This window comes from Rhinolophus sinicus, linkage group LG02 (assembly GCF_036562045.2).
Source record: "Rhinolophus sinicus isolate RSC01 linkage group LG02, ASM3656204v1, whole genome shotgun sequence".
NCBI classification, from domain to species: Eukaryota; Metazoa; Chordata; class Mammalia; order Chiroptera; family Rhinolophidae; genus Rhinolophus; species Rhinolophus sinicus.
In genome coordinates, this window is record NC_133752.1 from 148,559,386 (window position 1) to 148,630,125 (window position 70,740).

The following is a 70,740-nucleotide window of genomic DNA, read 5'->3' on the forward strand; positions in this document are numbered from 1 at the left end:
TTCCCAGGGAGCACTGGGTAACCTGAGCTCCTGGCAGGCCCTCAGGTCACTTCAGAAGCAGTCAGCTGATGCTCCTGAGAACCATTCATCATGCCCCTAGCCCAGCCCAGCACTGCCAGGGCTATTTCTAGTCCCTGGGTATGGAGAAGCTTATGTAACAGGCTGGACGCCAGGAGATGAAGTAGGGGCACTTGTGACAAGAGATGGGGCTGTTCCCACCTCCCACTGTCAGGCCAGCCCCTCACAGCCCCATTGTACCTGTGGAGATGTGGGGTGGAATGGGGAGCTCTCAAACCTGGGTGGAATCACTGTGGACAGCTTGGTATCTACCAGCACACTTTTCACCCCCTCTCTCCCAACCTGGCCCGGAAGATGGCCCAGCCGCCTTCCTCCCAGGAATCTGAGGCCACCAAGCAGCCTCTCTTTCACCCACTCCAGCGCTGCACAGCTTCTATTCTCTCTCCCTCCCCTGACCCTCATAGGAAGAGACAGGTGTGTTTACTGCTGGCCCCTCTCAGAAAATCCTGTACCCATCTCCGCATCTCCTTTCCTGACTCCAGTTGGGAACTGGAAGTTTTCACTGACGAGTTCAGCAGGGTTCAAATACACTTATTCGCATTGTGGCTTTAGGCAGTCTTTGTAAACTTACTGAGCCTGTTTCCTGTCTGGAAAATGGAACAATAATATCTTCCTTCCAGTGTGGTTGTGACCGTGAGGGCTTAGGAGCACATTCCATGGGGCAGAATGCTCAGTTTTGAATCCCAGCCCTCTCTGTGTGGCCGTGGGGAGATTATTTAAGCTCTCTGTGCCTCAGTTTCCTCATGTGTAGAACGTAGACAGTGATAATACCCAGCTCCCTGAGTTGTGAGGATCCAATGAGTCTCTATGCATAAATCACATAAACAATGCCTGGCACAGGTCAGCACCATCTAAGTGTTGGCTATAATTAGACAATGTTTGAAGATCACTTTCCTGGGCCTTGGCTCCTAATAAGCTCTTGGTGAAATGTAGTTGTTATTTTTAACTTCTTCTTTCTCCTTCCCTATCTTTAACCTCTTTACAAACCTACCTTCATTTAGCTGGGCAATTCCTTTTAAGTGCCCTCTAATCTCTCCTCTTTTGCTGCTAATCTGCTGCCACTACTGATAAAGGCGTGTATAAATTATATGTGTCTGGTGTTTACATTGACAAAACATTTCACATGCACTCCTGTCTGGGCCTCACAGCAAACCCATGACGGGCAGTGCATCTCGTGTCATTGCCCTCATTTTGCATAGCTGGGACAGGGTGTAATCTGTCCAGAAGCATCAGCTGCTAAGGGGTGTGTCCAGGACCGTGGTCAGGGTATTCCAACCTCGGTACCGGAGCACACTAGAGGATTCGGCCAGGGCATGCCAGCTCCGTGTTGCCAGGACAGATTAGCACAGGGGGCCCTCCTGCTTCTGGTCCCAGACAGATTGAGCACCCACAGAGTGGGAGGAGAGAGGCCTGTTGGATTTATAAATATCTCCCATCTAGTACCAGCCCCAGGAGACCCCAAAATGCTGTGTGATGACGCCCTCTACTGGACAGAAATGGCTTCTATTGGACTGGTGCCTCTGAAGGGAGAACAGTGAGTGCTGGATTTAGTCATATTCACAAAAATCTACCCAGGGTCTACTATGTGCCAGGTAGTCTTCCAGGAACCAAAGGGGTGGGGGAAAAAACCTCCAAAAGTTCCTACCTTCCATGGAGATACATTGGGTGGGTGGTGGTGGTGCTGGTGCTGGTGGTGGCAGCTGGATATAGATAAATACATATATAATATAATGCCGGGTAACGACCGCTATGAAGAAAAACAGAGCAAGTGAATGGCTAAAGAATGACCGAGGAGCTAATTATAAAGAAACAGAGAGGCTTCTCTGAAGAGGCAAATGTAGCCGGCACCCCAGAGAAGTCAGGGAAAAGACTCTTATCTGGGGAAAAGGCCAGCAAAGCAGAGGATGAGTTGGACAGCACTGAGGAGGGAAAATTCTGGGTGCCCTGGAGGAATAATGAGACCCAGGTGGCCAAGTGTTGGAGAGAGAGCAAGCTTAGAGATGGAGATCACTCCCTTTCTTACTATGGGTGTGCAAAATATAATTTTCCTCCTGCCTTCTAAGTTCTTCTAACTGGGCTAATAATCAAATTAACACGAGACAGATTAACAGGAGAAAATGTCCGAAATTTATTACAGATGTACATGTGGGGTGCCATGACGCCAGAAGATGCATCAGGCAGTTGAAGTTTATATCCTATTTTGGACAAGGTAGAGGGGGAACAGGGGTCTGGGGTCTCAAAGGGAAAGCAGGGAATTTACAGGTAAATGAGAAAGAGCAAACATACGATAAGCAAATTCTTGCTGGGCCACCCAGAAACAATGGGTTACAGAGGGAAATCTAACAAACAGACTTCACTAGATTTCTCTCTGTCTGCCACATGTAGTTTATATTATGATGCTAAGGTGATGTTCCAGTCCTTTAGACAGGTTTTTCTTTCTGAATTCCTTTAGGCAGGTAAGGGGGGTGGGTCAAAGCTGCTTTCTGTAGCTTTTGTTTCTTATTCTTATTAAATTTTTTTACAATATTATATTAGTTACAGGTATAAAACATAGTGATTAGACATTTATATAACTCACAAAGTGATCCCCCTGATAGGTCTAGTACCCACCTGACACCATCTTTTGTTTCTTTTCTTTTTTAAAAAGATTTTTGTTGGGGAAGGGGAACAGGACTTTATTGGGGGAACAGTGGGTATTTCCAGGACTTTATTGGGAAACAGTGTGTTTTTCCCAGGATCCACCAGCTCCGAGTCAAGTTGTTGTCCTTTTAATCTTAGTTGCAGGGGGTGCAGCCCACCATCCCTTGGGGGAGTTGAACTGGCAACCTTGTGGTTGAGAGCACGGGCTCTAACCAATTGAGCCATCCGGCTACCTGGGAGCTCAGCAGGAGCTCAGTGGCAGTTCAGTGGCAACTCAGCTGCAGCTCATTGTCTTCATTCTAGTTGCAGAGGGCGCAGCTCACTGGCCCATGTGGGAATCGAAATGGCAGCCCTGTTGCCCAGAGCTCGTGTGTAACCACTGAACCACCCGTCCACCCCCATCTTTTGTTTCTTAATAACCAGTTAACATCAGTATACCAAAAGGCATTATTTGGGGGTGGCAAAACTTTGGTCCTCTTCATTACTATTATGGCACATGAAGACGGGAGAGAGTACAGTGCACTCTCGAAGAACCACGTGGCTGAGAACAGTTCGGCTTAAAATACAAGCACATTAACATCGACTACCGAGTACTGAGCTGACTATGCCCAGGGCTTTCCCATAGCCTGTAAAATGGGTATTCCTGGCATTACCACCATTTTGCAGATGAGGAAACTGAGGCTGAGAAAGGTAGAGTTTATGCGGTTTGCTCAAAGACAGAAATATAAAGTCACAGAGCAGCAACTTAAATCTTGGTTTATCTGACTCTAGAATCCAGGCTTCTAACTATGACTTGTGTGTTTGGTGGAGGGGGTGGGGGAAGGAAGGACATAAAACAGCATGTAAAGTACAGCCACATTTGTATTAAAATACATTTATATGTTCATGTATATAGAAAAGAAAGACTGAAAGGCCAAAAAAATGTGATGCTCCCTAGGGATGAATTATGCCCTCTTTCCATTGTGGGCGAGGGACAAGGGGGAAATGATTTACCTCCCAGAAGGCTGGAGGGAATGCCCTTAGCATTAAGAATAGCCACACCCCATACTCAAATGCTCTCTTTCCTTTACAGTACATCTTCTTTCACAGCTATTTCACAGGTTAGGAATCTGAGCCTCAGGGAGGCCGCGACTCATAGTTTGTATCACAGCTGGGACCGGGACCTACATCTCTATATTCCAGAGTCCTCCAAGGGTCGGGTCAAGGAAAGAAGAGGGATAGCCCGCGAGGTCAAAGGTCTGAAACCAGAAGGCTGATGGGGCAGGGCTAGGACACGACGACGAAGAGGTGAAGCAGTTCCCGAGTCTGCCCAGCAGAGAGCGACGCCTCCCCAAAGCTCCGCTAGCCTGCCCCGGCCACGTTCCTCGCCTCTACCAGGACCCAGGAAACCAGGGGCAGAGCGGCGGGCGCCTTTCCCCGATTCTGAAGGCGTAGGGGCGTGGGGATGCAGTCGGACAAAGGAGGCAGGAAGGACCCGCAGGAGAGGTTGCCCGGCGGGGACGGTGTGGGTGTCTGTGACGAGGTCAAATGTGCTGGGGTGCCGCGCAGCTGCCGCAGGGAGAGCGAGGTGTGAGTGAGCTGGAGGTGCTGGTAGGCGTGTGCAAGAAGCGTGGGCGGGGGAGGGAGTGCAGAATGTCTGTGGGACTTCCTGAAGCGGCAAGATTTGTTGCTCCGGGGAGGCAGTTACTCAGGCTTTGCCACCTGCTTGCCTCCCAGTTCCCAGCCAAACACCAACCAGAGTCCCCAACTCCACTCCCGCCTCAGCTAATGGCAGATGCACCCCAAGGCTGGAACCTGCCTCTGCAATTCAACTCTTAGCTTCAGGTTTGGGGAGGGTGAGGAGGGGGGTACCCAGCTGACTCCAATTTGTGCACTGGAGTGGCAACCCCCACCCCACTTCAACCAAGCACAAAATGTGAAGATCAGTCCTGCACCCCCTCAGCAGCCCGTGGGTCTACTCCCCCACGAGCACCACCCCCAGTCTGACCTTCCCCTGCTGGTCCCCAACTACTGGTCTCATCATGAACCCCTACTCAGCCCCAGCCTCCCATCCCCTCCCCTCCCCCTGAGCATTGGCTATACCAGTCGTCCAGCAGGTCCTGGATACCTGTGCTGTGTCCCTGGCCCCTATTCCGACCAAGGTGGGGACACATGTGTCTGATGGGATCTCCTTGCCTCCAAGAGCTCCCAGTCTGTGGGGTGATGCCCACCACACATACCAAAACTTACACCATGACACAGAAAGTAGTTCTAGTCAGTGGGAGGCACAGTGCTCATCTCCCCAAGGATGCCTAGAGGATAACACGGATGACATGCCCTCAGGGGGTGGGCTTAAGTTCTGGAAGTATTTGGCGTGCCAAGGGTCTAGGTGGGAGGGAGCTCAGCGCTCTGTAGAATCATCTCCATTCAATATCCAGTCCATAAATCCTTATTGAGCATCTAGGGTGTTTTTAAAATTACCAATGCTCCAGCCCACCCCAGAACTCCTGAATCAGAATCTTAAGGGGAGGGTTAGGGTCCTACCTACTGTTAAATGCCCCCCAGGCAATTTGTTGGTATAGTTTGTAACCATTGGCCTTGCATTCACTTAACCAGATACCACGTTTCTCAGCGATAGTGGGGTTTGAGCCGGGCCTTCAATCAGAGTGAGATTTGGAGAGAGCTGAAAGTGGGACCTGGGTGGCCTGTCATTCTAGTGGGGGGGAGGGATGTTGACAAATGGACCTGGCCAGCTGTGAGGGAGGCTGTTAAGTGGCCCTGTAGGGAAGCAGCACGGAAAGAGGCCCAGAGGGACAGTATTTGCATAGTTTTTATCTTTTGCATAGATTTATGTGTTCTCTTTGGAAAGGCTAAACTCCAAGAAAACAAAATTCACTGAGGTTTAAAGGGGCGTCCCTTACAGCAAAAATTCCTGTCTTGCAGTCTAGCAAGTGTGCTTTCTCCCTACTCCCAGCTCCTCAGTCCACAAGCCTTTAGACCACGTGGGGTTCCACATAGAAAAGGTGTGTTGGTTGAAATCAATTAAGTTTGATAACTGAAGTTCTGTACTCCTTGTTCATTCATTCAGACATACCGCTTTCAGTCAGTGTTGTTTGAATGCCCAGGCACAGCAAGATGTCAGAGAGCTTCAGATGGGTTGGGCGGTTCAGAGGATGCTCCACTTTCTGAGTGTGAGACAGGGCTTAGAAAGGCTAGACTCCAAGGAGGAAGAGCTGCCTTGGAAGCAGTTGGCTGATGGGTAAATCTATTTCTGCCGGTCTCCTCCTACCTGTAAGGTCAGAGCTGAGAGGTGCAGTGTTCTGAGGTCACCACCAGGTGTCAGGCGTGCCCGCTCTATTCTCCAGTGTCAGTCTCATCTCCTGCCTATTTTATTCTGTTGAGGAATCCTCCTCAGTCCTGTCTTCTTCACAGCCCCGTGTTCCTTTCTCTCTCACTTCTCGCAGCCCATCACTCCCTCCTTTAGGTCATCCCATCTAGCCGTCAATGCGGGACCAGGCAGCCTCCCAACTACACAGCCTGACGTTTCTGCTGACCCTTGGAGAGTCCCACAGCCTCTTTCACTTCCCTAATGTCACAAGTGACTGACTGGTAAACAGAAAGTGCCTTCTACTGTCTCACCTCTTCTCCTCCTGCTACCATTCATCTTAAGTTCTCTAGTTTTCTCTCCAGGCCAAAGAGGAGTGTTCGTGGGTTCACTCCTTCTAATAGGTTTTCTTACGTGAGTCAAGTCAACAAGAACTTCTTCAAGCCCAAGCCCCTTTTGTGGCCCCTGGAACCCAGTCCCAAGAGCCCTCCCCCCACTTTGATGGAAATGTTTTTACCTTACTCCAGGACAGCACCCACATCCGTGGAACCTAGACCTCTCTGGACCCAATCCCTCCTCCTTTTGCTATCTGGCACATCTCAGCCCTTGCTCCTTCCCCCAGGTCCTACCTTCCCACCTTTCATATACACTCCACATTCCCACCTTCCCCCCCACACACACAAGTGAGTCCCACAGCTTTAGAGGTTCAACTCCTCTAAATGGTTCCTTTGCATCTTGACCCTGACCTCACACTTCTTCCCCCAGGAAGCCTTTCCTCTTCCCAACTTAGGCTCTAGAGACAAACAGATATGAGAGAATGCTGGCTCTCCCGGGTACCAGCTATGCTACTGTCATGCGGGGTGGCACGCGGGGTCTCTAGTCCCGCTCCCCACATAAGAACGCAGGATATGGTGAGGCCAAAAAGGAACACCCACAGAGCCATAGATAGGGGAGTCATACCACTATAGTCTCGCTGGCGGCTGGGATGGAGACACAAGAAGCAGGATCCACACGATCTGCAATCCGCCATCCACTTCTCTGTCAACCAACCAACCCCACTTGCTAGCTGCAATCCGCCATGCTAACTGCAATCCGCTCTTGCTAGCTCAGCCACCATCTTCTTGTCAGCCCCCAATTGCTGCTAGCATAGCCACGGCAGCTATATTAGTGGCCAGTGGTTCACTGGTTACAGCTGACTAGCCAACTAGCCACAGCTGATGGCCATCCAATCACAGTTGATGGCCATTTACTACCTGAGCCAGTACTTTTCCATGGGAGGCTGAAGGCCTGGAAACTGCACTCCTGGCCCTGTCCCCACTGCTACCTTAACCTCTCTATTCTCAGTTTCTTCATCTGTAAAATGGGGACAGTTATACCTGGCACTCAGATATGCTTTGAGGCCTAAGTGAGGAGATGGATGTGACAGTGCTTAGAACAGTGCCATAGCAAGTGCTCTGGGAGATAGTCCTGTCCTTTCCTTCATGTACAGCTGCCACCCTCACTGTCCCCCAATTCTGGCCTACTGAGGGGAGACTGTCCTTGTCTCTGTACACTGGCTGCTTCTGTTCCTCCCACTGCTCCTTGGCAGAGAGGGGAACAACCAGGGGACTCAGGGGCATGGCAGCCACCATGCTGAGGAGGTGGGACCAGATGTGGTGCTGTGTGGGGACATCAGACCACAACTCTGTAGGGCTGTGTCCTCCCTCTAGCATGCCCAAGACCTGGAGTAGTGTCCACTCTCCTCCTCCATGGAATTATTGGGGGCCCCTTCTGGCCTAGGGAGGGGAAAAGGCTCTTCCACAGTCCCCTGAGGCTTTGAGAGGACCAGAAGGCTGGTGGGAGGTGAAAGAGGGGAGGCAGGGCAGGGGGAATACCGACCACACAATATTCCAACTCCCGCTCCTTTTCCACCCACCCCCACCCCTCCGCCAAACACGATCCCTGGGTTAATTTTTAGCATCGCAGCTCGCACATTAGTCACTCCCTGTCACCCACCTACACGGCAGGAGGCTGCTGTGCTAGTACTGTCATCCCATCAGCTGATTGGTGGACACCCCCTCACCCTCCTCTGGGTGCACACGGAGATCCAGGAGCCCCACCTGGGTGGGGAGTGCTGACATCACTCCCCAAACAAGCTGCATGGGGAAAAGGGGAAAGAACAGGCTGGTAGGAGAGGGGCTGGGCTTCTATTCTGGGATGAGAAAGCCAGGAAGGCCTTCGCAGTCCCCACCCCAAGTAAGGTACTAGGCTATGCCCAGGCAGCTGGTCTCCTGGCAGCCCGGGGCTTTAGAAACAAAGGTGGGAGCAGCCCCGCCCCTAGACCTGAGCCCCTGGGAGCTTCTGTTTGTCATCGTGGCAGAGCAGCTGTTCAAACAGGGAGCTTGGGGAAGCTCCATTTTCTTAATCAAATGTCCTCCCTCCCTTGAACCAAGGAGGGCAGGGCAGCCAGGTGCAGGTGCCCTGGCTGGAGCTGAAACCCAGCCCTGAAGGGATTGCATGAGAGGGCCCACAGATGCCAGCTACAGATGGAGGAAGGGAGGGGCCTCCTCACCCTTCCCCAGGGCGTAGAGGTGGGGAGGTGGTGGTCACCCCTATGCAGCTGGCCCCAAAGAGGCATTCCCGTTTATTGTGTGCCAGGCTGTGTTAGGCCTTGGAAGTACAATGTAAGCAAGGCAGATTTCCTGCCTTAGGAAGGCAAAACACAGATGCAAAAGAAGCCAGTAGAATTACCAGTTGGGAACTGAGAAAAAAAGAAAAATAGAGGGCTCAAAATAAATAATAATGGGGACAGGGGACTACTGCTGATCAGATCAGGGAAACCTCTCTGAGGAGATGTTTGAGACCTGAAGATGGAGGAATCAGCCTTGGAAAGAAGAGTATTGTAGGCAGAGAGAGCAGCATGGCAAAGACCAGAGGCAGGAAAGAGCTTGACATATTTGAGAAATAGTACTAGAAAGAATAGTGTGGCTTAAATGTGGTAAGTGACATGGAAGGAGAAACAATTCGAGCTTAAAGACAGAGGCAGGGGCCAGATCCCGGAGGGCCTCAGGCAGCACATCCCAACACAGTTGCATTGGTTGTGTACTGAACAAAGTCTCCAGCTGCCAAATTGCTGGGCCTGTGTGGCTGCTGTCAACCCACAGGAAAGGATGCCTTTTGTAATTTGTCTGCCCAGAGGGACATGTTATGGATAGGTCATGGTAGACTTTGGATTTTCTTCTTTTATTCCAGGGAAAACCATAATGGGTTTTAAGCAAAGGAGGGTTGTGATGATTTCCTTTTTGGAAAGCTCATCCTGCTTGCTGTGTGAAGGGATGGTCCAGGGGCGAGAGGAAGCAGGAAGCCCATTCAGCAGGCAAGTGCAGTGGTGCAAGAGGGAGAGGGTAGGAGGTGTCCTGGCTGAGGCAGGGTGCCACTTAGACCTCTTAAAGCCACGCTTGTATGTTGTTTACTGCAGAGGAGGAGCACTGGTGCATGAATGTAAGTCTCAGGCCCAGCTCTGACACTTTCTGTGTGACCCTAGACAGGTTGCTTGGAGATGCTTTGAGCACATTATTTATTGAGGTTCTGCTATGTGCTAGTATTTGGGCAAGAAATAAAGCAGTGAAGAAGACAGAAAAGGTCCTTGAGCACTGCTACAAGGAGGGTACAACCTAATGGGGAGGGGGCCATGCAAAAAAACAAATTCCCTTGAAAGTTCAGACAATTTCAGATGGTGACAAGTAGTATGACGGAAATAAAACAGAACTCCATCACTGTGGTGGCTGTGATTATTTCAGATGGGGATGCAAGAACTTTGGGGAGCAGAGTTGAGGACTGAAGGAGCCAGCTATTGAAAGAGCAAGTGCAGAGACCCCGAGGGGAGGGAGTCTGAAGTGTACTGGGTATAACAAGGCGGCCAGAGCAGGGAGCAAGAGGGGAGACAAAGGAATGAGGCAGGCAGGGGTCAGATATCACAGCATAGGAGATAGAATCTTATTCTCGGAGTACTGGAAAACCATTGAGGAGTTCTAGAACAACAGAGCGATCAGTGATTTGAGACTGTCACAGGTTGGCTGGATGATGGCTAAGGTCTCTACAGGAGACCCCAGCCCCTGGGAAGAGAGGGTGCCAAGTAGTTATTTGCACAGGGACAATTAAGGACTATAGATGAGACTTGGGCAACATCTGTTGTGGGTGTTTGGGGAGGGAGGCTCAAGTTCTGAAGAGGGTGTGGGGCCTGTAGTTCAGGCTTATACATGTACATTAAAATTCCCCAGACTTTCCCTGGCTGCAGGCTCCAAGTCAATAAGATGTAAAATATAGTGTGTGTGTGGGTACACCTGTGTGTGTGTTGGGGGGCAGGGTGCACAATGGAATCAGGTTTGCCTGAGCCCAATCCTCCCCCTCAGGCACTCACCACACTGACACAGATGCCAAAAAAAAAAAAAAAAAAAAATGTCAATTTTATACAGTTTGTCGTTCAGAAGCAACAATGCACAAAACGGTAGAACAGCCTGTGCTGCCCCAACCCCACCTGGACATGCCCGTTCCCGTCCCCCTAGGGGCAGTGAACCCAGGACCCCCTCCTGGCAGGACCCAACTTAGTTACAGCCTGCCCACCCCCTGCCCCACAGGGGAGGGCAAGCCATTAGGGGTCAAGGCCAGGAACAAAGGGACCAGCACCTTAGGCCCCCCGCAGGGGCCCACTGGTTAACTGGAAGTGTGTGTGTGTGTGTGTGTGTGTGTGTGTGTGTGTGTGTGGTGGGGAACAACCAACCATAGGCCATTTATCCCCAAGGCCAAGGGTGGGGAGCAAGTAAAGCTGAGGAGAGGGCTTCCGGAAAAAGGGTCCCCCCCAGGAGGAATTTTCCTAGACACCCCACAAGGCACTACTGACCAGATGTAGGATGGCACACCCCGCCTTTGGCCCCCAAACGTCTCCCATCCCCAAGATCGCCTGATTCTCCCCTGCTCCAGCCCCCACTGTGGTTTAGGGGAAGAGGAGGAAAGGGGTCTGAGGCCTGGGTTCAACACTGGGTAGAGGCAAGCCTGGAACCCAGCAGGCCAGCCAGGCTGGCAAGGACCCTCTCCCGCTGCTCTGGGCTCCTGGGGTCCCCACGGCCAGGCGCCTGCCCCCTCCCCCGACCCCCTTTTTGCACTAGTTAGAACGAATAAATAAATAAATACCTCCCCAACTCCGCCCTCCCCTACAGCTGGCTCTCCTCCTCCTCCAGGGAGCGGTTGAGTCCGGGGATGAACTTGAGCAGCCGCCGGCGGAAGCTGCGGTACTTGGTTTTGCGTAGACCGGGTCCACACAGGGCCTGCTCACGGGCCTCAGTCCAGAGGGTGCCCGGTGCACCCCCTCCGCCGCCGCCCCCGGGGCCCGCGCACCGCACGCTGGCGCTGCGGCTCAGCCCTGCCCGCGGCCCCGAGGTTAGGGCCTCAGCTGGGCCCAGGCCAGATGCACGGGCGGGGGGCGGGGGCGGGGGCATGGGCGGCTCAGCGCCCTCAAAGAAGCATGTGTGGTAGACAGCCTCGTCCGGGTCTCCTACAGCCTGCCGTGCTACCCCGCGGGGGACCCCGGGGGCAGCCAGCAGGGGCCCAAAGGGCAGCGAGCCCGGGAGCAGGCCAGCCCCGTACAGGCAGGAGCGCACTGACTCCAACGTGTCATAGATGCTGGGGTCCTTCACCACGAGGCCTGCCAAGGCAGAAGATACAAGGGCGGGCGTCAGAGGGCGTGGCTAGAACAGAGGGCGTGGCTAGAACAGAGGGCGTGGCTAGAACGCAATAACTTTCTACTGACCCTCTGTGTGGCCCTGGGCAAGTCACAACCCGGAGCCCCACTTTCCTCCTCTGTAAAACGATTAAACGCTCAAATCCTTATGAGGAGCACTTATCATACAAGAGCCATGAAAGGGACTTGAAACCAGCTCTTTGAGCCGTGGTGCTCCCATCTGTAAAATGGAGATGATACCGTCTAATACTTACCTTTAGAGGGCTCTTGTGAGACTGAACTAAAAATGTGTATGTGCCTCAGCCCAGGGCGGTAGTGTACTCAAAGCAGTGGCTCAGCAAACTTTTCTTTAATTTGGAGGGGGAAATAACTTATTAGTTCTGAGGGGAAGCATGGCCAAGGGCATGAGGGTGTCAGTAGAGGCACAAGTTGTCCTTAACAGCCCAGTGTACTCACCATGCACCAGCCGCTGCTCCTGCACCATGAGAGACCTGTATTCTCCCCACTTCTCATACAGGGTTTGCTGCAAGAGACACCACCCACCTCACTGTCAGGAGCCAGCAAGAAACCAGCAGGAGGGAGGTACCGACTGAAGGATCAGGGAGTACACAGAGGAAACCTTAAGGTTCAAAGGAGGTTCAGACAGATAACTAACCCTCTGAAAAAGAGTGGGGCCTGCAGGGACAGGGGCTTGGGAAGAGGGCAGAGGCTGGACTCTACGTGGGCTGCTTTACCTTCAGGTACTGCAGACGAGCCTCCAGTTCTGCCTTCCGAATCGACGTCCCATACAGAGTTTCCAGCCTGTGGAAGTTGGGGAATCAGAGGCTGAGTGAGTCCCCATGCTGTGGAAACACCAATATAGGCTGAGCACAGGAGTCCTCAGGGACCGTGGTACCTGGACACACCTGAGAACATTGCCAGATGCCTTAATGATGTCAACAATCTCTCGATGCCGGATGCCTTCCACGTTTAGGCCATTGACGCTGGCGATAGTGTCCCCTGCCAGGCAGAGAGGAGGTCAGCATCTGTTCCACAGGGCATAACAGAAGAATTCCAGCCCCCTATCTTAGCCAGAAAGGGTAGGGGGGATACCCCCACAGAATACTCCTGAACTCCCTCCCCCCACCCCGCCCTACTCCTCATGGTTCTGGGGAGATCTTGTCCAGGCCCAGCACCCCAGCCTAGGGATCACTTCACCCTCAGCAAGTTCTGTCCCCAAAGGCTGAGACCTCCCACCAACCCTGGGCGGCCCCCAGAGTTGGTTATTTTGGTCCAGCCCACAGGCTATCACGAGACCCAGCCAAGACAGGATGGGGGCAGAGTAGCACCAAGCTAAGAACTAATGCTGGCCCCAAGCACGAGAGGCCTCAGCTTCTGATATCCTGTGTCACTGCAAAGCCTCCTGACATCAGGCAGGACAAGCCACCATCTCTGAGGGATCATTCCCCATCTGTAAAAAGGGGGCGTGGATCCCTGCTGAGGCTACCTTGGGGATCAGGATGCAGAATGGATATGAAACTACTTTGCAAAGTTGCAACAATATACCACTTGGCTACCGGGGACTACTGGTAAGTGGGCAAGGAGGTGCGGGCTTAGGGAAGCAAATAGAGATAGAATTGGGGAGGGGGGTCAATTCATGCAGTCTCAGGCTGCCCCTTCCTGGGACTTGGGACTCTAGATTTGGCCGATCCCAAGGGTATCCTACTGAAGGCATCATTTCCTCGTTAGAGGAAGCAATACAGGTACCCCAGAGTTGGGCTAGGTAAGATGCAGGATAGGCCCTGATCCCAGTGTCAGGCAGGTCTAATGGAATGTTGCTCCTTCCCCAACTCTTGCCCATGTGATTGCCAGATTGCCAGGAGGAGGTAGAACAGCTGCAGCAACATCTGGCATTTACCAGGCCCTGTGTCCAGGGAACCCCTTACCACACTGTGACGTGAGGACATGTTATCACTCCCCCATTTACAGATGAGACTGCTCAAGCCCAAACAGTACATGGCAAATTTACCTGGATCCAAAGCCTGGAGTCTATCGATTTTTCCTGGCCTTCCCAAAATAGGACAAAGAAGGGGAACTGATTTGAGAAGCGATTTCTCGCCTCCCACTCTGCCTGTGAGTAGGTCATACCCCTTCCCAGAGTCCTGTGTCCTGGGCACAGGCCCCACCTGGTGTGAGCCCAGCCCGCTGGGCAGGGCTGGACTCATGAACCCGGCAGACAAAAGTCACCATCTCCACACGCTGCTCCTCCCGGTGGTGAAGGCCATAAGTCTGTAACAAAAAAGGGGACCCTCAGACCTTGGGGTGGGGGAGTGGGGTACATCCATCCCTCAGACTGGCCTCCCAACCCCTCATTTATTCTGCACCCAGCTTTTCCCACCTGGATCTCAAAGCCGAAGGTCTGGTTTTCCTCTTTCTCCAAAGTCAGCACTTTCCTGTAGGAGACACAGGGGCCATCTCATTAAGACTGTCAGAATTTAAAGGAGCTTGGCAGTTCCATAGCGTGGCCCTCCACTGATGCTGGAGTCTGTTCTAGAACATCCAGGCAGGGCTCACTGTCTCCAGTGACAACTCACTTTCCTCACAGGTTGCTGGAATGTCCCTCCCCATATACCCAGCTACAGTCAGCTTCATCCAGTCGCACAGAATCAATCCAGCCTCTGGTATGGGGAGGCAATGGGACTGTCGGGCCCCAGCGTGGGTAGGCTAGCTGAATTTTTCAGCCAGTCCCTGCTTTCTAGTGAGCCCTAAAATACCACTTACTGAGCAGCTGAGGTCCCAAATTCAGGCTCAGCGTGGAGCTTCCTCTGTTCCACAGCCTTGGGGAGAGGGCTGGCCCCACCCCCAGAGGCCAGTCACGAGGCTCAGTCCAGACCACAGCTGCTCCTCCCAGCTGTGGTGGGGCCAGCCCACCAGATGTGAGGCCTGGGGGGAGGGGAACCTCGAGGCCGCCCCTTCCCGCACTGAAGGCCTGCCCACTGGACACAATGGTCTGGAGCCACTCCAAATCCTCGCCTGCTGGGGGAGCCCAGAGTTTCCTCTGCCCACCCCACCTCCTTCCTTCCCTCCCAGCCAGAAGCAGAGTTAAAGCAGCTGCCAAAGGCCCCTTCAAGTCTCAAAGCCTCAGAAAGGCCTTGGAGACCCAGGTCCCCAGCTCTCAGTCTGACCCAGATAACCTCCCAATGCTGAGCAGTAACTCCCAGCCTCTACCTGAGCTCTTCCCCACTTTGACTGTAGGCCTTTCCCCCTCTGTGTGTGTTGGGGCGGGGAGCAGGATGACTGAACATTCTGTGTTTACCCCCATGCTCTGGTTTTCTGGAAGACTTGGCAAACTTGTCTGCAAAGGGTCAGATAGTAAATATTTTAGGCTTTCTGTTTGGGGCCCATTCAGCCTCCGTCATATTGTTCTCTGTTGTTATTTTAACAACCTTTTAGAAACACAAAAACAACTCTTAGCTCAAGCGCCAAACAGGCCAATCTGGCCCACAAGCCATAGTCTGTTGATCCATTTTAGAAGCCAGGCCCAAATCAGGATGGGACATGGCAGAGTGGGGCCTGGGGGCAGCACTTCTGTCTGCTCTCACCTGAGATCCTTCCTAAGAGGGCAGCCACAGAATGGGGAGCAGCACAGCACTGAGACTCTGGAGGCAGGGGCAGCCAGACTCAAGCAGCTGGACGTGGCTGGGCTACGGTCTGGGCCCTCGGGGTTTGCTGGGGCTGGGAGGGCTCAGAGCCCTGAAAACTTCTCTTATTTCCTCTACCTCCCATATCCAGATCTGCCCAGGAAGGGGGAACTGGCAAGCACTGGACTGAGGAGCCCCTGATGACCCAAAAGTCCCTACCTCCTTTCTCTGCCACCCCCTTCACACAGCCCACCACCCCACATGCCCCTCACTCCTAGTGAGGGAGCTGTGCTAAGAGAGTGGGAGAATGACTCCCCCTGGTTGGGCTGAGATGCTGTGTGGCGCTGCCCCCCAACCCTCCCTGGGGACCTCACCCTTTGGACCAGGGCAGGGGCTGGGGTGATGGTGACTCACCGCTGCTGTTCAGGACTCTGGCTGAGATTCTTCCAGCGGAATCCAGAGCCCTGGGCAGGACGATGGAGTTAGGAAGGAACAGGAGAGAAAGGTGTCGTCCTTGAGAAGATGCTGAGAGCCTTACTCTGGGAGGTCCCTCACCTGGGCTCCAGCCCTGGACCCAGCACCTCACTCCCTGTTGCCTGTCTGTCTGGTCCCAGTTGCATACCTGCTTTGGTGCTGGTATAACTACTTCAGTATCACTCCATAGCTTTCTCCCTAGGCTTTCTCCCTATAATTGGGACTTCAGGAACACAACAGTCCTCCTGGGTTCAGATGCATGAACCTCTAAACCCAGTCTGGGAGCCAGTGTGTGTGTGGGTGTTCATTAATCTAGATAGAATAGTTTCCACCCCCAGGGTGCCTGTCAGCAAGGGCTTGCTTAGGCCTCGCAGGCCCCTCAGGCTAAGGCAGGGGCTCCTCTTAGATGTTCCCAAAGAGGGGCAGGGGCACTCCAGAGACCCCCTACTAGTCAGATCTCTCCTAATGTCTCAGCCACAGACAATGGTTTAGGGAAGCTGGGGTCAGAGGTCCAGGTCTGAAGGGCCAGCAATCCCAGCCTGAATGTGGAAAGGCTGGGGACAGAGAGGCCAAGCCTCCTCCCCGAAAGTACAGGCTGTTTCAGGGACTAACTGTGGCTCCCAGCTGCAGGTGGCCAGCTGTGTCCAGCTCCACCTGGGTATCTTGACATTGCCATATATTTGTTGTTTTCTGGGACAAAAAAAATCTTACATCTCAAGTCTCACTATACTTAAGGAGAGAGCTTGAGAGTTTTTTATTTTATTAGGCGGGGGGGAATGACAGCTGAGGGTTCCTGCTTCTTTAAGGTCCTTGAGAAACTAAAGCAGTTTCCCTTCCTAAATTATTGGTCCTTGGAAGAAGCCCTGTCCCAAACCAGCCCTTGTCCCATGTGCCCCAGAGAGCCCAGGGCCTTCCTGGTGGGTGCCCTTGTTAACCCTCCCCCCAGGATGCCCCAAGGCTAGGAAGAGAAGGGGGCCCTCTTTCTCCAGAACCAAAGATTGGCCTCAGGGGTGGGGATAGTTCCCAAATGGGCCTGGGAGGAAGGACTGGGCAGCATAGAGAGACCCCTTTGTCTTTCCATCCTATTTTCATAAAATGCAAATTCTCAACAAGCTGTTCATTGTGTGGGGGGGAGTCAAGGGCCAGGGGAGGAGGAGGGGGGCTGGGTGAGGAAAGGCCACCAGCCCCCTCTCCTTAACCTGGGTCTTGTGTCCCTCCACCTGAGAGCTCGAGCTCCCCTCGGGCCAGAGGAAGAGCCCGCGGAGGAAGGGGAGACTCAGAGAGCGGGCGCGGCCCGCATCCTTCCTGCCCCACGGGCGCCCGACGACCCCTCCCACAGTGTCCGGTCGCGGCCGAAGTCCAGGGAGCGGTGGCCTAGCACCCCGCACCTCAGACTCTGGGGCAGTCCGCAGGCCCCAAACCCAGGTATCTATCCAGGCGTCCCCTCGGAGGGGCTAGTACTCTCTCCCACGCGGCGCATCCACCGCCTTCCCTCTCCACCCGGAGCACTCGGACCCTCCACTGGTCTGGGCGAGCGGTGGAACCCCAGCGCTCAGCCTCCCCGCTCCAACTAGAGGAGCATGAGCGAGGGGTCTTGGGGGCCTCGACACACCTGGGCACCGGGAGGCGGGGCGCGGAGGCTGCCAGCCAGATGGGCGAGGAGAAGAGAGTGCGGGGGGGATCAAGGAGAGGAGCGAGACAGGGCGGCGGCGTGTGGGGAGCGGACTGAAGAGCCCTAAGACTGGGGCGGCGTGGAGGCGGGGGCCGCAGGGGCCAGAGGCTGGCGCCTTCCGAGGAGAGGACCGAGGGGATTCAGCAGGTTCTGAAGGTGGCCATGGGGGGTCAGTGGGCTGGGGAAGAACGTGGGGGGCTCGGTGGACCCCGAGTAGAATGTTGTGGGGGTCAGCGGGGAATGTTGGGGGTTAGCAAGCACAGGTGGGGGATGTTGCAGGGTTGAGCGGGTCCAGAGGAAGGGACACCGGGGTACCGAGTGTTGGGGCCGCGGTTATTGGAGAGTGGGAGACGCACCTTTCGGCGGGGCAGGGTGCCCCCGGACACGGCGAGCGCACGGTAGAGCTCGGCCGGGTGATAGTCTTCCAGCGCCGCGTACAGCTCGTCCCCGGGGGGCCCAGAGCTGGCAGCTGCGGCAGGGGGGCCCGAGGCTGGGGTCCGGACGGGAGCGACTTCCGAGTCGGGAGCCCTGGCGGCGGGGTCCGGAGCGGCCGCCGCCTCCTCCTTCTGCTGCAGCTTCCTGAGTCGGCGGAGGGTCATGGCTCCGGCGCCCCTCAGAGGCGGCGCTCGCTCCGCGCAACAGGGAGGGCGGCAGCTCCAGGATGCCCACTGGGCGGGTGGCGGGTCGCTTCCCTTTATAGGACGGACGAGCTGGGCGGACCCGGGGGGTGGGGGCGGCGGGAGGAGAACAGCCTCCCGTTGGCCTCGCCCCCAGAGCGGCAGGCCCCGCCTCGGGGGGGGTCCGCTGCCTGGAGCCCCGCCCACGGCGTCCGACATCCCGCTAGGCTAGGCAAAGTCTCCAGGCCTGAGCGTTCAAAGGGGTGAAAATCTAGCCGCGGGGGAGGGAGGTGGAAAACAGGGCATCCCTAGGCGGAGCCAGGGTCTCCGTAATACCTAGGTAAGGCGAGTGCAGGGGGAGAGGGTGGGGGGCTCGTGTCTGTGAAGGGGATTGTGGGTGAAATTTGAAAATTTGGGAATGAATAGCTTTGGAGACTCTTGGAGCATCTGGTGGTGGAGGAGACAGTAAGGAGTCATTGTGAGCAGCTTTGGAGACCCAGGGGGAAGATTCTAGGAGATCCTGGACACTGCAGGAGACTTTAGTCAAGAGGAGAGAGATAACAGGGCTGTGCAGAGGAAGGAGTATGGTGGGGTGGGGGGAGGTCCCTGGAGGGAAGAGATGCCCCAGAACAGACTGCAGAAGCCTCCAGGGAGTGAGAGGGCTCAGGATTTCCCCTTTACACAGCTGCCCCTGCAGAGGTGAAAGAGGCTGCCTCCTCTTCTCAAGTCAAGGGGTAAGGGAAGCAGTGGAAACCCAGAAGGCAGGAGTGGTCCCTCCTGGATAAACCTCTCCTCAGCTCCTGATGTTGGAGCTCAGATAACCCTTTCCCAGCAGACAGATCCTGACTATGGGGTTGACTCACGGGGAAGAGGATGTGCCTGAGCTGAGCCGGTGCTCAGGGTTAGGGTGTGTGCTCAGCCATTCTCCAACCCTATCTTAGGGACCATCCCCAAGGCTGTGTTCCTGTGGTGGCCAGGTCATGGGGGAGATGGGAATGGCCTAGCTGAAGCCTCTGTCGTCAGTGGTGCCCGAATAAGAAGTGAGAAGAAGAAGTGGAAGTGTCTGAAGAGCAGCTGGCCACCACAGGGCATCAGCATCACAAGCTGGGGGCTCCAGGTCATGACATCATCCACGAAACAGAGGCCTGGGATACACTGTCCCCTCCTCCCATCTTCCCAAATCAGTGTTATAGCTTTATCCCTAACATTCATTGAACACTTACCGTGTGCCATGCATACTGTTCTGTGTGCGCTTTTACATTTGGTCCTCATAACAACCCTATGAAATAGGTATCATTATCATCCCTTACAGATGAGGAAACTGAGGCCCAGAAAGGTTAAGTAACTTTAACTTACTGTGCGCTACTCAGTGGCAGCGCTGAGATTCCAGGCAGCCTGGTTCCACACGTGCAATCAAACACCATGTGAAGCTCTCTTCTTCAGTTCTTCACTCACCCTACTTTTAAGCTCTGCTCTGTGCCAGGTCCCTAGGCACTGGGGTTAGAGGTTTTTTGTCTGGTAGGGAGTGGTACATGTACACGTGCAAGGTTAGGCCGCTGGCATGAGGAGCACAGAAGGACAAATAACCCTATCCACTTGGGCAGTCAAGAAACGCTTTCTGTTTCCTGTCTGTCTCATTCAGCTCTCATTCAGCGGCCTGTCTCAACCTCCTGGCTTCCTTGTCTCCTTGACTTTCTGTGTCTGTCTCTTCCCCACCCCCAGGCCCTTGGGGCTCCAGTCCCCCAGGAGGTGTGGGTGGGAGGGGGTGCTTCTCCACCCCTCAGTGATTACACAAGTCCAGATGGCAGGATGCTTGTTGGGTGGGGAGCAGGGGGTGGGTTGGGGACTGCTGGGAGCAAAGAGCTAACTCCCTTCCCTCCGTGCCTTCCTCTCCCTCCTCCCATTTCTCCCCTTGGCACCACCAAGTGGCCATCAGCTGAGGGGCCGAGGGGGTGTCGGTGGGGAAACATGGGACTCTATTGTGAAGCATTTGCACAGATGGACCCCTGGACCGTCTGCTGCCTGTTCCTGACAGACGGCATCTGTGCTGGGGGTGGGGTGGGGGTGGGGAAGCAGCAAAGGCAGGAAAGGCAATGGTTTCTATTCTCTTCACTCCCATGCTTATCCCTAAAGGGCCCTGCAAGAGGGCATACTGTACAACCTCTTTGGGGAAGGACTATCACCGTACCTACCTGACACCTCCTTGCCTGAAACCTGGAGAAGTGGATGCCCTGGGTGTCACAGCACCCAGCCGGCCCGCCCTGTTGAGACATTGTTCCTCCAGGCTGCGGTGGAGGCAGCCTTCCCCTCAATACGCAGGTCATCTGCCTCCGTGCCTGCAAGTGAGAAACCACCAGACAAGTGAAGGTCACACAAGTTTCCTCTTCCTGCTAGGCAGAGAACCCCAGAATAAGAGTGGGCCCAGGAGATGCAACTTCTTTCAGGCTCATTGCATGATTTCTCCAAATCCTGGAATTTCAGAGCTGGAAAGGGCCTTGTGGTCAAGAAGGATAACATGTAGTAGTAGTCCAAGCCCTCCTGTAACAGAGGAGGCAAACTGGGGCCATAGATGTAAAGATGGTGCCAGAACAGGCACTAGAATCCACTAGACCCCAGGTTTCTTGACTCCAGAGATTGTTTAATTCAGCTGCAGGGAACTCCCCTGAGAGCTCAGAGACCCAAGCCTGCTTCCTCCTCCAGGGAGGTGATGGTGAGCCCAGGATGCCACATCATGGGGTGGTGATGCCCTCTGGTGGTCATGAGTTTCTTGGTGGAAAATCCAAATCAGATTGAAGGGCTGCTGCCTGACTCCTCCACCTGGAATCCCAGCCCGTCTACAGATCTCCCACAACTCCTCTCCCACCCCAGAGGGTCTGTGTTCACCCGAGATGCCAAGCTCCACTTGATCACCCAAGTTCTGGAATCTCACACCTGTCACAGTTAGAAAGTTGTGTTTGGATCTCAGTCAGCGCTGCCCTCATGCAGGTGAAATTCATCGGGAGGGCAGACAGCTGGTAAACCGCCTCAGTTCTATAACCTCCATGCGCCAGACAGCACACGAGACCCCTAAAGCTTTGCCTTTTCCAACCCTGCACAACTTCCTCCTAAGCCCGAGTCTCTTGTTTAGCATCTGTTCTCATCGGATCTTCTACAGCTCCTTAAGGCTTGGGAAGGGGCGGGGAGGCAGCACGCTGCACGCTGCCAGCGACCTCAGACCAGGACACCTCTCCCTCCTTCCTCCTCCCTCTGGGAAGCCTCACAAAAGCCGCATTGCTCTGGTTCCTCGGACAGCTGCCCTCAGTCGGTACCTTATTCCTGAGAGCAAGTCCCTGTCTTTCAGAACGAGCTCCCCAGATTTGGCTTCCTTTTGCCCTAGGTGCTCTGGCTCCCAGCGCTCAGGATAGGGCTTGGCCAGTGTTGGGGGCACAGACAGCAGGGGCTCAGATAATGGACAAGGGCAAGGGAAAACCCCTTCTCTTTGGCACAAGTCCTTACCCTCTTATCTAACAGTCAGCAGTCTCCCACGGAGGAAATGGGGAGAGCTGCTCAAGCTCTAGGGCAATTGGGGCACCGGGGGCAAGGGCTGCAGAAGCTCAGGACCCTCTGGAGTCTCGCTCAGTGGCAGAGCTCTAGCACAGTCATTTCATCTCAGAACTGGAAGGGATGAGTAGTCTGCCAAGCAGGCTCCTCTGTGGGCACTGCCACGGCTTCTAAGTGGGGGGTGGGGTGGGAGGGAGACGGCCTGGGGCTCAGCTGGTTCTCCGGTCAGGAATGAGGGGTTGGGCCTCCAGTTGCATGACACGGAGGGAGACATGGACAGCCGGTGGGCAGCTGACGGGCAGGGAGTGGTTGTGTTTCTTAACAGCTCCTATTGCTCAAGTTTCCACGGCATAGTATCTATGGGTGGTATTGGGGCCCATGGGAGCCCGGGAGCAGACGGGGTCCATTACAACCCAAAGACTTGATTCTAAGAGGTGTGGGAGTAGGGACAAAGTAGATATGGCAGTTCATTTATGTTGGATATGGGTGGCCTCTGAGTCTAGTCCCACCCAGAGGCGAGGGACCATCCTGTCTGTTGGGTGGGTGTGGTAAGGTGTTGCTGGCTTGAACATGTTAGACTGGCAGAAGGAACGGTTACCTCTCCAGCTTTCCTTACATCTGCACACCACCTCTAGGACAGAGGGGATGTATTATTTTACCCTGCCTCATGTCAGAACAGGCACAGACAGGACAGAAAAATGGCAGCTCTTAGGGCCCCACACTCCTGATTTCGGCCCTCTGGTGCTCTGGTGGTTCATCCCTGGTTCCCTCTGCCCCAGGACAGCGTTGTGCAGCCGGCTCCCTTATCCTGTGTACTATAGAGGGGTCAGCTCCCCTCTTCCCCTCACCGTTTGCAGTTGCTCATGTCCCAAACCTGTGAGTTCTACCATCTCTCCCTTTCCTCCAGCTGCTCCTGCTACCACCACTGCAATTTCCTCCTAAAGTCAGCACTGTGATTGTCCCCAAACATATAGGATCACATCACTCCCCTGCTTAAAACCCTGCTTTACATGGCCTATTCCCTACATCAGGAATGACGAAGAGGTTTTATGGGTCAACTCCATCTAAGCAGGCTGTTGAGGAAAATTGGGAGACCACGTCCAGACTCAAGAGGAAACATTATGATAGATGAGCACCATCTGGGGGAACTGTCACAGGGGAAGTGATGGCATTGGTGGCCTCCCAGGATGATGCCTCATCTTCTCAGCACATGACAGCTCCAACAGGCTCCCTCTTTGCACCCCTGGCTCCCTTGCTCTAGCCATACTCAACATCTGTGGTTCTCAAATGGTGACACACTCCTTTTTCACTAAAAGCTCTACTCAGTCTACCAAGATAGACCTCACCTTTCTTGACCCCAACCTCCTGTCCTGTGTTCCCAGGGCATGTGTCTGCCCCTATGCTAGCATGTATCTCAGCTCATGGTAGTTACCTACGGTATGTACTAGTCCATTCCACCAGCTAGGAGCTCCTGGAGGGCAGGGACCACCCTTTATTCCCCGAGGCACTTCATCTGGGCTTCCATGTATTGCTGCAATGGGACTTGACAAAACCTGCCTTGTTCTCTCTGTCAAGATCCTTGCTCTCTGCCCTGAAGAGCAGGAACTAGATTGTTCATCTTTGTATTCTGCCTACCGCTTTACACAGAAGTGGCTCAAAAGATGCTTATTATTGAATAATGATCTGTTTAGAGCCGTCTATCCAATTGTTCCTTAAACCTTCCTACCCCATTAGCCCCCACCCTTGGCTTCCAAGGAGCATTCCCAGACAGACCCAAGGCTTCTTGCTATATTCCTTCAACCCCATACTGTATGACCATGGGATGTCCACCAACTTTCACTTGGGGATGGTGCCAGTTATTTGGTCGAACACCAGTCTAGATGTTGCTGTGAAGGTACGTTTTAGATGTGATTCATATTTGTATCAGGCGAATCTGAGTAAAGCAGATGATCCTCCATAATGTGGATGGGCCTCATCCAATCAGCTGAAAGTCTTAAAAGACAGGTCCCTGAGGAAGAAGGAATGCTGCCCCCAGACTTCCTTTGGACAGAAGACTGAAATGTCAGTTCTTCCTTGACTCTAGCTTGTCGGCCTGGTTTCAGACTTGCTAGAACCCGCAATCATGTCAGTTCTTTCAAATCTCTTTATCTCTCCATCTTATTGGTTCTTTCCCTAATACACTATTCCTGGCTTGATCCAAAGCTTTCTCCCCTCCTGCCACCTTCATTCTGCAACCCTCACGTTGCTGAGTGCCTCTTGACTGCTGCTACCCTACTCCTAATTTTGTTTTGGTTGTATTTAGCAAGCATGTTTTCCAGACTGCAAAGATCAGAAGACATGGCCTGGGGGAACAGAAACTTAAGATATGTGAAACAAAAACCAAAGTGACACAGCATTCAGGTGAATTCAGGTCTCCCATCATGGGCCTTACAAAGGTGAAACACTATTAGTGACCTTCCAGGGCACATGAAGAGGGACCAGAATGGTTGGCATTCTAATCAGAATCAACTCCAGAATGAAGTTGAACCTGCAGTCCATACCCTAGTGAACTATATGTCCAAGCCTGGCAAGATGAGTAGTTATTCACAGATGGCTTTTGAACTCGGTTGAAATTAGCTAAAAGCCATCTCACCTTTCCTACCAGCACACAGGTAGATCAAAGTGATGCAGCAGCCATACAACCTGCCACTTCAGCAAACTACCTGGGCTTTTGCTGTTATCTTTGTGCATGAAAGAATTATGGCCAGGATGCAAGGACAATTAGCAGCTAATCTGGGTTACTGAGATATATTCCAAACTTAAAGACAACTTCTAGAGGTTAAGTTACTTGATTTTCTCCAGCCAACAGTCTCAGATGGGAGAACAGTGGAAAAGTCTGGGTAACAATCAGAATTTCAAAATACTGACAGACTGGAGCAATGGGCAGGTTCTATGGTAAAATTTAACAAGGTAAATATATGAGGTCCGGCACTTGAGTTCAACTTCCCTTATACAGGATGGAGGAAGAACAAAGTGGCTGGATGTTACTCAACCCAAGACATGAGATGCAGGCCCTGGGATGTGACCTGCAGGTGTCACGCAGTCTGGGGTTCTTGTTCTGGCCTGTGTTGCCAGTTAATGGAAGGGTGGAATGTGACAGCCCTTGCTGGCTCCAGGCTCGAGCCAGGTTCAGCAGAGAGCAGCCGGCATGGAGGAAGAACATGGACCCATGGAGGCTGGATGTTGTAAAGGCTGAAGGGCTGCCGTCTGTGGTTCGACAGCCTAAACCCAAGGTCTTTTCCAGCCCTCTGAGCTACGTTTGTTTGATTTATTGGCAATTTACTTGACTTCTCTACCCCTCAATTTCCTAATCCATAAAGAGGATAATAATGCCCACCTCATATGCTGTTTTAGGATCAAAGCAGTTAATACACGTAAAGCAAATGTTGGCACATTGCTTAGCACACATTAAGTGTTCGGTATTTGCTAATATTAACTAAAGAAACTCTAAAAGCCTTGCCAGATTCATGATAACATGACAGCTGTCTTCAAGTCTTTTAAGGGACCTTATATGGAAGAGAAAGCTGTTCTGAATTGCCTGTGGATAGAAGCCACATGGAGGTTGCCTGGTTCCACATAAGAGATTTCTACAGCACAGACCTCCTGCAGGCGGAAGCTATAGTGCTGAGCGTTACAGCACGAGCCCACCACCAAGTGACAGGGATGCTGTGGGGAATCAAGCGGCAGACTGGGCGACCTCTAGGGTCCCACCTAAACGTGAGATTCTATGATTCTAGGACTTTATCCCGGGTTCCATCAGCCTAGAGGTAGAAAAGAATGCACAGCCACCCCCATACTGAAAATATTGGGGCAACCACTGGAGACTTCCATGTCAAAGTCACCTAAGCACCCCAAAATTCACATTTATACCCCAATTTAGGAGAGGGAAACAAAAATGAGAAGAGCTTGGGTGGCTGGTTAGCTCAGTTGGTTAGAGCGTGGTGCTGATAACACCAAGGTTGCCGGTTCGATCCCCGCATGGGCCACTGTGAGCTGCGCCCTCCTTACAAAAAAAAAAAAGCGAGGCGAGCTCTCAGGCTGTTTTCAAGACTAGGGGGTTTGTGACTAAGCAGGATCAAGACCCTCTTTTGTATAAAGAGAAAAATGGTAAAAGACAAAATACAGACAAAGCCCAAGAAAAGGTGCTTCCTGCTCCCTCACAAGCTAGGCCTTCCTCCCTCTCTGAGACACAGAGGAACAGTCTCAGGGAGACCCGACATGAGCAGATCAGCTCCTCTTCTGATGGTACCTGCTGCGACTGGCGTTGACATCATGCCCCAGCAAGTGGGAGGTAGACACACTGAGAACATCTGCCCCTGCCCAACTCCCCTGACAACAGCTGGGCACAGTCACAGATGGAAAACAGATGGCACCAGGACAGGTCTGTGAATAAAACTTTAATAATGTACAGCAGAAATTGGACAGGCTCGTTCTTATATTAAAACAAAAGATTTCCTATATTACAACTTATTTACATTTGCATACTGAAGAGGTAAAGTGTCTAAGTGGCTATTTTACAGTCCTTTCTAATAAAATGTACAAAAACAAACAAAAGTACCGAGAATGCCGTTCGGGGGCCTTGATGGCGACTTAAGAACGGGCTTGGACTTGGTCTGTGAACCCAGAATCCGGAGGTGCAGTAGCCCTAAGATCAGGGTTAGCCTCAGGGGGCCAAAGACCACGGCTTCAGGCTGTAGTTTCTCCCCAACTCTAACTCCTAACTCTTGGTGTCAAGAGTGACGGGGGGTGAGGTTGGGAGCTTCCCAAAAAACTGCTCAGTCTTCCCCGGGGTGGAGGAACTGGACTGTCTGGTTGGGACAGAGGGACCAGCTGGGGAGTGGGCTAGTGGCTTGGGAGTCCCTGGGTTGAGGAGTACTGGCAGACCCCAGAGGCTGACTGTGACGAGCACAGGGAGTCTCAGTCCCATTACCACCTAGAAACCGCCAGGTTCTGCTGCAGGGCGGAGAGGTGGGGGGTTCGCAGGAGTGGGGAAAGAAGGTTCCCCTGATGATACAATTGGTATTCAAGGAAAATTAATCTGTAGCCAATAAATTGGCCCAAAGGGTTAGGGGAAGATCTCCTTTAATGCAAGGAAAGAGGCAATACATCAGGAAAATAAATAGGAAGGCCAGGGGCATGGGGGAGACACGTAAGCAGGGAGAGGGCTTTCCCCCTCCTCCACAAGCTTTGGCAGAGAATCGCTGGGCTGGAGGCAGGGGTGCTCTGAGGCTGCATCCAAAATATGCTCCCCAGGGGCAGAAAAAGGGGGCTCATAATGAGTGCAGTGATTGGGCCTCTCATGCCCACCATCGGTCTCTTTGGCGTGGGGGGCATCCTTGCTCCTCGGTGGTCTTCTGTAACAGCAATCACTCCAGGCTCAAAAGGCTCTCAGAACCAAGTACTGTTAGGAAAACTTCTCGTCTCAAACAGGCCCCCATTAACTTGGATCAGCTCCTTCTTCAGTGCTCCAAGAACAGGACCCGAGCCTGTCTTGTTCACAGCTGTATTCCTGGCGCCTAGTGCAATGCCTGGCATCCAGCATTCACTCAACAAACATTTGTTGAGTAAATCCCTGGGAGAGAAGGTGCGACCAGCTGGACAATGCACAAAAGACAGGGCCCTAGCGCAAACACCATTCATGGAATTGGGGGGATGGGCAGAGTGCAAGAGAGACTAACCCCCAGGGACAAGGAGGGCCTCTCACTGCGGAGGGGGAATAGGCTCAGGTGCAAGGACAGACATTTCCAGTGTGATTGAGCTATGTGCGTTCGATTGGAGCATTTTTTTTGTGGTTGTTTTTGTAGGGATTTCTTTAAAAACAAAGAGATTGAGAGGTAATTATCACAGAGATGGTTTTCCTTTTATAAAAACTTAATAATATTAAAAAAAGTTAAAATCCAGACCCTCCCAATAAAATTAAAAACAAAAAACAAAAAACAAAAAAAACCACTCCAGTTAAAAGTTATGGCTTCAAAGTTATATACCTAAGATATGCTGACCAAACCACCACCCACAACCGTGCTTCTAGACGTCGTTAAATACTACACTCAGGTTAAATATCAGGTTTGGCTCAGGCTGTTCCCTTTAGTAGGCCCCTAAAGTGGGTGCAAGCCTCACATCTTCCCTCCACCGTGATCAGAGAATCCAGTAAAAGACCCATGCAGATGCCTCCCTCCCACGCCCACACCCTCCCCACTTCTTGCCCCTCTTTCCTTTTCCCACCCTAAACCCACCACCACCAAAAATATACACTGCTGTTTCCAGAATCTGGGATATGAAAGACAGATGTGACATTCCAATCTGAGTCCCAAGATCTGGGCTTCAAATTCCTTGGCCCTTCCTTGATGCTGCTGAGGATGCCCCGGGCTGGCTCATTTCCCACGGGTGCCGCTGACCACAACACCCGAGACTTCTGCTGCCAAGATGCTTTCCCTGCCCAGCCCACCCCTCCCTCACGTTTGGACCCAAAAGCCTCGCCTGCCATGGACAACCGAGGCAGCTTTGGTTCCACTGTCTGAAACAGAGGAGAGCGGTGTTGACACAAGGTAGGCAGAGTAGCCTGCTGGGAAGGAAGGACCACCGTGGCTCAAGGTTCCAGGGGGAGGGGACAGGGAGGGCACCAGGACACGAGGCACTGCTCACGACTGAACAGAGGCACCAGCACGCAGAGACGGCATGACAGCCACACCCCAGACCTGCACATGCACAGAAAGCTCAAGCAGGGAAGTACGCACCGACAGACACACACATACACACACGTGTAAGGGCGTGGCACGACCAGGCACAACAGGGGACGCACCTCGGCACATGCACACACGCTGGACAGACAGGCAGCAGATTCTGCCCACTGGCAGTCCCTCTGGATGTCCGTGAGGGCAGAGCACGGGGCCCAGAGCTGCCTGCGAGAGGGGCTGCGCTTCTGCTTCCTCGGGGCCACCTTGGTGTGCTGAGGTTGGTCCCTGGAAGAAAGCGCTCCGTGCTGCTTAGCACGGGCAACACTCAGCTTCGCCTGGGCCCTCCCAGGCCACCCGGTCACCACTCCTGGCTACACGCCAGATGCACCGGGCTTTGCAGGACTTCCCACTACAACCAGTTCGAGTTGTGGCACTGAGTTCTCTACACCATTCGCTCTCAGAGTCTCCATGCCATTAGGAGGTAAATATAAAAGGTGTCTGTGTCTCAAACCCAATGTGGGAGTGGGTGGGTCTCCCGGGCTCTGTCCCTCTTGTGGGCCAGGGCTTCTGGCCACAGAGGGCTGGGCAGAAACGAGAGGTAGGCCTCCATCGTACGCTCAACATGGCAGCTGTGTGTGTAGTCCTCGCTGCCCAGGGTTGCATGTAGGGGGAGGCAAGCAGGGTTAGATCTTCACGTCTTCCTGCACGCTGAGCTGGGAGAGAGTCTTCTTGATGCGCAGAGCGGTGAGGCGGGCGGCGCCGTTGGCGTACCAACACTCCCGCATCATCTTCCCCATCACTCGTAGCGCCTGCGCAGAGACCCAGAGGGTGTCAATTCCACCCGGCCCTGTGGAAGCTTTCTGGTCCCTCGGCTCGTCCTCATTTCTCAGTGCAAAGTCTGTCAGCATCTCCTTCCCCACTCTGACCTGAGGGAAACACTTTGCAAACTTCCCCCTCCCTTGGCTCACCCTTCCTTAGAGGACAGGTTGTGTAGGCGAAAGGAGAAAGCTGTAGTCTGGAGAGGGGAGACCTTCTCTGCAAGTACAGTCAGCCATTCTCCACTATCTGGTAATCTTGAAAGAAACACCCGCAACAGCCTGATCTGAAAATCATTTCTGTCAGGTTTGAGAATCCATCTTTATGACTGTTCACTAACTGTTCTTTTAAAAAGTAGCATGTGAACCAGGGACACACCGTGACACATGCAAGCACCTGGCTGTAATCCTATGGTTCATATGCAGAGAGGTGGGGTGGTGAAGAAGGAGGAAAGTGGGCCCTGAAAGCAATCTTGTCAGAGGCAGAAAGCTACACTGCCACTGCCTAGATGACATAGGCGACCGCTGTGGTCGGACCACAGGTGATATGGAAGGTCACCTAGGGACTGCCACTGGTTATTGAGGGCTACCAAGTTCCCCAATTGCTGCCCTAGACCACTGGTTTTCAAAATTCATTTTAGCAGTGGAACCCACTGGTTTAAGTGGAGTCCCAACATATAAAGAGCGCTGCCTGAAGAGGGAGTGGGGCAGGGCAGTATCACCAGCTCTTCCAGCCTCACACTCATCCTCTGAAGTAAACCCAACCCAGGGGTTCCAAGGAACATTTTGGAAAACGCTGCTGTATTATGCAATGAGAAGGTAGCAGCGGAAATGTGAACTAAGGCGTTCTGTTCTTCAACGCAGAAACGCCCTCTAGTGGTTACAGTTCTTAAAAGCGGAGCCCTGAGAGAAAAGCCAAGTACACTTAGCCAGGCAACCCTCACTTCTCCTGAAGACACTAAGATCCCAGAACTACATGTTTATTAGCAATCGGTATCATAAATTTGTCCTCGTATCAATTCTTTCCACAAAATGTTGTCCTCTCCCCACTTCACCTGCCATCTCTACCAAATTCAAACTCTCCACACTCTCCTCCCATCTTGAGTTGTTCGAAAGGCCGCTCCCTCACAGTCCTCATCCTTCTACACTCTCACGAAGGCCTCCTCTTCACTTGGCCACAGCACTCAGCTCCCCCTGGTGGCTCCAGAGCCATTTTCTAGTTAGACAGGTCTAACAGCTCCTGCTCAGTTTTCTGTTTGTTTCTCATTGACCACCTCTCTTAGCGGTGTCCTGGGGACCTTTTGCTTCTACTAGGCTGTCTATTCCAAAGGGGACCCTACAGAGCCCAGGATGAGGGACTGTGGCCCCTTAGGGCTTGGTATATAAGAGCACATAGTGGTATATCATAACTGACACACTTAGGGTTACCCTTGGAGGTTGGCCCCATTGACAGGTAAGGCAGAGAAATCAGGTCGAGGGAAAAGCGGCACCAGGCAGGGGAGCTTCCTACCTCATAACTCTGCCACCAGTTGGGGATGTTGGGACGTAGCTTCTGGTCACATACGACCTTTCGCATTTCCTCAATGGAAGGGTCAGAGGGCACTAAGTCGTAATATGGCAGCTGATATTCTTCATGGACTCCTGGAAGAAAAGAAAACATCCACCTGAGTTACCAGCAGAAGGAAGAGAGGACTCAAAAGCCAGTGAGAACAACCACACTGTGATCTGTAAATAGTACTTCCCACTAAGAGGAACCATGGATCCTTGGAGACCTTGGCTGATAGAGGTGTGGGACACAAGCTATACGAGATACCCAGGGACATCTTTTTCATACCAAAAAGCAAGAAAACTATCAAAGACTACTGAGGTCAAGTCAAAAGGCACCAGCTTGAAAAGCTCTCAACTAGCCAAAGATGAGAACATTTAAGCAACAGTGAGACTAATAGCTTCAATGGAATCAAATATTTAAACTCCACCAGTCCAGGCCTTTTGAGCTACTCTTTTGCTGGGCCTACTCCTATTCTTTTGGAACATACTTTCGCTTCTAATAAATTGTCCTTTCACCACTGCCAAAAAAAAAAAAAAAAAAATCCACCAGTCCATAATGTTACTAAACGACAACAAAAACCCCCCAAAATCTCAGTCACCTTTGTAGGATGATAGGGAATAAACTCATGATTTTGAAAAATGGTAAATAAATGGAAATTAAATATTTTTCTTGCCTCTCCTATTCAAACTATACATCTTGGTAACTAAACAGGTAATTAGGGGAAGTTTCTCTTTCAAGAAGAAATCTAGCTAATACATGAAGATTCACAGAATCGGAATATTGGTATTTTTCAACTTCTAATGAATTTGGATTTGTACAATGATCATCAATGGCTGTTAAAATCACAAAAAGAGAGATAACTGGCATTATATGCCTTGTAACAGAAGGATTTTGGGGGGGAAAATATATGATTCTAGTTGATGGATCTAACTATCACTAGAAATTCACAGAAACAATAGGCCATGTGAACTCCACGAAAAGACAACCAGCAAAATCCAGACAGGAAAACTTTACAGGACAAATGACTGGATTCTCCAATTAAAAAAGAAAAAAACTGGAGGTGGAACCTGTAGATTATAAGAGACGTAAGACGTGCCTCAATCGACTACTACAATGGATGAACATTATTTGAATCCTGACTTGAACAAATTGTTAAAAAAAAATTTAGGAAATAATTGGGGAACTCTCAACAATGATTGATGTTAAATGATATCAAGAATTGATGTTTGTGTTTTAAAGTGTGATAAGAGTAATATATTTTTAAAGTCCTTAGCTTTTAGACCTACAAACTAAAATATTTTCCATAATAAAAAATTAATTTAAAAAATCCAATACAGCTTTCTTGTGCCTTTTTCCAGGAAAAATTCTGCTGTCCTGAGCTAACAGGAAAGATTTTTAAATAGAATCTGACTTGGTAATTATCTAAGGGTTAGTTAAGAGTTTAAGCTCTGGCCTCAGTCTGCCAGAGTTTGAATCCTAGTTTCTTAGCTGTGTGACCTTGGACAAATTATCTCATCTCTCTGTGATCGTTTTCTTCATCTGCAAAATGATGACAATAGTACCCACTTTATAGGTTTATAATAAAGATGAAATGAATTTGTATATAACGAACAGCGAATGTCAGCATTATCATTGTACACTTAGCCCCAATTTCTAGATAATATGAGGAAGAAAAACTTAACTTGTTCAGTTTAAGACCTGTGTGACCAGATTTTACTTAATCCGCTTTCTGTACATAATGATCAAAATTTAAAATGCGTAATTCCATGAGTAATACCTGGATTCCTTCTCCATAATTTGTATCTTACCAAACATATCATAGATGAAAAAGGCAATAATATAAAAAAGGGGTCTGCTGGAAGACTCACTTGTTCTTTTTATTTATTTTTAATTTCATCTAATTCACTTCCATTGACCTGTCATCTCTTACATCAAAGATAAATGGCTGAGGACAGGGTTCTAGGTTTTGAACTTGGTCACGTGATAGAATACTTGAAAGTCATTGTAAAATACTGATGTTATTATACTGATAAAAATGTTTTCTGCTAAATATGACATAACCTTTTTTTTACTGGACTCTGACATGAGCAAGTAGTTGCACATTCCAAAGATTTTAAAAAGGAAATACAGGAGAAAAAATCCATTTTGAGAAAATTCTACGCATTAAGCCTTCTCCTACAAATTGAGAAATTACCACTATTATTTTATCAATGAAACCCCACGTTCCCCAGGAACGTAGCTTGAGAGCCAGTGTGTTAGCATATTCTGCCTCCTGTATAAAGGAGACCCCTGTATTAGTCCTGACCTATTTCTGCCCAGGGCTTTCCCAACCGCCACAGACCCCCCCAAAAAAAAAAAAAAAGTGTGTTAAAAAAAAAAAAAAAAAAAGCCAATGAGCCTCCAGAATGGTTACCACAACGTAAAACACTATTTTAGAAGCTGGTCCAAAGAGTAAACACCCCCTTAGCACGGCATCTGTGATGAGAACCCTATGTGTGATGGGCTCTAGCACTAGGCACCCAACAGGTTGTGAAAAGAAAGGAGGCAGCAGAACCCCAGCATGCTGGGCGAGCCAGCCCCCTGGACTGGGAGGCAGGAGCAAGAGAATGCAGAAAAGAAAGGTAGGTACCTCCAGAATTGCATCTTCGGGCAATCTCCCAATATACAAGCCCGAGCGCATAGATATCAGCACATTTAAAGGAGTCAAAGTGCTTCATGTTAATGGTCTCATCAAGTACTTCAGGGGCCATGTATCTGCAACAGCAAAAGAAACATGATCACGCATAGAAAAAGATGACTTCTCTCAAGTCAAAGTGTTGGTTCAGGGGCCCTTTGAATGTGGGTGAGCATCACCTCAAGAAAGCCCCTTGGGGAGGAGAAAGTGATCAATTCTCTTTATTGCAAACTCCCATGTGTTTTGGATTCGAATCTAAATACTTCAGCTTAGGTTTGGTGATACTAGGCTACTCTTATTTGTACCTCTACTTTTTAACCAACAAGATGATTTTTGGCATGCTTTGATTTCCTGGCAGAGGTACTTGTACTCGGGGTCGCAGGGCCGTCAACAGTACATAATACCTGATTGCTACTGAGGTTCTGGACTTTATTAAATGCAGCCACAGTGATGGGTGGAGCTTAAATTTCATTCTGCGTTTCTTTTGTTATCTTACCTAATTGCAGATATGTGAAAACTAATTCTAGATAGTCGTCTAAGTCCCCTTCAGCTAATTAGTACTACTGCAGCCACCCCCCTCTACACACACACAGAAGGCAAATCAGGGGATCCCCTCAGGCCTCATATTCTGGGGCCTGGGTCACTCATTCAGGTCAAAAGGCAGGCAAAAAGACAGCAGCACAATCCAGAGAAATTCACTGAGATTCAGCAGATAAATGGAGCTCCTCTTCCATCGTATTAAAAGACAGTTAGTTCCATTTCCAACCTGGGAAGTCAATCTGCAGTCACAATTCCTTACTTCTGTATAAAGTGAAGGCAGGCCCATAATCCCAATCTCCAACCTAGATACCTCTGCTCGGGCCTGGCAAACCTGCTCTCTGAGCCCCAAGCCAAACACACACCCCTGCCCCCTCAGAGGTCTCTGCACAATCCACTCCTTTGGAGAGCAACACTCCCCCTTTCCCTCAAACAAGTCTGGTGCCCACGCCCCCTCCAAATATTGCCCCAGATTCTTTCTCTGCTGCCTTCTTTCCCGGCCCAACACCTCCATGTACCCAGTTCTGTGGAGCTGTGCTCTTGGCACTCACATCTGTTAGATGTAACTGTGCGCCTTTCCACGTGGGGAAGGCGTGTTCAATTCAACTTCTGGCTGCCCGAGAGCCAGGCCCACACCTCCTTTCCCGACACCTCCTCCTGTGCCATGGGAAAGGGCACACACGGGCTACTCGGTACATGCGCAGGACAAGGGCAGAGGCCCAGGCCCTTCCTACCGTTTGGTCCCCACCCTCTGATTTGGGGCAATGTCAATGGTGTCAGTGACCGCATCGTGCCGGACAGCCAGGCCCAGGTCTGCGATGGCGCACATGCCGTTTTTCTTCACCAGGATGTTCTTCGACTTTAAATCTCGATGAGCAATTCCAGGCTTCCCTGGGAGAGAACAAAACAGAGATCTTTAAAGAAACAGAGCAAAGAATGTTAAAAGCACAGACTCTGCAGCCAGACTGTGTGGGTTCGAGTCCTGGCTTTGATTTCCACTAACCCAGTAACCCAGGAAAAGCAACTTAACCCCTCTGTGCCTTGGTCTTGTCATCCATAAAACAAGACTAACACCAGTACTTATTTCATGGGAATGTTGTAAGGATTAAATGCATGAATGTAGGTAACTGAAGAGCTGAGAAGGGCATGTGTATTAGCTAATACTACTATATTAATACTACTAGTACTTGCCTTCCCTGAACTAATATCCCCCAGTATTGAACTGCTGAGGAATTCAAAGAAAAACTGCTGTACATCTAGGTTCTCAGAATCAAACACAATTACTAACTAATTAGTAAGGACTGGTGCCATCACCACAGAGGCTGGGAACAGGACCAAACTATAGTGGCTGATTTCCTGTCATGGCCAGCAAGTGTGGGTGCCCTGGGCAGGCAGGCATCAGGGAGCACAGCTGCTACCACGACAAGATCCAGGACTTCCCAGAAGGCGAGGTTCTAGTCCATAAGCAGGAATGCTCAAGATCTTTTTCCTCCAGGAAAACTTTCCTCGATTAGCAAAGCCCAGTGTCTCATCCACCAAGCAGTCTTTAGCCAGCCATCCCCAACAATGAATGTGAGAAGTAGTTAAACTGAGGCTCCTTCCTGTTCCATGAGTGTGCTGAGCTTTCTCAGTTCCACTCTTGCACATGTGCACTGTGGGCGTCTGAGAGGATCACTCACGACCTCTAGCTCACCCACCACAACGTGTCAGGCCATGGAACGAAAAATAACTGGACATCTGCATCAGAGTCCCTAACGGAGCGATGAAGACAGGTGGGGAGAACCCCCTGGAGACCTCCTGTCCTCATTCTAGTCAAGTTCAAGCCTCTCTCCTTTAGATTCCAGTTCCTGAGGCCCAGATCCAACTTGCTCAGTAAAAAGGAGTTCTGGGAACTAAATCAGGGTGGTACACGCTTTTCAAGTCTACCCAACTTCACTGCCCCTCAGATGGGTCCACTTACCTTGGGTGCCCACAATCTCCATGTGCAGGTGTGCCAGCCCACTGGCAGCAGACAAGGCCAGCTTAATCATCCCCTCGATTGTCACTGTGTACCGGTTAAGATAATCAAACAGGGAGCCATGCTCGTGATAGTCCGAGACAAGCCACAGCTGGGTCCAGGTGCCATTATCTGCAGAGAACCACAGAGCAGTTAGAGAAAAGGCACAACCAGAGAGGTGAAGGCAGAAAAGGAAGACTATGTGTACCACACAGACTCCAGTTAGACTCCTGAATTCCTGCTTCTCATCGCCACATGTCCCGAGGTCCCCTTCATGCTTGTTTCATCTACACGTGTCTACTAGTTTTAGGCTCCAGGAAGGACAGCATTTCTTTCCTAGGCTTGCTCCCTTATTTCTTGTAGGTAGGGATTCTGAACACTGTTCCACTATTACACCAAATTTCGAAAATGAGGCATCCTGGAGAAGAGGCCGTGTATGTTTAGGGAAAGGAACAGGTAACGTCTGCAGCACTGCCTCTGATGCTGAGAAGACCTGCTCTTCAACATACTGGCAACCATGAGTGGCTGCATCCACCGCCGCCGCAGAGGAAGGCTTCGCAGACCCTCCTCTGTGTTCCAAGTGCCTTTCAGCACAGCCTGTCCCGATGCCTGCCTCATTTGTAGCATTTCTTTCCTAAGTCCATTTTACTCTTACCGGGCTATGCGCTCTCTCTGAGTAGGAAAGGGCTCCTTTGTGCATTATTGTATTTCAGGCCGAAAAACACTTTTCAACGTATGAAGAGCACATGTCCAAATATTCCAGAGAGGTCATCTTATCCTCAGAACAATGGAAGGCGGACAGCATACACTTTTACACATTGGGGTGTGTGTGTGTGTGTGTGTGTGTGTGTGTGTATGTATGCGTGTGTGTGTGTGTGTGTGTATGTGTATGTCTCTCTCTCTCTCTCTCTCTGTCTCTCTGTCTGTCTCTCTCCCTCCCTCCCTCCCTCCCTCCCTCCTTCCCTCCCTCCGCCCCTCCCTCCCTCCGTGCACACATGCAGTGAAAAGGAGGAGGGGAAGGAAGAGAGGGAGAAAAAGAAAAACCAAAAGCTGGTAATCAAATTAGGCTATGATGTCGTCAACTGGAAAATAGGAAATTGAACTGAGATCTCCCAAATTCCAGGCTGGTACTAGTTTTACACTACACTACATATATTGTGTTAAAAAGACAAGAATGAAGGAGTCTGATTTTTCTCCTCCGCTGGCCCCAACGTGGGTTCAACAGCCGGAGCCCTATTCACACAGCTGCCAGAACCAATAAAGGGAGTGGCTCCCGGAAAAGCACCAATTTTGGCATTCCTGATTATGAACAAGGGGTCTCTCCAACACACCCCTCTTATACTCCAACTAGCCCGAAGTCTTGAGGGCCCTGCCAGTAAATTAAAAGGGAGGACATCTTATGATCCTTTAAGACATATGTCAGATTTAAACTTTATCAAAAGGTGATGCTGTTTTAAAAAGGAACAGCTTATTCAGAAGGCATAAAAAATTCTCTCTTTCCCTTCTTCCCTTGTGTACGAGTCCAACACTCTTCAGCTTGGGGGCAGCTGAGGTCACTACAAACCCCCACAGCAATGTGCGGAATGAGCAGTCTGTTGTTGTTTTAGGAAGGAAAAATAAATACTTAGCATCTTCCATAGGCTTTGTAGACAGAAACTTCTAAAAATCACTGTGGGAGCAGAGTGTGTTGTGACGGCCAGTCTACAATGGGAAGCCCATCACCTCATGGTCTTTGACTTCAAGGGCACTGCCTGCCCATGGGTCTGTTGTCCACGCTTCCCGGGAGCTGTGAGGGCAGGGACTGCGTCCTGTTCTTTTTTTTTTTTAAGTGTGTTTTTCCAGGACCCATTGGCTCCAAGTCAAGTAGTTGTTTCAATCTAGTTGTGGAGGGCGCAGCTCACAGTGTCCCATGTGGGGATCGAACTGACAACCTTGTTCCCCTTGTTGCTAAGAGCACTGCATTCTAACCCACTGAGCCAACCGGCCGCCCTCCATGTCCTATTCTTATGAGTGATGATCCAAGCAGCTGGCAGAGGCCCTGGCCCACAGTGCTCAATAGTATTATTGAATGAATGGATGAAATTTCAGTTCCTACCCACTACCTCAGAACCACATACAATCCTCTCAAAAAGGCCCTCATGATCTGGCCTCCATGACCTCTCCACTGTCTTCCGCTGTGACATAACCATCCCGAATCATCTGCACGTCCCCAAACACACTTCACCTTCGCACATGTGTCAGGAGTGCCCTTCCACTGGCTTTTCTTCCTGACCAACTCTTGCCACCTTTGCCTCAATCAAACTCAGGTGTGACCTCCCTGTCCCTCACCTCACCCCCAACTGTACCCACTAGAACAGCTTGTTTGACTACTTCCTATAATTAATTACTCTGTCTCTTTACTAGTCAGTGAGGTCCTCAAAAACGAGGCTGTGCCTGGCCATACAAGGGAGACTCGAAAACCAAAGCAAAAACAGAAGAGAGAAGAAGGAGGAAATACGGAAAGCTGGAGTACAAGTAAACCCAAAGCTGAGCTCGGAGGCCATGAGGTAGCACTTTGGGGGCAGAGAGGTCACCCTCTGACGTGCCCGCTCCACTACAGAAGTGTGCATGCTGCTGGGATGTCACAGAATGTGAACTACACGCTTTTCTGGGGCCATCCTCTCCTGGGGTCCTTTAGGGACTAGCTTGGGGGTGGGTTTGGGAATGTCATGGAAGGGAAAGTCAGCAGGTAGGGCATGAGGTTCATCTTGTTTATCTGCTTAATAACTGCTTATTTACTTGCTTAGTAACCTGGGTTTCTGTATAAGCTTTTTGTAGAAGAAAACTTTGAAAACTATTCCCGTATTTAGACTTTCCTTTCTACGGGCAGTACCTATGGAGGCACACAGAGCCGCGCTGGCTCCAGTTACCCCCTCCATTTGGGAACAGGGTTGGCTTTAGGACCCCCTGTACCCACACTCAGCCCTTTACCTTTATTGTCAGCAGCAATAAATCCAAGGATGTTTTCATGGCGCAGCATGACTGTCTGGTAGATCTCTGCTTCCCGGAACCAAGACCGTTCTTCACGAGAAGAGAAAATCTTCACAGCCACGTCACCACCCCTCCAGCGGCCACGCCACACTTCTCCAAACCGGCCCTTGCCAATAATCTCCTGTAAAACGATGGTTCGGGCGACAGTACGCTGGACAAAAAGGGGTAACCCTATGGATGGAAAGAAAGCTGATGTTGTAAATTGCCTAAACTTTGGAACTCCCACTTTCAATCAACGCCACACTGGAGAAGCCCTTACCCACCATGTCCAGGTAACCTACCAGAGGGCTAAGCCAAGCAGTGACAGAGTGAGTGAACACACAAAGGGAAATGCATAGGATTAGCTGTTCCTGATCTAAGCTTTTCCTCTCAGTTAGTGTGGATGACACGTTTGAGTATAAATGTCTAACCAGATTTACCAACTTTGCAGCCAGCCTCCTATAGGCCAATCCACCCACATCTGCCTCATGCTGTTTGAAGAGGAAAGAGGGCAGAAAAGATTAAAGTGAGGGTTTGAAGGCCGGCCCGGTGGCTCAGGCGGTTGGAGCTCCGTGCTCCTAACTCCGAGGGCTGCCGGTTCGATTCCCGCATGGGCCAGTGGGCTCTCAACCACAAGGTTGCCAGTTCAATTCCTCGAGTCCCTCAAGGGATGGTGGGCTCTGCCCCCTGCAACTAAGATTGAACACAGCACCTTGAGCTGAGCTGCCTCCCTGATGGCTCAGTTGGTTGGAGCGCGTCCTCTCAACCACAAAGTTGCCGGTTCGACTCCCGCAAGGGATGGTGGGCAGCGCCTCCTATAACTAGTAACAGCAACTGGACCTGGAGCTGAGCTGTGCCCTCCACAACTAAGACTGAAAGAATGACAGCTTGAGGCTGAATGGCACCCTCCACAACTAAGATGGAAGGGATGACAATTTGATTGGAAAAAAGTCCTGGAGGTGCACACTGTTCCCCAATAAAGTCCTGTTCCCCTTCCCCAATAAAAAATAAATAAATAAAGTGAGGGCTTGAGCACTGGGACTGCCTTCTGGCAGCTCTGCTCCTTGGCCACTAGAGGGCGGTGCTGTGTGGCCCATGGAAGCCAAATTGTGGTCAGGGCATATAAGGTTCCTCCCTCTTCAAAGAGATCAAAGTTCTCCTCATAGGCGGAGCTCCAGATGTAGAATGGGAGACTACCCATGCTTATTCTAAGATTAATTTTACTGTCTTTATAGGACTCATTTGTTGCCTCATTTGACTCATTCAGTGTCTCCCAATCTATCCAATCACTCTTAAGATCACGACTGACTCTTATCTCTCTCACTTCCTCTCCCTGACCAATAAATAAATACATAAATAAACAAATAAACAAATAAATAAATAAATACTATTAATCCCTAACTCTTGTGGATATGAACTACGCTTAGTATGCATTAGGCACTACGCTAAGGCCTTTACATGAATTATCTCATTTCCTCACAACCACCTATAAGGTGGGTACTGTTATTATCCCCATATAACAGATGAGAAAACTAAGGCTCAAAAGGGGAAGGTTAAGTAACTCGTTCAAATTCATACAAGCAGTAAGTGGCAAAGCAGGGATTCAAATCTAGGACTGACTCCAAAGTTCGTTTAACCACCACAGCACAGAACCACGGACAAGTTTCTCAAACGAGGTCCCCTCTCCCCATCCCCTTTGTCTGTCCTAGTCCTGGCCCTTTTTAAAAACACTTCCAACTGGTCTTTCTGCCTCCCAGCTCACCCTGCTCCTGCCCTGCAACCCACACACAGCCCCGCCTCACCCTGCCCTCCCTAACAGGATGGTGGCAAATGAATGAATTCATCCTCCAAACCACTGCTAGAACTCCTTCCACAGGAAAACACGAACATTTCTTTTCCCACACGAAAACTTTCAGTAGATGCCTCTGACCCTGTGAGATAAAGCACGGCACCCAAGGTCCTTTCCACCTTCGTCAGCTTGTCGCTCTCCACCCCCAGTGTGGGCGTGCCATGCGACCTTTTTATCATTTCCTAAACACTCGGTGAAAATTATGCCTTTTTGTCCTTTTGCTCAAGGGATTTTCCTTGGCCTGGAATGTTCCCTGCCCTCTCCTCTCTCTTAAAACTTGGAACTCAGTCTTCAAGACCCTTTAAAATGCATCCTCCCCTGCGAGACCCTTCTCAACAATCCCTGTCTCTTTTATCCAACTCTGGCTCAGCCTCCTTCTCATCTTTGTTTACCCCGTATTACCAAGAGGGTATTCAACATATATTTGTTCATGTGAACTGAAAGTCACATAAGCAGCAAGGACTTACTTACTTCAAATCCACAGTATTAAAACTCCCAACACCTTGGAAGCTCTGCATATTCTGAACTAAGAAAGGACTAAACCATCCAGAGAAATAGTTATTAATCATTTTATTCCAGTTAAGTAACCACTGTGAACGTTCCCGAATCTCAGCCAGTTCTGATCTTTAAAAAAAAAAAAAAAAAAAAAAAGACTCCAGAAACCCTGAGATACGCTCCTCTAGCAACAAAGTCACAGAATCAGACACCCAGTTTTAACCACTGCCCTACCTCTTTCAGCAAAGAACTAGCCATATATCTTCTCTCTTCCTAAAAATATGCAGCTTTTAAATTCAAAAGTTGTTAAAGCTCAAAAGTATTCCTTGTGTTCAAGGAGGAATGTCTAACCATGACTAATGGCATAATTTCCCTACAGAAGTCTTGTCACATGGCAAGGAAACATACATAAACACAAAATCCTCACAAAAATGATTCTATATGTTTTAGCTAGAATGGCAATAATGATCTCTGTGGATGATTTTTTTTTAACAAGAACAGAATACCGCCATCACTAAAATAATTGTTTATCTTAAAAAAAAAAGGCTCCTTTGCAGTCATATTTACATCTTATAGCTAGCTGAGCTATATACCCTGAGACCTGAACAACCCAATTCCCTTTATCTTAAAATCTGGTCTCACGTCAAGGTCCACTGTTTGGTTCAATCCTCTCATGTAAGCAAGACGTGGTTCCCAACAAGCAGTACAGGAAGCGGTGCTGATGCCATGCTGGAAACCCACACTGCCTTTATGTAACCCCCACCAAAACCCCTGGGCAACTGGTACAAGTCAATGATTCACCAAACCCCAGCTTTCAGCTTTATTCACTGTCCTTAAACTCCCCTTGTGGTTGCTCAGAGATCAATGATTAGCTGTCACCACCTCACAGGAACTCGGCACACTCCTGTTTCTCAAAAGGGGCCCTTCAATTGAGCACTCCACTGCTCAGGTGGAACCAGGTCAATTTTAGTAGCTGTACGGTTACAGACTTGAAAAGAGGCATGGTTTCTGGAATGGGGAGTTTTGCATTTGACCTTTGGAATCCCAGGGAATGAAAGATTTTCTGTGAACCCACTATCTTATCTTATTACATGTCAGACTCCAAAAGAAGGGGAAGTATGAAACCAAATGACTCAGGGCTGCTAGAAACAAGTGCAAAGCCCAGCCTTTTACGTAAACACTATCCTGCTGGGAAGCAGTGATGAAGGCCAACAAAAGACACAAGGCCTGAAGAACTCAGTACCTGAGCCAGACCCCGACGTGGAGAGATCGTAGACGAGATCCTGGAGCGTCTTGTCTTTGGAAAGACACATCTCACATGAGGGATCTTCCATGTCCAGCCTCTGGCGGTTGTGATAGACACGCTGATGATAGTTAATGACCAGGAAAACAATGATGATGATGAGAAACAGGAGGAACACTGGGCCCGCAATGATGCCGACCAGCTCCACGGGGCCCCACATGGAAGGGTGCTCAGGCTCCTTGAGGTGACCTGGGTCAAGGGAGAGAGGAGAGGGAAAGAACCAAGAGTGAAAACAAGGGAACGTGTTGGCCTCATTAATCCCCCACACCTCCCTCCAGGTGGAAACGCCCTGTCCTTCTCCACGTGTGCACGGTGTCCTTGCCCTCTGGTCTCACTGGACTCCTTTGCCTGCATGCTCTCAAACGCAAACCTCTCTAGTTCAGGAGCCCTTTGCAGCAGTCAATCCCACAGCCTCTTTGTATACTAATTTCACAGCATTTCATGGTACTATTCCCACTCAAGGCCCCAGATGCCAGGTTCTACTCTTCAATTTATAACAGCTTCTGTCAGCTCTGCTCTGGTCTCTCTCCTTCTCCTCTGATCTCCCCAGTATTACCTTCTAAATGGCAGATTTGCAAAGGGGTGGGATCTAATACTCTTCAGCCTTTATCACTGTCCTCATTGCCCAATTCTAGCCCCTCTTCCCATTTGGCCCTCACCCCCACCCCAGCAGCTCCCTTCACACGGCCCTGGGGCTGCCTCCTTCAGGACCAGCCACACACCCTCCCCGGGATCCCCACTCCACAGCTGCCTGTGGCTGCTCAGGCACTATCCAAAATGCAGCTTTCACCTCTAGGACCAGCTTGGTAACCTGTGTCCCTCACCCTCTAATCTACAAACCTGATGCGGGAGGAATCCCATCCCTTGTCATCTTGGGGAATATAAAAAGGTACCTTTACCTATCATCTCAAAGGGATTGGGGGAGAGTAGAGAAGGACGAAATGACAGGAGTGCCCTAGCTCCACGACGAGCCTCTAGTCCAACAAGGGTGTCCACTCACCACTGGGCACCCTCAGGTCGATCTTGTTGCAGAAGTCGGTGTAGCAGCAGTGGGTGTTGCGCAGATCCTCGGAGCTCAGGCAGTAGAAGGGCTTTCCGGCGGGGACCAGCTCCACTTTGGGGATGCAGGTGCGCACGTGGTGCTCCATCCCATCCAGGTTGAAGATGGAAACCATGCAGGCCCCATCTGTCTCACACGTGTAGTTGGCCTGTAGGCAGCTGGTGCACGTACACAGCAGAGCTGCAGGAAAGTGGGGCGGATACACTGACATCAATGATCAGCTCTTACCCTCGGTCCTTTCCCAGACTTAGAATATAACCCCTTAGCACACTTGTTCCACAATAAGTAGCTTTTACGGAGATGGGGCCAGAAAGATATCCTCCAGGGGGGCACAACCTTTTCACCTGTTTATTCGGCTCCCAAACAAGGTTTTCTAGGCCCCATTATTTTCTTTAAGTGCTCTACTTTATGCCGATGAGACACAGAGAAACTACTTTTTGAACTTTGACTTAGACTTCTTACAAATTCCTCTGTGACTGGGCAAGGCTTTCCTTTAAATTTAGATGCCTGAGCATGAGAGGAAGGCACCTTCTCTTTGGAGACTGTAGGTCTCCGCCCCCAACACACAAACACAAACTCCATCCAAAACCACCCAGGGTTCCTAGGAGCCTTCATCACCCCCACCTCCCTTCTCCAGCACTAGGCACGCCCCCAGTTTCCTGAACGCAGTATGCATGCGCGCTTACATTCTTTTGCTGCAATGCACCTTTTCCTGGCTAATTCCGACAAATCCTTTAAAACCCTCTTCCTTTAGTCCACGGCAGAAGTGCCCTTCTCATGAGGGGCAAAAATATCCTCCAAAGAGGATTTTGGTCGCTACCTCATAAAGTTATTGTGAGGATTAAATGAGCTAATGCATAAAACGTGCTCAATAAATTTAACCCACTCTGAAAAGCCCATGAACATCACTTTAAAGAATATTTTACACACACACACACACACACACACACACACACGTAAAATATATTTTTTTCTTTTTTTTTCAAATAGTATATGCAGTCATCTCTGGGACTAGACATCTCTGAGTTTTGCTGGGTGTGTATTATACATAAGTGTGCACTGTTGACAGGAAATTACTGTAAATGAATTTGGTGCCTCTGAAAGCTAGTTCAGCAGCCCTGGAGTCTGAAATCCTTTATTTATGTGTCTAACAAGAATAGCACAGACAGCAGCAGTTGGTTCTCCCCAACGCTGTCTCCCACGAGCCTAACCTAGCCCTGACCCTTGGGAGGGGCAGGAGTGGGGCCTGTAGCCTCCAGAATACTTCGGTTGGGACTCAGCCCTGAACGAAGCACTTGTCCGTCAGGGGATGGAGGGTGTAGGGCCCTCCAGGTCTCAGACTGGACACTAAATGAATGCCACCTGCATACCAAGTGGGACTACATGCAAACTGAAGCCCCTAAAGAAGAGACATGTATGACCAGTCCCGCGAAAAACTAGCCTGTGGCAATGCACCCCCTACGCTGTAAACAGTCTACCTTTATCTTTGTCTCTTCCTCCAATACACTGGAAGGCATCTCTTGGCCTTTCAAATCCAAAGACAGATTTGAAATATCTCAGTGTCCAACCCCTCCTTCCTTAGGCTTTCTATAAATGACACAATCCCTTGACATTCCCACCCAAGGAAACAGAGAGACAGCGCTGACAGGTAAACGGCAGTGTACGTCTTCAGTATATGGCTTGTGGTATTTTTTTCACAGTATTTGATCAGATCCTTTTCTTCTGGGAGAAATTCCAAAACATGCAGCTACCTGCAGAAGGTTTTGGGTAGTGTTACATTTTAAAGGCAGAAGTTTAGAGCAGGTACCCTTTAGACTAGAATCCAAACCATAAAAGGAATTTTAAAAGTAAATTCCTCCCTAAATTTAAATTCCAACCCTTTTAGACACGAGGGCGACTAAGGAAACTCCTCATTTACTTGCTCCCTCTTTTATTCCTCTCGCTAACTTACATTAACTTCTGTGACCTTCCAGTTACGCAATCCAAACCTCTTTTCCTCAGGCTGGAGTCCTGACTGTTAATCCAGGAAAGCTAATGCCCACACCCCTTTGTGTCAGCGGGGACACTCAGGCACAAAAGGGTTCCCCATGGAGCACACACCTCTCAATACATGCGCCAGGACGTCCAGCAAAGAGAACAGCATTGGGTCTATTTTGGGAAGCGAGAAGGGAAAGCCAACAACTCCAAGAGGGCTATTCTGAGCACAGTGGGACACACAGGCCAGACCCACAGCCGCCTTTGGGAAAAAAGCTCACTTCAGAGTCCGTCAATTAGCAGGCAGGAGAGCCAGGAGTCTCGGATTCCAGATACTTAGTCTCCTTTCATTGGTTCATGGCCCCTTTCACAGTGATTCATTCTGGAGAATGAACACATCCACACGTGGCTCATTATTTTTGGGAAGTACTTAAACAATCTTGGTGTAAGACAGGAAAGAACAAAAGTGGTGAAATCTATGCTAGACGGGACTAAGAACGGAACTGGGAGCAGGGCCATGTGGGTTTGTGATAAGGAATTGAGCAAGTCCCTGAATCTCTCTGGGCCTCGGCCGCCCAACCAGAAAATACCATTTATCTTACAGAATGGGATAAAGATGAGCCAAACATGCACTAAGTGCTGCGGGTACTCTGAGAAAGACTCTGCACCCATCTGTGTACGTCTATATATTGTACAATGAGTGAGAGTCTGAAAAAGACCTATTTTGAAGATAACCATCACCACTGCGCACACCCCTGAAGAGGTTTCCGTTACTATCACTGGAGCCACAGCAGGGTATCATGGCAGGAACAGGTCAGAAAGACCGAAGGCTCAAATACCAGCTCTAATATTAATCACACGACCTTGAGCAAGTTAGGAACCTTCCAGCCGCACCCTGGTTTCCTAATCTGTAAAGTGGGACGGTTAATAATTACATCACAGGACTATGTAAGAATTACATGAGATTAAAAAAAAGTGTTTAGCAAATAGATGTTCAATCAATTTTCATCTCTCCTCTCGATATAAAATTCAAACACACATACGTTAACATGTGTCCCTGGAAGCACTTATTAGGAAGTGGCAAGTTACAGCAAGACCATAGCAAGAAACGGCTGTTTGAGTCTCAGCTCTGCCAGTAACGACCTGTGTGGCTTTGGGCAAGTCACTTAACCTCCCTGAACCTCATTTTCCTCATGATTAACTAGAAAGAAGGGACTAAACTAGATGACCTCTAAAACCCTCCAGCTGAAATCTGAATCTAGTGTCTTTCTAAATTCACAGTTTGCATCATTGATTCAACACTGGGATGTTCTGCTTTGAATTTTATACACCTTTTTCTGAATTTTAAAGACAGACAAATGGCGAATATTCTGTTAATATACATTTTTCATATTATCAAAATAAGTGATAATAAAATTATAAAACCATCTGAATTTACCATAAATTTACTAGTACACTAAATCACAAACCTCAATTTCAATGTCTCTGAAAAGCTAAATCTGGACTAATAATAACAGCCCTTTATAATGTTTCACAGTGACTCATCATCAAATTAAATCTGTCTACACACGTGCATATAAACAACACACACCTAAGAGTTACGTAGGTGGCAGCAATAACACAAGAAAACCCATCAGAGGGGTAACACAATCACTTTACACACCAGCAAGTTAGAAAGTGGTCAGAATGCAATTCCCACTGACACAGCATTTTGTTATTAACAAACTATTCAAACCTGTACTAAAAACAAAACCACTTTGGCAGGATTTGAACACGATTCCAAAGTATGATTAGAAGGTGGTCTGTGGTGGGAAGTAAATGCAAATTTGATTCCTGAAAGAGGCTGTGTTTTGAGGAAGGCTGACAAGTCCCAGCTTGGGCAGACTCGGTCGAGCTGCATGCCATGGAGGCACTACGACAGCCAGGGCTCAGCAAGACACCCTCAGGGCAGGCAGGGCGCTGGTCAGGTCTCCTCTCTGACCCACTGGCAGACACTGGGAGGGCATTCGGCCAGGCCACGGCTCAGCGAGAATTCCTAGGAACCACCGCATAGGCTAGACTCACACCACAGCCCCACAGGCCTGAGAGCACAGCACCAGGGCACGGGGTGCGGGGAGTGCAGGCTGGTGGCTCCGACTCCAAAGGTAAGAGGCACACTGCACAACACGCACGTGTGTCCTGGGGGAAAGGTCCACGCATGTTCTAAAATGTTTTCAAGAGACAGTATTTATGATATTTCACTTATATGAAGTGCTCCTGGGGGATAAGTTTCATCAATTTAGTCCTTGTGTGTCCTGTACACTAAACTTGACACTTCCAAACTTCACCAGGCAGCCTTCCGATTCCAGAGCAGCTAAGATTTGGTGCCCAAATAAGCCTGTGCTGCCCTTACTCTGCATGACTTTACAAGTTGACCATAAACTGCCTCTCAGCCCTCAGCCTCCCAGATAACAGCATCCATCAGACAGGCCGGACTGATAAGAATAGCTAGTTACAACCCATGATTATTTTAATTATTCTTCCCTGGATCTTATCCAACCCCCCTAAAGCTTCCTTAGGATAGAACAGAAACCACAACTCTACATAACTCTGTGATTCTGAATAGCCAAAACGATCTTAAAAAACAAAACAAAAACAAAAGAACAAAGTTGGAGGGCTCACACTTCCTGATTTCAAAACTCACTACTGGCGTAAGTATAGGCATATAAGGCAATGGAACGAAACTGAGAGTCCAGAAACACACCTATACATCTATGGTCAATTGATTTTTGACAAGGATGTCTAGAACCTTCAGGGGAAAGACCAGTCTTCAGTAAATAATGCTGGACAACGAGACATCCACGTGCAAAAGAATGACATCCAACCCTTACGTTCCCCCATATACAAAAATTAACTCACAATGGATCAAAGACCTAAATAGAAGAGCTGAAACTTATATTGTAAAACTTTAGAAAACGTGTAAATCTTCATGATCTTGGATTTGGCAATGGTCTCTTAGATATCACACCAAGAGCACAGCAACAAAAATACATAAGTTGGCTTTCATCAAAATTAAAAACTTTTGTGCACCAAAGGACAGTATCAAGAAAGTGAAAAGACAACCTACAAAATGAGAGAAATATTTGCAAATCATGTATCTAATAATGGTCTCAGACATAGACTATATAAAGAACTCTTACAACTCAACAACAAAAAATAACTTAAAAATGGGCAAAGAATCTGAATAGACATTTCTCCGAATACACAAATGGCCAAGCATATGAAAAGGTATTCAACATCAACTCAAATGCAAATGAATTTCAATTTAAATGCAAATAAAACCCACATGAGATAGCACTTCATACCCACTAGGTAGGCCACAAGAAAATGAAAAAGAAAAATAACAAGTGTTGGTGAAGACTCAGAGAAACTGGAACCCTCACACTTTGCCAGTAGGATTACTGCGCAAAACAGTTCGATGGTTCCTGGATAAAGTTCAACACTGAATCACCACATAACCCAGCAATTTTGCTTATGGGTATATATCCAAAAGATTGAAAACAAAAACTTGTACACTAAAGCTCGTAACTGCACTATTCACAAAAGTCAAAAAGTGGAAACTCAAATGTCCATCAAATAATGAATGGATAAACAAAATGTGCTATATTCACATGATTGAGTATTATTCAGCCATAAGAATGAATCAACTACCGATATACATATACTACAATATGGATAAACTCGGAAAACACTATGTTAAAGGAAAGAAGCCACATATTGTATGATTCCATTTACATTAAATATCCAGAAAGCAAATTAGTGGTTGTCAGGGGCTGGGTGCGAAGGAGGATGGGGAGTAACTACCGAACTGCGTTTCTGAGTTTCCTCTGGGGTAAAGAAAACGTTCCGGAATTAGACAGGGCTGATGGTTTGCATAACATTATGAAGGGACTTAATGCCACTGAATTGTATGTACACTTTCAAATGGCGAAAAATATTATATGTTTTAATCTCAATTTTAAAAATACCACAAATCTTTGTAAAACAATATAATCTCAATTATAAAACAAAAACCTAACACATGCATAGGAAAAAGAACTAAGTACGGTGTTCTTCAGACTGTGTTCTCCCTCCACCTCTGGGCTCCCCAAGATGTCCCAGGAACCTCTGAACTCCACGAAGAGGGAACCAGTGTCCCCCTTTTCTTCACCATTTTCTCACTGGCAAAGTGAGAGGGACAGCAACTGGTAACTGACACTGTACCAGCAGCCCAAGTGCTAGCAAACTGCACTGTATATCATGATTCTCATTCCATAAGTCTCAGCCTAGGAACTGGAAAGGGAAGGGGGCTCTGCCAGAGGGGGTCAGCTTTCATCTACTTTACATACGTTTCTACATTTTCATTTTAAAAAGTATTCCACTGCTTTAAAAACAAAGAAAAAAGTTGTTCAGTAATTATTAATCTAGACAACTGCAAGTATGTTTATGAAAATCCTGAATCAGGTTAAAAAGTGGAGATGTCTGGCACTGAACTGTCATAAAACAGAGGTAATGCTTGGTCCTCGTGGGGGTGGGATAGGGGGTAACTGACACTGTACCAGCAACCAAAGTGCTAACTAAACTAAGCAGAGACATCTTGTAGCTTTAAAGTAAAGCTATCAGATGCTATTGGTAAAAAAGACTCAAGTTACACCTTCACCTTTCTCAATCATCAAAATTAGATTGTAAAAATACATTAGAACAAAACCAAACAAAAACTCTCAAGTACCCAAGAGCCACAATAAAGTCAAATTTTACATGGGTAGCTGGTGGTACCTAAAAAAAAAAACCCCAAAAAACTGTACTAGTAAAAAACACTTACGAACAAAATATAACTGACTTAATAAAGGAAGCTATTTGTATGAGGAGGGAAAAAACCCACAGATTTAACAATAAGACACTTGATAAGCTTGGTATTTAATTCCAATCTGGGAAAAGGTCTCAGAATGGGGTTTTTGCATAAGAGAAAGGTGTCTGAAAAGCCAGCTTCACACTATATCTATTCTACAAACTGCCTTTCTGACATTCTACTTGGAGACAAACCCAACCCTAGAGAGCTGTTTAAACAAGTTCACCCCTAAGCCTCAGGTCTAGAGAATGAAAGCTTTGTTCTCACTCAAAAGAGACGTTTGATGTTTATGCTAAGGAGACCTGTCATTGCAACGTAATTTATGGCTGACTGTAAATACCTGAACATGGAGCAAGGGCCCACCTGCTGCCCAGGAGAATGTCAAGGTAAAACTGGAATGAGTGGCATCATGATGACAGAGCGTGTCCAATGAGCATATATAGACTCAGCGCCATACTTAGACTATCTACTGGGAATTTGGTATTTCTCCTTTACTTAGTTTATCACGAACATGCAAAAGCATTGTTTTCTTTGTTTGTTGTATTTAAACAGACATATTTGTGAGTTTTTAGGGCCGGGGAGGGTATTTATCAGTGGTATTTTGTATCTGCTTCCTGACCTATTTACTACACTATGGATCAGAGGAGACGAGACAGTGTACATCACTTTTGAGTGAGAAAAGGGATAAGAACGGTTGTTTCTGGCAACTGGGACAATGAAAGAGGGAAAAAAAAATTCAGCTGGGGCTGAGCATAAAACTAATGAGACTGAGATCAAGTTCATTTGGCTGGAATGAAATGGGGAGGTGGTAGAAGAAACAGAGATGAAAGAGGTGAGGTAGGAAGAGAGATTATGATGTTCCAAGTAACGCACAAATGTTCGCAGTATTTTTGAGTGACAGGCATAAAATCTGTATATACAGGAGAGAATAAAATTATAGCAGGACTGAATTGGAATTATTTACCTAGGATTTTGCTGAGAGGACAGAAATGAAGGAATTCAATTAAACAAATATATTAAGTACTTAAAATATGCAAGGCTGTGTGACAGGACACAGCCATACAAAGAAAAATAAGCCAGTGCCTAGCATCCATTTTTAGGGACTCGAGGGTGGGAGAATGGTAGGAGCAGACGACTATAAACTAGTGTGAATCTCTATACTACAAATAAGGCCCAAAGAGCAAAGCGGAGAGGATGGAATCATTGACTGGGGGAAGACAGGAGGGCAAAGAAGGTCCCACACTGGAGGACGCTGGATTTGGCTAAGAAGAGAAGGCCAAGGCCAAGAAAAGCACAAGGCATGTTAGGTCCTCAGTGAATGGGCAGATGCAACAATACCAGGTTCCAGGGAGAGACAGGGCAGTAAGGGAGACTAGGCCAGATTAAACTGACTGGCTACGGGCTCTGGGGTTGGTCCTGGAGGCCACATACAAGCAGTGGAATCAGGCGCAGAGGTGGATTTTCCCAAGTTAAATCCAACAGTAGGATGGAGGAACAGTGGGAGACTGGAGGCAGAGACTGGTTAGAAAATTACTTAAATAGGCATCAGAGTATATAGTATAGTATTTAGAGCACATGCTTGGAGTCAGGTAGATCTCAGGCCTACTGCTGAACCTCTGCATGCCTCTGTTTTTCCACCTGTGAAATGGGGATGAGTGCCTCAGAGAATAGCTTTATAGAGGAAACGATGTAACTCAGTGCTTAGCATGATGCTTGAGTACACAGGAAACATTTGGTCAATCAGAAGCTTTTATTACTACTGTCATCCCAGTCAACGAGAAGGGTATGAACTCTTTACAGTTTTGTGGTTCCAACAGGCAGAAGAAAAGTCGATTTGTGTATAAACTTCGAAAGGGCAAGGACAGACTCTTAGTATCCCTCTCAACATCCAGCTTTGTCCTAGATATTAGAAATGAACACTGAATTTGATTCAATCTTACCTACTCTAAGTGTAGAACGTATACCAAGATGATAAACGAAGATTTGGCACAAGGCTAAATTGAGGCAATTACTAAAAACAAAATATGCTTCAACTCAGATTCCTCAACTCAAACATCACAATCATTTAAAAAAACTATGTCCAAAGCACCCCAAATCTCCTCTCTGTTCCAAATACTCACAAATATCTAAGAAAAGGTAATAAGCAGTAGATGGAAGCCACATATGGTCGAAGGACTTGTCACATGCAAGGTCCATCAATGGGATGACCAGGTACCAGGTCTCAAGCACCCTCCAGCCTACCCTGCTTTCCTTCTCCTCACATCACCATCTGACTTACCCCCTGTCCCCCACATACGTTTGTTTTAAAACGGCACCTATCTGCTATCTCAGTTTCTGCAGGCTGGAAGTGCAGGCACAGCATGAGGGTATCAGCCAGGGTTGCTTTCTCACCTAGGGCTGGGACCTCTTTCAAACTCACTGGTTGTTGGCAAACCCACTGCCTTGTGGATGAAAACCTGAGGTCCCCATTTCCCCCCTTGCTGACAGCCAGGGACCGCTCTCAGCTCCTAGAATCGCCCTATAGTTCCTGCCCGCATGGCTCCATGGGCAGTTCACACATGGATGTTTACTTTCTTCCAAGCTGGCGGGAGTCTCTCTGCCTTCCTCTTCTGCAATTAGTTGAGAAAACTGTCTGCTTTCAAAGGGCTTGATTAGGTCCTGTCTATAGTGACAGTCTCCCTATCTGAGGGTCAACTGATTTGGGACCTTAATTACATCTACAAATCCCTTCCCAGTAGTACCTAGATTCATGTTTAATTGAATAACTGGAAGAGGTGTGTATACTAAAGGCCAGGAATCTTGCGGGTAGGGGGATAGAGGGTGGGCTACGGTTGGCAAAATCACCTTATATTTGATTTCTTTTTTGCCTATCTCACCTATCAGAAGGTGAGCTTCATGAAGGAAGGCATTTCTGTCTCCTTTTGTTTATTGTTGTATCCCTAGCGCCTACAACAGTGCCTAGCATATGGTAGGCGCTCAATAAATGTTAAAGGACTCTTTAGATCACCTCGGGGGGGGGGTGTGTGTGTGTGTGTGTGTGTGTGTGTGTGTGTGTGTGTGTTTACAGGCTGGAAATAGGACTTCTAATTGTATATATAAAATTCTGCTTCAGTGAAACCTTTAGGAGTCCTTGGAATTTCATATAATTTTCTCTCTGCTACAATTATTTGAACGGCTTTAACAAAATATGATTGATCCTCATTATTCATGGATTCCGTATCTGTGAATCTGCCCACTTGCTAAAATGTATTTGTAACTCCAAAATCAATACTCTCAGTGCTCTCACGGTCATTTGCCGACACGCACAGAGCGGTGAACAACTTGAGTCACCCAATGCCCATGCACTAGCTGAGGAGGTCCAAGGCCACACTCTGCCTTGTTCCAGCCTTCCTGCTATAAAGGTGTGCCCGTTTCATGGTCTAGTCAGTGCCATACTTTTTGCCTTTTTGTGTTTTTGGTGGTACTGATATCACTGTTTAAGATGGCTCCCAGGGCTGGCCCTGGTGGCTCAGGCGGTTAGAGCTCCGTGCTCCTAACTCCGAAGGCTGCCGGTTCGATTCCCACATGGGCCAGTGGGCTCTCAACCACAAGGTTGCTGGTTCAACTCCTTGAGTCCCGCAAGGGATGGTGGGCAGTGCCCCCTGCAACTAAGATTGAACACGGCACCTTGAGCTGAGCTGCCACTGTGCTCTTGGATGGCTCAGTTGGTTGGAGCGCGTCCTCTCAACCACAAGGTTGCCGGTTTGACTCCCGCACAAGGGACAGTGGGCTGCGCCCCCTGCAACTAGCAACGGCAACTGGACCTGGAGCTGAGCTGCGCCCTCCACAACTAAGACTGAAAGGACAACAACTTGAAGCTGAACGGCACCCTCCACAACTAAGATTGAAAGAACAACAACTTAACTTGGAAAAAAGTCCTGGAAGTACACACTGTTCCCCAATAAAGTCCTGTTCCCCTTCCCCCAATAAAATCTTAAAAAAAAAAAAAAAAAAAAAAAGATGGCTCCCAAGTGTAGTGCTGAAATGCTAAAGAAGACAGTGATGTATGTGCCTTACAGAGAAAATCCGTAGATTAGACAAGCTTCATTCAGGCGTTCATTACTGTGTTATTGGCCTTGAGTTCAATGTTAAATAATCAACAATATATACTACACAAGGTGTCTAAACAGAAATACATGTAAAACAAGGTTACACACTGAGCGGTTGATGAAAACGTGGCCAGTGGTTCACAGGACCCTAACCATGTATTTTTCCCAGGAGCAATGGTTCAATCTTCACTAATTCAGTGTTCGCAGTGTTCAAGCTGACGTTACAGAACTTAACAGCCACGAATAACAAGATGACTGTATTAGCCCCATTTTACAGATGAAACAATGAAGTTGACAGATGTGATATGGCAGCTCCTGACACACTCAGCACATCACCCTGGTTTATTTTCTTCACAACACTCATGAATGATAACTGTGTGTACTTATTTGTCTGCAGTCTCAGCCAATGGACTTGTAAGTTCCCTAACAGTGAGGGATTTAGGGATCTTTGTCCATCTTGCTCTGTTATTTCCCCATGCCAAGAACCACTCCAGGCATGTACCCAACCAAATGAATAAAGAATTCTCTTATACGTTATTGTGTAAATATTAGGGGTGATTGATACTTTAAAAGGGAAAGGCAGTTACTTTCCTTATGTTAAACTCAAAATATTTAGCAAGATAAATGCAGATTACAATTAAGTGGAGAGAGAAAACCAGAAAGAACCCCAGAGCTGCCTGAAGTGGCACTGTCTCTGGAACCCAGAGAGCAAGGGACATCACCTGGGTTGGAAACTTCACAGCTAAACTCTGGCAACTCTACAGAGTAAGGGAAAGAAAGATACACTCTGCAATAGTAGTTTCGCACGGTGTTCCATTTATCCATGATGGAGAAGCCAGCAGACAGAACAGACCTGGGCAGAGATGGTGCCTCTGGAGCCAAAGCTCAGGTGAAACCATATGTGTGGGAGAGAAACTGAGGCCAGCAAAAATCAAGAGCAGGTTTTTGAACCTGGCCAGGAGGCAATGCCTGCAGAGAGAGAAATGCAAGTTAGACAGCGGGGGGCTGTCGGGTCTGAAGAGCTGATTCCTTAAAAGGTCTCAGCAATCCCAGCCCAGGCAGAACCGATGGGCTCCAGCAGCAGTGGGGTTGATGAGAAAGAGGACTCAGGATTTTCTGCGTATAAATACAGAGAAGAAAGTAAGATATCAACCCCTTATATCAACCCCTCCTATAACAGACAAGTAACAAGAATTCAAGACAAAGAGGTGGGATTCCAGAATTAATGTTCACTGCTGCTCTGAGCAAAAACTGAACAGTAAACAATAAGGACTTCAAAATTAAAACAAAAGAGCCACTTCAGTATTCCAATTTAACCTTCAAAAATAAAGAAGATCTGAAGCGCCATGAACTGAGAATTCCACTCCACCTCAACACCCTGTACTCCTGAGTTATTATGAGAACAGACTGCAACGCAATTCAACTCATGTTCCAAAATGCAACAAGCAGCTCCAACAGGACATGCTGAAAGCAGCAGCATGTCTCCTCGTTTTCTGATTCATATTTTGGTAGCAAGGTTACAATTAGCTCACCAGTGGAGAATAAACCTATTTATAACACAGCAGTCCACCTGAAAGACACAATCATCTAAAAACGTTTTTAGAGGAAAATGAAGTGCTGCTTCTTCCTGTACTGACTGCAGGTTCCCAAGGTCCTTTCAGCTGAAGTCCTCAGTCTAACCTTCCTGTGTTCACAGGCACCATTCCGGCCACCTCTCAGCCTCCATGTTCTTATGTAACATTTACATAGTGCCATAAACATACCCAGAGTTGCGTAAGAATTAAAACGTTGCCAAACCAATAAAGCCTAAAGCAGGTCACTCCCTCCCGACTGCCTTTGATTAGCACAGGTACGCTGCCCAGTCTACGATGCAAGAGCCTGTCAAAAGACAGAAATTAACTTGAGGAAATCTGACACGGTCTACAGAAATGCACAAATAAGAAGAAATTAACCACACTGTGACACGTGGTGCTTCCATTAATCCGGAGGGTATGTTATTCTGCCCCATAAGATAAAAAGTAACCCAGCATTGCTTGTTCACTGAAGTCAGAAACTATGTCTAAAAATACCTCCCAGCCAACTGGCTATCAGTAAGTCAGTCTCACAAATGTCCCAATCAGAGCGACACGGACTGTTTCCTTACTTTACAGAGGGAAAACCGAGGTAGTCACAGAAAGGTTAAGTGACTTGTTCAAGGACAACCTGTAAGGGAGTGAAGTTCTGGGGCGGAAAACCAGCCTCCTCCCTCCATCTGGCTCTAACCTTTAACCATCTTATTATGTTTTAATCATATCTGTCCCAGGAGCTCTTTTAATAAAACTAATCAGAGATTCCCCTTTTCTCTATAAGAGTTCACTTTCACTGTACTTCAAATCCATGTCCACTCAACAAAATTACAAGACTTGGCCTGAAATGAGATTTTTAGTCTGCTCACAGAAATTCAAAATGTTCCTATCAGCACCTCAAATGTCTCCCTTGTTGCTTTTGTCTTAAGAAATGAATGTCATGCTCTCCTGCTACTAACTAACGCAATTTTACATTTTTAAATAGTAACGTGAAAATTCCAAAGCGAGGCCTAAAAGCACAGTATATCTATCAAATGGATGCTGTTTAAAACCTGGAACTCATTCTCCTTATCACTGGCCTTTTCCTAAGTCAAAATTAATTCACTAATTAATAGAAACACCTATCCCTTGCTACCCTCACGTCATGTCCAAGTACCAGGCATCGGCTGCCTGTCTCTGCCACTCCTCCAGCCCACCTAGGGAAGCATGACAGAGGAAATGCAGGGGAGAAAAGCAATCAGCTTCTTGTTATCCCACAGCCTCGATTTTCCCAGAACTGACGTTTTACTTTAAGCCTTTTGCAACAGTGGTCTCTGTAGCATGCACTATTGGCAACTAGATGTGTCCCGGAAAAAACTGTAGTGTCTGGCCAAGAAGTTTAAAGGCCTTCGAGAATGTTTGCTGGATACACAACCTAATTTCCAATTTACCAAAAAAAGAAACTAATTCCCTATTATGACCACCCATCCTCACCCCAACAAACATCCATTTTAGGACGGTTACAAAAAAATGAACTCTGCCCTATTCAGAACCAGCTGGATTATCAATTAAACATTCTTAACTAGGCTCACAACAAGAAAAGCCCCACAGACACTACACCAAATCAACAGAGAAATGGCTGTTAACAATCTTGGATATAGTAGAGACAAGATAAAAATTCCTATGGAAGGAATTTAAAGATTTATTCATACTCAGATGAAATGACAACCTGAAGGCTGAGTCTCCTTATTTACCACCCCACTAGAGAAATAACATTACATGACCCTTTCCAAAAACATGGCCCACAATAAGGCCCAGCAAACATTATTCACAAAAACCACGATCTTAACCACCAACGTCAGGCTGTGTTCATACACCTTCACCGTGTTGATCAGACCCAGGGCATATTACCATGCACAGAGCAGCGAGACCCAGGCACACACACGAGGTGCTTAACAGAAGCATTAGCCAGTGAACAAAGACCCCACTGCACAGGCTACCCCACTGGGAACAAATACCAAACCTGGAGATAATGAACTTGTTTTTGAGACTCCAAAGTGGGATAATGTCTTTTCTTGATTGTCTGGTCTATTAAAGAAGCCTGAACCCACCTGAGAATCATTATTTTTAGTGGCGAAGAGAGCCACAGAACACACACTCCATCTCCCATTGCTGGAAGGCTAGGGGCTGCTGAGAAGTCAAAGCAGCAGGCTTTGTACATCGGAGCGAATACAAGCCTGACAGTCTCTCCCAGATCCATCTGTGGGTCAATAATCATTTCAATATAACCGCCAAATATAACCTTCATCTGCTACCCTAATGCCAAAACACATTGGGGATGACTCTCTTCAATTAAATATTTTAGGATTTCATCTGCTCTTCTCAGCCCCCCAAAGCCTCTTCAAAACACCCAGTTGAGGGTCCCACAGAAAGGTAACCACCTCCATAGTGGGCTGGCGGGTGGAGGTATGGGGAGACGGCTGTGGGGGTTGTAAGATGAGGCTGTGTGAGGGTGGAGGAGTTGGTGGGGGGAGAAGGGTGGGGAAGAGGGATGGTGTGGGAAGGTAAATAAGTACTGACCAGGGGCCAGGGAGCCCGTCCAGAGGTGGGATCTTTAAATAATCTTGGGGGTTGAAGGAGGGTTCTAGAATTTCACCTGAAAGGCATCCATGAAGTGAGTAACTGAATGGGCCCCCTAGGGTGGGGTGGGGGAGGCAAGACGGAAAGCAAATACACCTAGATGCTGCTTGCCCGTTCTGGAACGAGGTTTCCTAGGGTGAGAGGGATTCCAAAGGCAGGCTCCAGAACGGCTGAGGGGCCTGTTCGTCCCTATTCCTCCAAAGAGCTTCCACGGGGCATGTGTATTGGAGGTGGGGTGTTTGCCCCACTGAATTCAAGGGACCGCGCGAAGGGGAAATGTGACTCTCTTCCCCAGAACATGAGGGAGGTAGGAGGGAGAAGAGACGCCCCAAGTGCAGGGTCTGAAGGAAAGGTTCGAGACCCCTTCCACTCTGACTTGAGATGCCCAAGGACTCTCAACATTAGGGTACCTCGGAGAAGCTAAGACCCCATCGCCCCTGCCCCACAATCTTGGCGGGAGAAAAGGCGTCCCCCAGGAGCATCTGGAGGTAGGGAATGAAGACCGCCGCCCCTGGACAAGTGGAGGGGCAGAAACGTGATCTCCAAATTTGGGGGAAGGAAGACTGCACTCCCTTCTATGGAACATGAGGGTGCTGGGAGCGCGACCCTCGAGAGCTCCTCGAATCCAGCTCCGTCTGGAAGAAGGCTCGGGTCCCCAGGGGTCCGGCGCGAGCTTGGTCGCGGCTGGGCAGCCGAGCCTCGGGGGGTCGGGAGAAGCCACTGGGGGTCACCCCGACTCCTCCGCGCCCCCCGCCCGGCCATATTGTACGCGTGGGGAGGGGGCGCGCTGTAGACCAGGCGCCGCGGCGCGAGGCCTTGCTCTCGCCCGGCCCTCTCCATCCCGGCCCCCGCCCCCCGCCCCGGCACTCACCCTGGATCCCGCGGGGCCCGGACCCGCCGCTGCCCGCGAGCAGCAGGACGACGAGGGGGAAGAAGGAGGAGGCTCCGGCCGACTCCGCCATAGTAACCGCCGCCGCCGCCGCCGCCGCCGCAGCCCAGCAGCGCCCAGCGCGCGCGCGCGCGCCCCCGGCGCCTCCCCTCCTCCCGCGGCCCCGCTCCCGCCTCCCGCTCCTCCGCCCGGCGCCTGCACGTGCGCTCCCGGCGGAGCCGGCGCTGCGGCCGCCGCGCGCGCCCCCGAAGGGCGGGGCCGGGTGCGCGCGGGCGCCCGCCTTAAAGGGGAGTGTCCCTGTTAAAGGGGTGGGAGGGGTGCGCCCCTCGACCCCCTTCGCGGGTGGGTGTGAGCGCGACGCGGAGGAGGCGGAGCAGAACACGCAGCCTCGGCCCTCCTCTGCACCCCACCCAGCGCAGGTTATCTTATCAGCACCGACCCCCTCCCCCGCATCGAATGTTCTACGAGTCCAGTGCAATTTTCCGTTCCCTTCGTCTCTACTGCCTAGCCCCAAGCCCTTTCTCGTCCCACCGGGATCCTCGCAACTGTCTGCTAACTGATTTTCCCCCCTGCAATCCTCTGGACGCTCAGCAACCTGTGATCAATCATGGGATGCCCCTTTTCAGAACATAGCAAGGCTTTTTAATGATAGTACTTAGTCTCGGTAAGGGTGCTTATGAGGCACTTCTATTCTGCTGGCAGGTAGAACCCTTTTGATAAACAACTTGGCATTATGTATCAAATGCCCTAAAATATTCATACCTGGTATTATCCCCTGTCTTCAAGAAATAATAGACATGAGGACAAATATTTACTGAAAGTGTTAACTGTTGCATGTTTACCGTTGTAAAAAGCTAGAAACTTAAGTAGACAATAACAAGACAAATTGTGGCCCATTCATATGATGGAGTAGTATTTAGTAATTAAAAATTATTTTTATAAAAACTAATGACATGAGAAAATGTTGAATGATAATGATAAATGAGAGCATGTGAAACATAAAAGCAAAATGGAAGAGGGTGGTAGAAGAGGGAAAACGGGGTCAAACATATGGTGATGGTAGGAAAACTGACTCTCAGTGGTGAACACACTGCAATATATAGATGATGTATTATAGAAATGTACACTTGAAACCCATATAATTTTACTAACGAATGTCACCCTGATGAATGTAATAAAAATTAAAAAGCAAAAGCAAAATACAGAACTGTTTACAATATTAGCCTAATTTTATTGATAGTATGTATCTTTATGCAAAAAAGAACGGAAAGAAATTATCCAATATTATCAGTAGTTATTGCCAGAATAATTTTTCACTTTTTCTTTAAACATTTCAGTATTTCCTAAATATTTTATAAATAAACAAGTGTTACTTTCAAATTTAGAAAAAAATGCTTATGAAAAGTAAGCTGAATCACCATATCTTTCTGAAAAAGAGTTCACTTTAGCTTGAGATGGTGAAAAGGGTAGGGTTTTTGGAGCCACAGTTCTGGATCTGAATTCTCCTTTTCTTACTAACTGGCTGTGAAAACTTGGGCAAGTTTTTAACCTCTTTAAGCCTAGTTTCATTGTCTAGGATCTAGGGGTGGAGATGATGATGACAAAAGGGTGGAAGGAGGAGTTTCTCAAATGGAGTTCTCAACTTGTAAGCTGTCACCAATTGAAGAACACCCATCCTCACCAGAAAATAAACAAGACTGCAGACACACTCCCCAAACACAACTCTTTCTCCCCCCAACACACGTACAAAGTCACGCCAAGGCACTGTCTACAAGTGGGTCAGTGTAGGTGGATGAGTAAACACCTTATTTTTATACTGTTCTCCCTCACCGCCCCCCACATGGGCACCTCCTCTGTCTAGTCCATTTAATTCATCTCCCAAACTCTGCCCTACCCACCCTTAGGGCTCCCAGCTGTGGTGGGCCCAGTGCTAGGTGACGGTGTTAGTGTCCTATGACTGCTGTAACACCACAGATTGGGTGGCTTAAAATAACAGAAATTTATTCTCTCATAGTGCTGGAGGCTAGAAACCTGAAACCAGGATGTCAACAGGCCCATGTTCTCTCCAAAGGCTCTAGGGAAGAATCCTTCCGTGTCTCTTCTAGTTTCTGGTGGTTCCCAGAATCCTTGGTATTCCTTGGCTTGTGGAAGCATAACTTCAATCTGTGCCTCCGTCTTTACATGGTCATCTTCCCTCTGTGTCTGTATCTCTGTCCAAATTTCTCTCTTCTTATAAAGACACCAGTCCTTGGATAAGGGCCCAAGTTCAAGTAATTTTTTTTTTAAATTTTTATTGGGGAATATTGGGGAACAGTGTGTTTTTCCAGGACCCATCAGCTCCAAGTCAAGCCGTTGTTTTTATTCAATCTAGTTGTGGAGGGCGCAGCTCACAGGCCCATGTGGGAATCGAACCGGTGACCTGGGTGTTAGGCGCACTGCTCTCTAACCAACTGAGCTAACCGGCCGCCCAAGTTGAAGTAATTATAGCTTGACTACATATGCAAAGATCCTATTTCCAAATGAGATCCCATTCACATGTTCTGGGTGGACATGCATTTTGGGGGGACCCTATTCAACAGTCTATTCACCAAACCCTGTGGTTGGGAAGAGAAAGCCGACCCCTCAGGAGCATGACTCTAAGGCCATGGGGAAGGGACTGTTCTTCCCTAATCCTTGCTAATGGCTGCCACTGTGGCTGCAGGACCAAGAATCCCAGAGGGCACCTGTGGTAGCTTTCCTCCTAAACTGCAAGGTCAGCCACATACCTGAATATACAGCCCAGGAAACCAGAATGCTGGGTCCACAGACCAAATGCCACCTCCGTCAGCCCACTTGCTAGCATTTGGCTTTAGCAAGATATTTCACCTCCTTAAAACTGAATTCACTCATGTGTAAAATGGAGCTCATCATAATAGTTCTGTCTCATAGTTCTGTCTCAATAGGCTGTGAGGATGGATAAAGATATTGTATGTAAAGCACCTAGCATAGTCTCTGACACACAGGAAGTGATATAAAAAGAATTGCTATTCTTATGATGGTGATTTGACCTTCGCTACAATCCTATGAAGTAGGTGAGGCATGTCAGGGTGTGCACAGTTATGGGCGAGGCAACTGAGACCTAGGAGGGAAGGTAAGCGACTTGCCCAGACTCCCATATAATTAAGTGTTAAAGCCACAGCCCGCCTGTTCTGTGCTTCTTCAACATCGCAGCATCTCGTGCTTTTTCAGAGACTGGTCTTCAGGAGCCAGCTGCAGGTGGGAAATTAGACTTGATGGGGGGGGGGGGGAGGTTTGTTATGTTCTTCACATCTTATTCCTGAGAGTTTGGGGCATCTGCTCAAGTCAGAGCTTTCCTAAGTGGTGCATCTACCTTGCCTTTTAGGTCCCGAGCTGCATGGGGACAAAGCGTCCAATCTACCTGTGCTCCTTGCTGCAGCCCGGCTCTCTTACCATCCCTGAAGTCCTCAGCAAAGTGTTTTTTAGGGCTGGACCCACATCACAGTCTATGAACTTCTAGTCAGCCCTGTTCTGTCCCTTTGTCCTGAGATTCCCCGGAGCTGCCAGGACTCACTTTTCCAGGAAAAAGTCTTACTCCCAGGCTCCACTGACTAGACCACCTGGTGGTACAGCTGCCATCTGGGTTGCAGTGCATCAAGACACCCCACCTCCTAGGGGATCCAGCACAGTTTGTCTTGGTGAGCAAGCAGCAGGGTCATTCTACAAACACTTGTTAAACACCTACACTATACCCAGCACAACATATAAACATAGGTAAGTCATGGTCCTTGCCCTCGTGTAACTTACAATCTATTAGAGACAAGCATTTAAAAAAGCAACAATGTGTTGCTATAGTGTACACCTGTAGAGGGTCCATGGGGGCACTTAAGACATGGATGATTCAACTCTGCAGGGACAAGCCGAGGAGGTAGGAAAGGTCTCACGTACAGGCCATGCTACAGCTGACTGTTGGAAGAGCAAAGAATGTCCCCTAGATAGACAGGCTTGTCTGGGTCAAGGGAAGGCAAGAGATTGTTGCTGGCAGAGGGAACAGTCTGAGCAAGATACTGAGGTGAAATTGCCTGGCATTTAGGGAAACCAGGAGCAGCAAGGCAGTACCCCCAGGGAGTGCAGAGTGAAGGGAACTGGTGATAGAGTTGAAAGGTAGTGTTGGAGAAACAGACATGGAACTGCACATAGAAGTGTACTTTTCTCCAGTATACTTAGAAGGGATGTAAGCAAGGGGGTAAATTGATCATATTTGTGTTTTAGAAAGACCACTTTGCTGAACCAAATGAACTTGAACTCAGTGCAGGTGGTTGGAGGAAGGCAAGACTGGCAGTAAGGAAACCAAAGAGGAGGCAATTCTAGTAGCCTAGACAAGACCGTAGGCAGCAGCAATGGAGATGGGAAAGAGAAATAGAGTCAAGAGATTTTAAAGAGGTAGAAACTACAAAATTGATTGGAAGTGAAGAGGAAATGGGATGGCGCCAAATGATTCCAGGATAATCTGACTTGGGTGACGGGCTGCTTGGCTCCATTCAGCAGGTTAGCAACAGCAGGTTTGGGAGGAAGATAATGAGCTCTCCATTGGGCATGCTGAGTTTGAAGGTCTCCTGTAGGGACTTGGAAATATGGATTTGGAAGTCAGTAGTATATAATAGCTATTCAAACATCTCCGGGGAGTGAGCAAATTCTGGAAGTACAGCAATACCGCAGGAAAGAGGAGACCGAGAAGGACCAGAGAAGTAGGAAGAGCACCTGGAATGAATAGAAACATAGAAATCAAGGCAGGAGAGGGTTTCAAGAAATCAGTAGTATCTAAAGTTGAGAAGGGGTCAAGTAAGATGAAGAACAAAGAGTGTCTAGGATTTAATAACTTGACGCCCATTGGTGATGTTTACCTGAGCAGGTTCAGTGGAAAATGGTGTGGAGGCCTAACTTCAGGGAGCTATAAGTGAATGGGAGGTGAAGGCTTAGAAAGACCGAGCATCATCTGTTCTTTAAAAGAACCTGGCCATGATGGGAAGGGGAGATTTTCTTCAGAATGATAGACCAGTTTCCCTGAGCAAACCTTCTGCTGAATAAACAACTCAAAATACTCAGTAAGCTAGCAAGAAAGCACAGAATACTCAAATCAAAACTAAGGAACAAAGAGAGGAAAGCAGAGCAACAAAGCTGGCTTTCCCCTTAAGAATATTCACATACCTAGTGAACTTGAATTTTGGTTTTCTATGGCAGGCAGGATGCAGGAGACGGGATGCAAAACCCAGGTCTGCCCAAGGTGGGTTGTCTAATAAACGACTTTTCACACGAAGCTGTGACCCACAAGGGGTAATAGTACACTCAGTCGAAGGATGAACTAGGAATAATTCACTCTTCAAGGAGACTGCAAGGGAAATTTCCTGACCTGAACCTTGGCTCTGAGTGACAATGGGGGAATATCTTTCCTGAGGATTCATAAGCCCAAGCTGGCCTTCATGATTTATTCTCATTCCAAATTCACCCTACCTTGGTGGTCTGAAAAACTATACACTATTTATATACAAGCGGTCCTGGGCTGGTAGTACCCCCTGGTAGTACCTGGAAGGAAGAACAAATCGTCTCCAGAGGAACCCATCTTCAACTCAGGCGACAAAGACTTCTCACAGACAAAAATTCCAAAAAATATAGTCTACATAGTCAAAAATCCAAAGTCAAAAAATAACAGTCAACTTAGAATTGTATGTTCGTAGAAAATGTCTTACAAAATCGAGGGCTAAACAAATGTGTAACTTATGTATGAATTCATGTGTATTTTACTAATTGTCAGATATTCACTAATAGAAGAGAAATAGAGTACATAACTTCCAGGATAAGAGAGGGAAGGAAAGAGAATGAGATAAAAAATAATCCAAAAGAAGGAAGAAAATAGGATGAGAAAGGAAAGAAAAAGGATAATATTAGGGTGAGATAAATAGAAAGCACAAAATGAAATGGTGAAAATAAATTCAAATACATCCATGATTATAATCATATAAATAGGCTAAATAATCCAATTTAAAAATACAGATTTCCAGACTAGACAAGAGAGAGAAAGAAAAGGGGATTTCCAGAAGGACACAAGATCATAGAAGTGTTTTCTTCGTTTTGTTGCTTTAGTAAGAAGGAGAGACTGCAACTCAGATGGCTATAAGGGAGCCAAGAATTGCTCAAAAATACAGGAAGAGGAAGGAATAAGTGATAGCACCAGAACCCGGGTGGACAGTGGCACAGGATCCAGACCAAGAGGTACGGGGAGTAGCCTTGACCTGGAGGAGAATATTAGTGATCTTGTCAGAGGCTGGAGAAATCAGGTGAACAAAGTCTATAGGCATGAGCTGGCCGGTCACCTGGGTGATCTGTTAAGGAGCAGTCATGGCCTCCTGTTTAACACAATATGATCTGGAAACAGGATGGCATGTGATGGTGGATGTGCTTGAAGCGGGTGGTGAGAATTTGTAAAAGCCACGGTGGAGCATGAGTGTGGTGTCTAGGAACCCAGAGAAGCAGAAGGGGATTGTCAGAGTGGCAGTAGGCCAGGGCCGCAGGACAGAAAGCAGAGGCCTCTTTGATGGTACAGTTTCTTCTGGAAGTGGTGAGCAACCCAGGGTGGGAGCAGAAGAGGGGATGTTTGGAGGCTTAAAAGGTTGAGAGTGGGGTATAGGGGTGGTGGGGGAAGAGATGGGCCAAGGAGTCGAGGGAAACCAAAGGAGGGCAGCGTAGGCAATGGAGGGACCTTGAACGAGACGCTCCTGGTGGCTGAGGATGGGAGGCTGGTGAGAAGGACGGCTACAGGCCTGAGAAGCCCACATGCCGAGACACCCGGGCAGCGTCAGGGACCCGAGGTGGTCAGCAGCATGCAGTCTGTGCCAGTGGTCCTCTGGGATGGTGCTGAGCATGGGTGCTCTTGAAGAAAGCCCTCCCCAGACATTTATCGCTCCCTTTCTGCTCCAGAAGCCATTTCATGATCTTAGAGGCAAGGCTTCTTTCTTTTCTTTAACCCTCACACTGACCTTGTTCTACCCCAGCGCCTTCTTGGTAAACAGGCTCAGTGCCCTCAGCCTTGATGATTCATACTTCAGTTTCTATCCGGGCATGCCCAGTGGCCACTCAGGATGGTTCTCCTGGTCATTCTCCTTTTGTTGTGGACCTCTGAGCTTTTGTCTATCTGGCTGCCCCTCCCCACCCCCCACACCACCACCACCACCGCGGTCCAGAGCTTTATCCCCCACATTTCTGGTACTGCTAGCCCTACAACCTCCCTACGGCATGGCCACGCCTCCCTGCAACCAGCAGGCACGCCCCTGCGTAACTGGGAAGGCCCCTATCATTTTGTTATCTGACTTCCTGAGAACACACAGGCTCCTATTGCCCCATAACACTCAGCCAAATGTATGGCATTCTAAATCTGGAGCAGATTTTAGAAACGATTTAGTCTGTGTTACAGACGGAGGTCCAGAGATGAGAAGTGATTTGTCTAGGACGGAACCCAAAGCGGCAGTCAAGACCTGTACATGATATCCATCCAGACTTACTTCCCCTACACATAAAAAAAATAGTGTGCAGAGACTGACCATGTACTCTCCTAAGAGCTCTACATGGATTGTTTATTTAATCTTCACAGCAAACCCAGGAGACAGGTACTACCATTCACCCCATTGTAGAGATGAGGAACTGAGGCACAGAGAGATTAAATAACTGACCCAAGGTCACCCAGCTAATCCCAGTCCTCACAGCTCGCCTATTGCCTATCGTCCTGGCTCTCTCGCTCTCACTCTCTCTCTCCCCCTCCCCTTAAACACACACACACACACACACACACACACACACACACACACACCCTAAATCCTTACTCATAGTCTTTCCTTGCCTGGAAAGTCCCTGCTTCCTCTTTTCCATCTGGACCACAAGAGTCTGTGACTCTCACCTGCCTACACCCCCTTCTCCTAGGTGAGTGCACAGTCTGCCTTCTGGCCACAGATGATTGCACCAGGGTTGGGCCCCTGAACCAAGGGAAAGCAATAAATAGACTGGCCAAGCTATTCAGCTGCTCTTTCATGAGCATTTGAACTAACGAGGCGTGGAATACAAGTTACTTAGATGGTGGCAGATGCTACAGAGTAGTACCTGGAAGCCATGCTGGGCCATGTGGCAGCAGGGTGAGCCAGGAGAGGAGAGGGTGCATAGACAGGGAGAAGCAGAGGCAGAGGGGAGAGAGATTACCCAGGTGTACCTGCTGGTGTGTGCGTGCGCACACACCCTCCAGCCTCACCCACTCTAACAGTCAAATTATCCTCAACACACACCCAGCCCAGTGTCTTCTCAGATCCTGTGAGATCTGGCTGTATTTTCCACTACTGGTTTCTTTGAGATTCCCATGCATCTTTCCAGAAAATCCTCTTTTCACTTTCACTGGTTTGAGTGTGTTTGTTTTGTAACCTCGGAATGGATCCCCGGCTAGAACACCAGCTCAAGGAACTGTGCCTACCCTTCAGAGTAAGCTCAGGGTCTGACTCCTTCAGGAAGTGCCCCCATCATCCCCACCCGGTATGTTCATCTCTCCTTCCTCAGCTATAGATCATCAACCCCACCGCTTCCATTTCCCTCCCCACATTCAGTGAATACTTGTTGACTGATGGAATCTTCTGACTTTGGGGCACCTAGTTCTAATTTTACCGTCTGAAGTTGGACTATCTTTATTGCCATCATTTTATGTTCTAGCAAATCCACACCTCCATCTATCATTTATTTATCCTGGGAACATGTATTGAATGTCTATGTGCCAGGCACTGGACTGGGCCTTGGAAGTGGTTCAGAAGAAGTTCTTACTTCTTGCCCTGTAGGAGTTCACAGTCCAGGAGGGAAGTCCAGATTACCCTCGACCAACTGGTCACACCAACACAGCTTTTGGTTTCGTGATCCCAGACACACACACACACACACACACACACACACACACACACTTCCAGACATGGCTATTAACCTTGTCACATTGTCACACACACACAGACATGGGCTCTATCTCATTTTCTCCTCCCCATTCCTTTCTCCCCTTCTTCACACCAAGTGTCCAGCCCTGTCTTCTGCCTCTCCTCACACTCACACTGCTCTCTGCTCAGGAAGCTGCCCTGGGGTTCTCACTGTACCCTCCATTCTCCCTCCTTTTTGATCATTCTGTGGTACAGGAATTGACACTATAGCCTGAGTGTGTGTGTGCCTTTATGCTATTTTCAGACCCCAGCACTTTGCAAAAAACGTGGTGGAGAATACTGCCAGAGCCAAAGGGTGGGGGAGGGAAGGCTGAGCAACCTGAGCCTGGGGCCGACGGGGCGTCTGGGAGGCAGGTTATCGGAGCCAGCTGCAGAGCCAGCTGGAACCTACGCTGTAAACCGCTGCTTGCCTGACCCAGTCTGGCCCAATGCGGCCCCTACCTTCTCTTTGCTGTGCCCAGCCCTCATCACCCCCCACCATGAGTTACTTAGGAGTTTGCACACCAGGCAGCATGTAAAATTGTTGTGTTTCTGGAAACACACACACACGCAGAGAAGCCTTGAAATTCTTCTTGGAACTGATCCAGGGATTTATTTATGAAATTCCCAGGGGGTGGGAGAGACAGAAGTCTGGACTTCGCAGACTGAGTGCTGCACCGTCATCTTATCAACATAACCAGCAGCTCCCGTGTGCGTTTACTAAGTGCCCACTGCATGCCTGGGCCAGGCTGGGGGTGCAGGTGGGGCACATGCACAGCTGCTCAGGGCTCAAGACAGCAGGGATGCCTTCCCTCACCCCCATATCTCCACCAGAGGAAAAAACAAACACGATTGTGACATATTTTGACCATAATCACCCCTCTGTTCTCTCTCCCACCAGCCCCCACTTCCTCACTTTCTGGCTCTTCTCCCTGAGTCTGCAGCCTGTCCCCCCCTTGTCCTTTCCACTTTGGAGCCCATGATGTCCTACGGGTGGATGGCTGGGTCCTCTAAAGAAGGGCTTCATGGCTGGTTTCTACACAAGTGAGAAATTGGGAGCTGCTTTTAGTGCCGCTACCTCTTCTACTCCGATCCTTTGCAGTTGGGCATGGAACAGAAATCGGGTTTATACCGAAGCATGGTGGGATCTGCCAGCTGCTGGAGAAAGCTGGGGTGTCCAAGCCTCTTAGGATGGTTTCAAGCCACTCCAGGGACATACTGCGGGTACTTCAGAGGAAAGTGGATGGAGGCAGAAAGTCAGGTTGTGGAGCTAGGGAGAGAGCCTTAATTCTGCTTCCAGTGGAAAAGTGTGTAGCAACTTCCTGCTTCAAGATAGGCCTTTGGATCTCTACCCCTTATCAGCTCTCCGCCCCTTATCTAGTCCACCATCTGAGAGGGAACTTGGCAGGACTTGAGGCTTCTGTTGCCTCCCTTGAGTCTGTAGAGGTGGGAAGGGGTGGGTCTAAACGTGTCTTCAGTTTCCCTTATATACCATACCTTGCCTTTGAGGGGGAAGACATAGGATCATTATCTGTGCAATGACTGATCTGCAAATGTCGTGATTTTTCTTCAAGAACTTAGAGGTAAGCTCTCAGTTGAAAATATGGAATAGTTTGTCAGAGACGAGACAGAAAGACAGATAGTTAGACAGAAGGCCACTGTTCTTACCACAGGGATTGTGGGACTTTTAAAAATCAGAGGCCACCATCAAGAAAATAACCAAATCAGGGGACAAATAATTACATATATTAAATAAAAAGCAGACACTGGAAGAACCATAGGGATGGTGTCTTTTAGAACCTTCCCTATCCTAAGCAGCCTCGGCTCTGAGCTCTGAAATTTAGGTTCCCCACTTTATTTAGGGAAAAATCCCAAAAGTTCCAGTGACCTCACAGATCTCTGGAAGTTTCTCCCTCGCTTTGGAAGCCCAAGTCTGGTTACACAGAATGAGTTGGGGTGGGGAGAGGTGCCTTCTAACAGCCTCTCCCAGGTGAGCAAGCAGGTGTGGGCAGGCTCACCTGCCTGGGAAGCCTGTTTTGAGTAGACGGGCCCATTCCTGGGTGGGAGGACGGCGTCAGCCTGCCAGGGCC

General features: G+C 48.9%; 2 protein-coding genes and 1 non-coding gene across 3 annotated transcripts; 1 reads left to right on the forward strand and 2 right to left on the reverse strand.

Annotated features, from left to right (window-relative positions):
- Positions 1 to 10,450: 10,450 nt before the first annotated feature.
- On the reverse strand, positions 10,451 to 18,261 carry TAMALIN (trafficking regulator and scaffold protein tamalin). The gene is made up of 8 exons (XM_019724528.2): positions 17,861 to 18,261; positions 15,773 to 15,822; positions 14,116 to 14,170; positions 13,904 to 14,006; positions 12,644 to 12,737; positions 12,473 to 12,539; positions 12,195 to 12,261; positions 10,451 to 11,702 (listed from the first exon to the last, which is right to left on the reverse strand). The coding sequence occupies exons 1-8, from the start codon at positions 18,101 to 18,103 to the stop codon at positions 11,212 to 11,214; spliced, it is 1,170 nt and encodes a 389-aa protein (XP_019580087.2). The 5' UTR covers positions 18,104 to 18,261; the 3' UTR covers positions 10,451 to 11,211.
- A 7,351-nt stretch (positions 18,262 to 25,612) lies between these two features.
- TRNAI-GAU (transfer RNA isoleucine (anticodon GAU)) lies at positions 25,613 to 25,686 on the forward strand. The gene has a single exon. It is a non-coding gene; the product is annotated as a tRNA-Ile (tRNA).
- A 396-nt stretch (positions 25,687 to 26,082) lies between these two features.
- Positions 26,083 to 59,825, reverse strand: ACVR1B (activin A receptor type 1B). Its single transcript, XM_074325661.1, has 9 exons — positions 59,646 to 59,825; positions 43,602 to 43,841; positions 42,542 to 42,790; positions 38,916 to 39,146; positions 35,910 to 36,077; positions 34,684 to 34,840; positions 33,368 to 33,492; positions 30,700 to 30,830; positions 26,083 to 29,183 (listed from the first exon to the last, which is right to left on the reverse strand). The coding sequence occupies exons 1-9, from the start codon at positions 59,734 to 59,736 to the stop codon at positions 29,058 to 29,060; spliced, it is 1,518 nt and encodes a 505-aa protein (XP_074181762.1). The 5' UTR covers positions 59,737 to 59,825; the 3' UTR covers positions 26,083 to 29,057.
- Between the last annotated feature and the right edge of the window lie 10,915 nt (positions 59,826 to 70,740).

What these genes read in the sequence shown, in the direction of transcription:
- ACVR1B (XM_074325661.1), bottom strand. Translation starts at nt 59,736, where the DNA reads ATGGCGGAGTCGGCCGGAGCCTCCTCCTTCTTCCCCCTCGTCGTCCTG. An exon ending in GGAGATTGTGGGCACCCAAG is followed by an intron (nt 34,841 to 35,909) that starts GTAAGTGGACCC and finishes GTTCTCTCCCAG; the next exon opens with GGAAGCCTGGAATTGCTCAT. An exon ending in ACTGGTGGCAGAGTTATGAG is followed by an intron (nt 29,184 to 30,699) that starts GTAGGAAGCTCC and finishes GTCTCTGCGCAG; the next exon opens with GCGCTACGAGTGATGGGGAA.
- TAMALIN (XM_019724528.2), bottom strand. Translation starts at nt 18,103, where the DNA reads ATGACCCTCCGCCGACTCAGGAAGCTGCAGCAGAAGGAGGAGGCGGCG. An exon ending in GCACCCTGCCCCGCCGAAAG is followed by an intron (nt 15,823 to 17,860) that starts GTGCGTCTCCCA and finishes CGTCCTGCCCAG; the next exon opens with GGCTCTGGATTCCGCTGGAA. An exon ending in GCGGGCTGGGCTCACACCAG is followed by an intron (nt 12,738 to 13,903) that starts GTGGGGCCTGTG and finishes TCTGCCTGGCAG; the next exon opens with GGGACACTATCGCCAGCGTC.